This window comes from Epinephelus lanceolatus, chromosome 22 (assembly GCF_041903045.1).
Source record: "Epinephelus lanceolatus isolate andai-2023 chromosome 22, ASM4190304v1, whole genome shotgun sequence".
NCBI classification, from domain to species: domain Eukaryota; kingdom Metazoa; phylum Chordata; class Actinopteri; order Perciformes; family Serranidae; genus Epinephelus; species Epinephelus lanceolatus.
In genome coordinates this window covers 7,825,888-7,897,976 of record NC_135755.1, presented here as the reverse complement: position 1 = coordinate 7,897,976, position 72,089 = coordinate 7,825,888, and the positions used below count along the sequence as shown (strand labels likewise).

The 72,089-nt window shown below is 42.1% G+C and overlaps 4 protein-coding genes across 4 annotated transcripts; 2 read left to right on the top strand and 2 right to left on the bottom strand.

Annotated features, from left to right (window-relative positions):
* Positions 1 to 2,820: 2,820 nt before the first annotated feature.
* On the top strand, positions 2,821 to 3,735 carry LOC144459928 (uncharacterized; the record flags this gene model as incomplete). Its single annotated transcript, XM_078164761.1, has 1 exon — positions 2,821 to 3,735. A coding segment is annotated over one exon (915 nt), but the record flags the coding sequence as incomplete, so codon positions are not given.
* A 28,338-nt stretch (positions 3,736 to 32,073) lies between these two features.
* LOC144459927 (uncharacterized) lies at positions 32,074 to 32,991 on the bottom strand. Its single transcript, XM_078164760.1, has one exon. It carries the CDS (start codon positions 32,989 to 32,991, stop codon positions 32,074 to 32,076), a length of 918 nt encoding a protein of 305 aa, XP_078020886.1.
* A 3,269-nt stretch (positions 32,992 to 36,260) lies between these two features.
* On the bottom strand, positions 36,261 to 37,142 carry LOC144459926 (uncharacterized). Its single transcript, XM_078164759.1, has one exon. The coding sequence runs from the start codon at positions 37,140 to 37,142 to the stop codon at positions 36,261 to 36,263; it is 882 nt and encodes a 293-aa protein (XP_078020885.1).
* Positions 37,143 to 41,306: 4,164 nt separating this feature from the next.
* On the top strand, positions 41,307 to 68,656 carry LOC117245831 (GRB2-associated-binding protein 1-like). The gene is made up of 13 exons (XM_033609388.2): positions 41,307 to 41,866; positions 51,448 to 51,576; positions 51,913 to 52,078; positions 52,574 to 52,760; positions 54,522 to 55,180; positions 61,449 to 61,531; positions 61,636 to 61,745; positions 62,551 to 62,846; positions 63,230 to 63,301; positions 65,034 to 65,130; positions 65,672 to 65,804; positions 66,137 to 66,271; positions 66,601 to 68,656. The coding sequence occupies exons 1-13, from the start codon at positions 41,792 to 41,794 to the stop codon at positions 66,784 to 66,786; spliced, it is 2,328 nt and encodes a 775-aa protein (XP_033465279.1). The 5' UTR covers positions 41,307 to 41,791; the 3' UTR covers positions 66,787 to 68,656.
* Positions 68,657 to 72,089: the final 3,433 nt, after the last annotated feature.

The window sequence follows — 72,089 nt, the reverse complement described above, 5'->3', positions numbered from 1 at the left end:
GTAGCTACATGCCCATTAGCCCACAGCGTCATTAACAGGCGGCTCGCTCAGTGCGTGACGTGCACTTGTAGATAAAATATAGGCCTATATTAATGAAGGTTCATTAGTATGGTTTGTATTTCTCTGTAATGTAATGCCCTTGTTTAATGAAATCCCAATAAATGTCTTCTTTGGAGATAAAACTTGAGCAGCCTTTTATTGTGACAATCCCAAGGCACACCTGTGATGATGATGTTTAAAGAGCATCTTGATATGCACCTGTGATACACCTGTCAGGTAGATGGATTATCTTGGAAGAGAAATGCTCACCAACACAAATTTGAACAAAGTTGCAACCAAAATTTGGTAGAAAGCAGTCTTTTGTGTGCATACAAATTCTTAGATCTTTAACTTAGACCTGTGAAAAAGGAAGCAGAAACAGAAGTGTTGCTATCATGTTTTCATTCAGTGTAAGTGTAGTAGATGATTAGGTCACATGCCTGATTTATTTGTTTGAGTGTAATGTGTCCTGGTGAAAGGTTCAGCTTACAGCGCACATATTGTAAATACAGCAAACAAAGATATGATTAAAATAACACAAACATGCAAAACAGTTAATGACTCGATTTGATTGGAATGCTCAGCAGACTTTGTCTTCACATCATTTGAATTGTGTCAGCTGTTCATCCAATGGACCGATGATAGGTATGACGACATTTATGATGCTTGCATTGTTATGATTTGGTCATTTCAGAGGTCTCAGAGACACTGTGCAGGCTTCATGTGAGGGAGCTCTGAGCTACTGGAGGTAAATTTAAGATGAAAACTTTGTTCCTAATCCATTCATTTTCTGTAACCGCTTATCCTGCTGGGAGCCGCGGGGAGGCTGGAGCCTATCCCAGCTGACATTGGGTGAGAGGCAGGGTTCACCCTGGACAGGTCGCCAGACTATCACAGGGCTGACACATAGAGACAGACAACCATTCACACTCACATTCACACCTATGGATAATTTAGTCACCAATTAACTTGCATGTCTTTGGACTGTGGGAGGAAGCTGGAGCACCTGGAGGAAACCCACGCTGACATGGGGAGAACATGCAAACTACACAAATAAGGGCTCCCTCCTGGAATTGAACCACAAACCCTCTTGCTGTGAGGCAACAGTGCTAACCACCACACCACTGTGCCACCCAATCAGAATATTATGACACAGATTTAAATAAAGTAACAAATGTAAGATACTGGGGACATTAACACTGTTGATGCAGAGGTCTGTCTTTGTGCAGTCCTTCTGGACCGCCTGGCTGGCATTGGGATCACGGGTGTTGCACTCTCCTGGTTCACATCATACCTCACCGACCGTCAACAATTTGTGTGTTTGACTGGGTGTCCCCCAGGGGTCAGTCTTGGGTCCACTTCTATTCATTATCTACCTCCTCCCCCTGGGCCCAATCCTCCATCCCCATGGGGTCCATTTTTACTGCTACGCCGATGACACACAGGTCTACATCTCCTCCTGCTCATCAGCTCCAAATCCACCCTCACCAAGTCACAACACACCCCAGCTCCACCCATCATCATCGACGGATTCCCTGTACCCTTCTCCTCCCAAGTCAAGAGCCTCGGCGTCATTCTGGACAGCACCCTCTCATTTGCACCTCATATTCAAAACATCACCCGGACTGCATTCTTCCACCTCCGCAACATCTCCAGACTCCGCCCATCACTGTCCCAATCCAGTACCGAAATCCTGGTTCACTCCTTTGTCACATCCCGCATCAACTACTGCAACGCCCTCCTCACCGACCTCCCCAACAAACTCATCAACAGACTGCAAATCATTCAGAACTTGGCTACCCAGATCATCATCTGCACCAAATCATCTGACCACATCACATCACCCCTGTTCTCATCCAACTTCACTGGCTCCCTGTACAATACTGCATCCACTACAAAAACCTTCTCCTCACCTACAAAGCTCTCCACAATCTAGCCCCCACTTACCTATGTGACCTCCTTCAGGAATACACCCCCTCCCGCAGCCTCTGCTCAACCTCTGCTGGACTCCTCACCATCCCCACCTCACGACTCAGAACCATGGGTGCCCGAGCCTTCAGCTGCTCGGCACCCAGACTCTGGAACTCCCTCCCCCACACATAAGACAGTCAGACTCCATCACATCATTCAAATCCCAACTCAAAACCCACCTGTTCAAACTGGCATATTCACTCTAACTGGACACTGTGCACTACACTTGTTCTTATGTTGATGTTTTGTTTTAATGATGTCTTTTATCCTCTATGCTCTGTAAGGTGACCTTGGGTGACTTGAAAGGCGCCTAACAATAAAATGTATTATTATTATTATTATTCTGTGTATGTATTCATAGAATCTATATGAGTTTGTTTATGTAAACTTCCATACGTGCTTTTATGTACATTATGTATTGAAAAGATTTCCATTTTCCATTAAATTTCCATCAACTGTTGCCATAATTGTTTATGTATCATCAAGTTACTCATTTTTCAGTCAGATTTCCATTGCTGCTTTGTTTTGTATTCAAATGAAATATTTGAATTGAAATCTAATATATAGAGAGAGGGGGAGATAGAAAGAGAGACAGGTGAGGTGGAGCTTCTATTTAAAGTCAGTACCGTACATTTGGATCAGATACTCAGACACAGCAGTCCACAGAGGGAGTACGATCGGAGACAAACACTGGTTGGTGTTCTTTTTTGTATCATCATGCCATTGTCTTCTTGAATCCACATTAGTGTGGACAACTGCAGCAGAGGTGTGATCCCAATGTAGTTTATACTTTTCTCCATTTGATTGCCTTTATCTCCTCCAGACATGGCAGTAAACTCTTCCTCCTCTAATGACTCCCTTCTTCCTTCTAACTCCACTTGGGACAGCTATTGCCTCTTCATCAGACCAATCTCTTTTATCTTCACTGGGTTCAACATCACAAGGTTTCTCCTCCTCCTCCCTCTCTGCATTCTCGTCCTCTACCTGGGTCTCCAACGATGGCAGCGACAGCGCTCCACCTCCACAGCAGCAGCAATGACTCACTCAGACATCTTCACCTACCACATGGTCGCCGTGGAGCTGGTTGGTCTCTTAGGGTGCATCTTGAGCTGCTGTGGTGTCTTTTGGGAACATCTTGATGTATTTACTGTGGGGTACTATCTTTGGGCCTTCACCTGGTACGGGGAGATGTTCTTCCACATCCTGACCTGTGTGGAGCGCTACCTGGCTGTCGTTCATCCCGTCACCTACCTGAGCCTGAGAGGAGAGAGAGGGATCAGAATCAGAAATATCAGCATTGGGTGTGTGTGGCTGATTTGTGTTGGAGCAACAGGTCTGGTAACTTTAGAAGATATTGCTATATTGTGGGATTTCTGCCTCTTGGGTTTCTCCTTGATCATCATGTCCTTCTGCAGCCTCTCTGTTCTCTGCGTTCTGATTCGTCCAGGGCCAGGGGAACAGGGCGGGGACACGGAAAGAGTTGACGAGTCAAAGCGGAGAGCTTTTTACACCATCGTGGCCATACTGGGAGTGCTGCTGTTGAGGTGTTGTGGGAATATGATGTGGGCTGCTCTTATTGCGTTGGAGAAAAGTGATGAGTGTGCGGTAATGTTAGGTGACATCTGGTTTAATGTCCCCAGCAGTCTGGTGTTACCTCTGCTGTTTCTGCACAGAGCAGGAAAATTACTGTGTTGTAAGACAGCACCTAATGAGGATAAGAATTAGATTTCCATTTGGGAAAAATCCAGGAAGTAAACAAAACGTTGAGGAAGAGTACGCTTGCAAGATAAATGTGACACTTTCTAACGTCACAATGGAGGGACAACTACAGTTTCAAAACGAGGTGTGGCTCCAACTAGAAAACAATGTCCTGAATGTGCATATTAAGGCAGTACAGGAGGAGGTGCACATTAATAATCCTCCAGGACTGTAACATGCTCATGTTTAACCCAAACAATGTGTCATGTGACTGCAGTTGGTTCAGATCGAGTTCGGATTCTCACCACAAACGAACCTCACCAGAGTTCGTTTGTAACGGGACCGAGACCACCTCTTCAAGAAGGTCTCGGTCTGGTTGCTTTGGTGTGCACCCAAGTGCGATTGTTGTGTTCACACCTGCCCAAACGAACCGCACTTAGGGGGCAAACGAACTTGAGTTTGATTGACTCTGAACCGAACCAAACAGGGCATGTGTGAAGGCACCCTTAGAGGCTGGGCAGAGCTGCAGAGTTTGGTGACAATCCTCTCGGAGTAATTTTAATCATTGTTAATATTTAATTTGTTAGTAACGCCTCAATATTTCATATATCAAATCAGAGGGCTTACTCTAGTGCTGTGCAATTATTGCTGAAATCATATTTTCCTAGCTTTTGCTCAACTTCCTGCTATCTGTATCCATACCAGAATTTTTAATCTTAGCTTCTAAAATTTGGTCTTTATCTTTATATGTAGTTTCATAAATGTGGACGAGCAATGACCATGGCAGAGTGGAATATGTCTCTGGATATTTACACCAGTTTATATTAAAATATTTTGTGTGTTTTTTGTTATGTCTGTTGGGATTCACAGGACCACAGATGATTTATCATTTGGTAAAATCTAAACTGTAGATTTAAAGGCTTTTTCCTGTGTATGCTCTTTGTTCTCCAAACAAAGAGAGCTATACCGACTCAAGGATCGGTAATGTAACAACTGGGCATAGCTTATCATAGCTTTACAGGCTAAGCAAGACTGTTTAACTTGTTGTACGTGATTTGATGCTGTTTAATGAGTATTGTTGTGATAGATTGCAGTTAGGTCATTGATTAGTTGGCTTCGCCAAAGCTAAGTGTTTAGTTTGCTAATACTGTTCACAAACAGATTCTTGCACACAACTAAACAATTTCTGCACTAATTCAGACCGTTTGCAACACACGTCACATTGACACAGACTCATTAACAAACAGGCTTTAAACAGAGCTACATCCAAACAGGCATTTCAAAGTTCCCACTTCTTTGCTTTGTCTTTGTCCTGACCACACGGTCAGACAAACCCCCCCCCCCCCCGAAACTGAAGCAGCCTTGATTCGGCCATTTTGGTAGTTCTCTGTTGTCAGCCATTTTGTTTTGTAGGCCAAACGCCCCTTCGATCACCACACACACACACACACACACACACACACACACACACATATACTCACTAAGCTTGTATATAGTTAGTTAGAATTTGTGTGTTTTGGTTTGCTTTGCTAATTTGTGAATAAATTTAATTCTTTGGAATCATGCCTGCTGTTTGTTTAATGTTACGCAAGAGTGAATGAATAGTCAACCTCTGCTGCGTCAAGAACTCCGAAATCCTTCAGGCGTTACTTTTAATTTTGGTTGTTGTCATTAATTTAATTATTAATCAAACTCCAGATTAATAGTTTAGCGTATTTTATGAGACTGATATCTTTAACTGGCTATCATTTTTCCCTTTACAGGAATGGTGCCCCACGAGGTGATTTAATGTTAATGAAGTCACATTATTTAACATAATTATTAATTATTAATAATAATTATTCATTATTTCCGATAGCCAATTAAATCCCAACATTTTTGGTGCCTCCGTGTGAAGCTTAATGTGTTGACCCCAACATGTCTATCTGATAAGTTACCATAAAACTTCAATTAAAAGCCTAGTCCCATTTAAAGGGCCAGTCCCGTTTACTAGCCCAGTGTGGCTACACATTTTGACAAATAAAGGCCTGTCTCAATAGAAGCCTGGTCTGGTTGCCAGGCAGCTCATTTCTATAGAAGTTCTTTGGATGCATACAACAGGTTGTTGACTACCCACTTGAGCTAACATTAGTTAGCTGTTTGGATCGCACATATAAATATAAATGTTTAAACTTTTCTCAATATGGAGATGCTACACATCGTTAGCTTGGTTAGATTCTCCACAATTCAATCATCCATTCCTTTTAGTCCCTAAGAGTCCTCAGATGAAAAGAATCAAAGGGATTTTTCATAAAATATGATCCAAGTTGTGAGTATTGTTTTAACAGGGTAAACTGCTGTGTCATAATGCCAGTAGCCACAGTCCTCGAGTGCCACAAAACAAGTGTCACAACATTGACTCTCTCTGATGCGCTGTCTGATAAATGATTCATGACTGATATGTTATTTGAAGCCTAATTTTTATACAAGTAATATTCATACTGGTTCAAATAAACACTTTGATTGTATTTCCCATCTTTGCTGAGCAACAGTTTTGTGGAAAAGGAATTAAAGGCCTGTCCCAAATATAAGCCTGTTGAGTGTGATTAGGAAAATAATAGCCCAGGCAACTAATTGGATTTTTACGGTAACATGTTGTTTTCTCTTTAATCAATTCAAGTTGCTGTATATCTTGGATTTCCAGTTTAAAAAAAAAATCAATATAATGTTATTTTACCTCTGTTTTTCACTAAATAATCTTGATTAAACCTAATTTTAATGTGGTTTAAATGGTTTTCTTTACATTTCTTACCACACACCAGGCAGAACACAACCAGCTATTGGCACACACTGGTTGTTGACAGTTTACATTGGTTTTTGGAGTTGTTCCTTTTTGTGTATATATGATGGATAGTTAACATGGTGTACCAAGTGATGAGCTGCTGAAAAAAATCAATTATAATGACTGCCTGAGTGAATGAGCAGCAGTAATGTACCCAGATCCAAAGATATCATTCGGGAAAGCACAGATAATGTGGTAGAAACAGATATTAATTCTACCCAAAGTTGTCCATCATTGTTCAGGAAAAAAAAGAAATCATGATTGACATTTTCTGTGTTTGTCTGGTTGTAGATTAAGATTTTAAATGTTTTCTGTGATGTACTTGTAATTATTGGATATAAAGTTAGAGATTTAGAGCTGTGCATTAACTTTATCTACACGTACTTCACTAAATACTTTTGTATTTTAACATTGCTGAAGATGGTGAATTAAAAAATGTATATGATACTGAAATGTGGTAGAATATGTGATGGATGTTGTCGTTTGTTCTGATGACATGTGACTGGCTGTAGATCCTGATAGCGTCTTGGTTTGTTTCGGGCCTTGAAAGTGTTTCTTGCTCAACCTAATGCTGTGGCATGATTATCTAACCACTGTCAGCTGTGTGACTGTGTATGTGACTGTGACTAGTCAACCTGGTGTGGCATGATCATCTCATTGTTATCAGCTGTGTGACAAAGGTGTGGCCTCTATAACAGATCAGTCTATGTTTGTTGATCTCAAAGCTGAAATATGATGCATATGGAGCCAGAGTTTGCGATACTTGTTTTCTACAAACATGTCTGTGTTTCAGCCATTATTATCATTGTGGATGACCACAAGGTGACTCGTTCTGTTTGCAATGTAGGACTCTGATTACAATTTCCAGTTATTTAATTTACTACACATCTGTTACGGCCTCCATACAAACAGAAACAAAAACCTGGCTCAATAGGGGCAGGAGGCTGCAACATATAAAAGAGGGCGCCACACCAAATAACATTTTACCCACCAGCTTTATTTTGTAACAAAGCATTAAACAAAAGCACAAACTAAAGGCAAACAAAAGGGACTGGAGACCCTGGCCAAAAGGAACAAAAGGAGGGAAGATGCTTGGTCAACCACACAGTGGGCTGTCGCTCCCAGGGTCTCCCCCTAAACTACCTAAAATATGAATTAAACCTAAAGAAAACAAAAGAGACGAATAACGTAACTACACAACAAACTAAGAGGCCGTTTACATGTTGCCGGCTATTTTCATAAATGGACATTTCCCCGTCTCCGTTTTCAAAAAGATCTGCGTTTACACTTACCCGTGTATATATACACAAGAGCATGCCTAACCTGTAGGTGGCAGTGTAACGAGAAGCTCAAGCCTTCCATGTATCCACTGTCACTATAACAACATAGGTCGCACTTTTGACACAGGCGCAAGTTCCGGTGCATACTGTGACGTCGGCTGCCTATAACTCCGTTTATCTCTGTTTATCTCAGTTTACATGCAAATATGCAACCGGAGTTTTCCAAAATCTCCACTCTGGCCGGAGTTTTTAGAAAGACTCGTTTTCAGAGGAGAAATCTCCGTTTGCGTGTAAACGAAGGGCACAAACGAAGGAAGATGTCTCCGTTTATCAAAATCACTGTGTACATGTAAACGGCCTCCAAAACAACAAAACCCCCTAAATGAGCATGGGGGAAAGAACCTGCCTGGGGAGAGTAAAAACAAAGGCGGAAGAAAAAGACTCCTCACTACCTGAGTTGTGTCTGTGTGCCATGTGCCATGTGCCCCCTGTCTTTACACTCCCTGTCCCTCTTACCACCTCCTCCTCTCTCTACCTGAGTGCAGACTGTGCTCAGGTGCGCAGCAGGCAGAAGGAGGAGGGAGACAAGCCTGACAGAGTGAGAGAGAGAGAATGAGAAGGAACAGGCTGCTGCACATAACAACATTATTAAAAGAAGATTAAAGACACACCTTTTTAATCAGGCTTTTAACTAATATTTTTAAACTCTTCTTATGTTCTTATCTGGTTCTATCCCATTTTACGTTGCTGCTTTTATCTTGCTTTTTAAGATGATATTAATCTTAATTTTTTTTTTTTTTTTTTTTTATTTATCACTGGTACTGTATCTATCTATTTTATTTATAATCTTATGTATTTTATTTTTGGTACTGTATTTATTTTATTTTATTTATTCTTTTAGTCCTATTTTATGCTTTTAGTCTTTAGCTTTTAACTCCAGTGTTTCCTCAGGGGGGTCCTCCACACTGGGAGCTGTGTCGGGTCTGCTACTGGGGGTGCTGTCCTTGGGTCCCTTCGGCCCGGCCGGCTGGGGGCTCCTCCCTTCAATGTGGGGGTCCACCTGTCTGTCGGAGTTGGGGGGCCTGGGTGCTGGTCCCCCCCGATGGCACGGCCTGCGGCTCCTCCCAGTGTGGACGGCCCCAAAGGTGGCGTTTCCTTGATCCTCAGTGCCATGCCATGTCTCCCTATTGTGTGTGATTGTGTGTGTGTGTGTGTGTGTGTCTAGTATGAAGGGTGGGAGGGAGGGGCTTTCTTTCTTTGTAATTGTTTTTCTTTCTTTAATTGTGTTAATTGCTTTTAATTCTGTAAAGCACTTTGTGTTGCATGTCTGTGCAGGAAAAGTGCTCTACAAATAAAGTTGATTGATTGATTATTGAAAGGTGATCACTATTCTGCAGTCACCCCCATACAGCAGGAGAGCTTGATTGTTATGTGCAGGTCAGAGTTGTTTTTTATTTTTTTGTACCCACTTCTCAACTTTATGCATTAAAGCGGCAAATTTGACAGGAATGAGTCAAGACAGAGAAAAACCTGAGAGCAGTGGCGTGCTCCAAGGTGTGTGTGTGTGTTTGAAAGATAGAGAATATGGGGGGTGGTGGAAGGTGGACTATTGCATGCAGTCTATTTGTAAAGTTTTATTTACTGGAAATGCTTCTTTGTCACTTTTGTACCCCAGGACTGGCAGGTAGGTCGATCCACAGCAGTGTCCTGCACGGGTCCAATTTTCAAGATCCGCCCCACCCCGACCCGGGGACGTACAAAACCGCACCCGAACGGCAAACCCTTGCATCAGGCCAATTAGTACCGCAACCCGGTCCGACCCGTTGAAACACGACCCGCAGCCCAACCCATAACCCGGATTTAAAGTAATCATTTTGGGTCATATTGGCTGAATATTGAACAGCATATCGCCACAGTTAAGGTGTCAGTGAGTAAACAACGACCTGAATGAAGCAGCTCTCACAATAAAAACCTGACTTCAGCTCCATCATCAACCCTCTGTGTTCTTCTCCCATACGAGTGTAAAAGCACTCGTTTGTTACGTTTAATGCTTTTAAACTTTTAATCTATGTGAAGGAACTTTACATGTGTAATAATAGACTTACTTTCTGTCCAGAGCGACGTTCAGCAGTTACGAGCCGTCACGTGTTTTTAGAATCCATCGAGGAGAGAAGTAATCCATCAGGGAAACACTTCAGAAACATTATAAAGTGATAGTTGTACGTTTTATCCACTTATTTCTCAAATACCTAAATAATTATTTACTGTTTTGGAAGCGGTACTTGTTAGACGGTGGCAGTCATGTTGATTCTGTCGTCCAATCACTGTGTTATTAGGTGGTGAAACGCGTGTAAACAGCTGAACCAATGACCGTTGCGAAATAGCGGAGGCGATCCTCAGAGAGTAAATAATGACCAAGATAGTTATCTGTAGTTTACCGAACTAATGACTGATGTGTTTATCTAAAACCCGCGATCCGACCCGCATGTTATTTTTTCCACCCAGATCCGAACCCGGGAAAAAATTTTTAAAAAAAAAACCACCCGCAAATCAGCAGTTGGGTACCCGACCCAGTGCAGGACTCTGACCCACAGTGCATCATAGCTCCTGGCTGTCACTCGAGGAAACTTGAGAGAATCTGCACAAAAAGCCTAGTGTGACAGCTACATTTCTTTCAAACCACCACAACCAAAACAGCAAAATGAAGCTTTTAAGCTTCAAAAACTACAGATTTTAACCTGTAGTCTTTAGCTACAGTCTGTGTTCATTTCCTCCGCTTAAAAAAACCCAAATAAGTAACAATAATAAAGTAAATAAATAAATAAGTAAAGTTTATTTATTTAGTGCTTTTCTCAGACAGGTCATAGGTTGAAAGGGTAACAGAAATAAAATTTCTCGGAGTAATAATTGACAGTAAATTAAACTGGGAGCCACACATAAAGCACATTAATGCCAAAATATCCAAATCACTTGCAATAATGAATAAAGTCAAATACTTATTAAATCAACCCTCACTATATACATTGTACTGTTCCTTCATACTTCCATACATCAGGTACTGTGTGGAGGTATGGGGGAACACTTACAAAGCAAACACACATCCAGTATTCATCCTGCAAAAAAGAGCAATTCGAAACATTAACAAAACCACATACAGAGAACCTACAAATTCACTTTTTATCAAATTAAAACACTAAAATTCCAAGATCTGGTTGATTATAAAATTATTCAAATCATGCACAAAGCAATAAATCATCAATTACCTGTCAGTGTCCAAGAGTTGTTCCAGTTGAGAGAAAGTAAACATAATATCAGAGGAATCCACATATTCAAGAAATCACCAATCAGAACAACTGCAAAACTTCATTGTCTTTCAACCAAGGGTATAAACTTATGGAACAGCAGTAACAATGAGATAAAAACATGTGAAACCTTTACTAAACTAAAAAACCTTTTCAGAAAGAAAGTATTGTGCAAATATGAGATGGAACAGTGATTTTTGTCTTGTTATGTTAATTGCCTTTTGTCTTGCTGGAGGGTTGTTTGAAAATTCTGGTGTATTTGTCTGTTATTGTATTATATCTTGAAAATCGAAATTTAAGTTTGGGGTTGTTTTTTTTTGTTTGTTTTGTTTTTTGTATTTTTTTTTAACTTAAATTGCACACATAAAATGTAAGGGAGTAGGACTAGAAAAGTTTGTTTTTTTACTTCTTCTTACCCCTTTTGAACATGACCAATATCATTTATGTTGTTTACTATTTGATTCTGCTTTGCTTGTTTTGTTTTATGTCATATGCTTTATTTTGTTTGACTTTTTGTTTCTTTTAACATGTTCAATAAAATCGTTCAAATCAAAAGGTGCTTCACAACGGCAATATACAGCAAGAAAGAAATCACAAAGACAAAGCAACTATGTGAGCCGTGTAGTGAAAAGAGCACAACTAGCTTAATTATGTGCACACACTCAAGAAAAGTGAATGGATTTTAGAATAGGGGTATTACGAGTGTTTATTTGATCTAGTTAGTCGTCTGGCAGCAGCATTCTGGATTACTTGCAGTCGAGAAAGAGCAGACGTATTCAGTGAGCAGACACAGTACATTACAGTAGACAGTGCAATAAATAAATAATGCAAAAACAATGTAATAAATAAATACAAACACAGCATCCACGGAATTTAAGATCGTTACCTTCAACAGACAGATATATTTTTAGGCAGGCTACAAAATGAAGATGTGGAAATATAATTATCTATATACCAATATCAAATCAATTTGATACATTGAAGGCACCAAAATTACATTGCCAATACATACAAGGTTTAAAAATACAGTATTTGCCTGATATAACATGACTTCTGATATAAACCACGCCCACTTCTAGTCTTCTATCCACATGCTGATACAGAGACAGATGATCATGTCTCAGTACACCTAATTGGCAGTTTGCTGAAACGAACGTTCTTGATAACTTCAATGTCTCAACCCGGTCTCACTCTGAAATAACTCAGGGCTAATTTCTTATTTGTTGTATCTAATACAGGGAAGTTTTTCTACTCTGTGCAGAAACAGCAGCGGCAGCACGTAACTGCTGGGCAGACAGAACCAGATTCCTGTTATACGCACCACACAGCCGGCCCTAGAGCTCAACACAGATGAGGTAAACAGAGACATGCAAACCAGATTCCCCCCAAACCTCACCAGCAGCACCGCCATTATGGCCGTGATGGTGATGAACGCCTTCTGCTTTGATTTGTCAATCTTCCCCCTGTTCCCGCCATCATCCCCCGGCCCTGGACGAATCAGGATGCGGAGAACAGAGAGGCTGCAGAAAGAGCTGACGATCAAGGACAAAGCCAAATTGCAGAAAAACAGGATCATGTTGAAGTTTTCGTTGACAAGAAGCCTTAAGGCAATCAATCCGGCGCACAGCAGCCAAACACACCCAATGCTGATATTTCTGATCAGGACCCCGCCTGTCTTGCTCAGGCTCATGTAGGTGATGGGGTGAACGACAGCCGTGTAGCGCTCCACGCAGGTGAGGGTGTGAAAGAACATTTTTACACACGAGATGATGGCAAACATGTTACACCCCACCCTGGTCATTTTCCCGTCACCAGTGAAGCCACCACAGCAGCAGACAATGGATGCACAGATGCCAATCAACTCCATGGCAACCATGTGGTAGGTGAACACGTCAATGGGATTCATGGTTTCGCTGCGGCGCTGTTGGCACCAGTGCTGAAAACTAAAGTAGAGGATGTAGATGGAGAGAGGGAAGAGAAGGAGGATGTTGGTGACGGTGAAGGTGATGAAGATGGAGGAACCGGGAGGGGAAGTGAAGCAGTTGCTAGAGACATTTTGGGAGACATTTTGGGAGGAAGAGGTGTTGGCATTCATGTCCATGGGTCTGAAGACAAGAGACACACAAGGAAGGAGAGAGGAAGTGACATAATCATGAAAACTGTGAGAAGTATACAAGCAGTGCCAGACTTAGCACATTTGGCGCCCTCGGCAATGATAGGAAGGCAATCCAGGCGCTATGAAAAAAACTATAGAATTATTAGGAGAAAAAAAAGCTTTTACCATAATGGCTAAATCATTAATAGAGCCAACATGTTTCGACCATTGCAGGTCTTTCTCAGGGCTTTTAAAACATACAACAATGACCTCATGTATATAGTGGCAGGAACCAATCAGAGGCCATCACATGACCCAGATAATGGCATGACAGGTGAATTCAATAATGCAAAAATAACAAGTAATTAAAAACACAGACTGACATGAGATAAGATACCCAGAAAAAATAAATTTAAATACATACACACTTATCTTAACCCTTAGGCTGTGAGAAAAATGGGAAAGCTTGTAGAGAGTAATGACAAATCACAAATACCATGTGAAGTCTTTATCTGCATTGAGACCAGCATCCAGTCAATGGATCCAAAAAGCTTCCCTTTGATTGAGTTTCTGTATTCTGTCATCCCCCCAACCAAAGTTGTAATGTGTTTGATGTCTTGCCATGGAGTAGTTGTGATTTTTTTGTTGAAGGTAAACATGGTACATACGACTACACAACGTAGTTAGCATTACCTTGGGAAAAGTGTGAATCAGAAATGGTGTTTCTCGCCACCAATGAGGTAAATAAACACCCTGGACATTATTTGAGAATTTACAGTCACTGTGTGGTATAAAAACGTTAATAATATAACAAGATTTGTTGCATCAATAACAGTTATATAAAGAGTGACTACAATTACTACTAATACCATTGTTGTAGATTTTGGGGGGGACGCAGGGGACATGTCCCCCTCAACATTTAGATCATGTGCATTTTTACCCCACAATAAAAACATTTAAGTAGCAAAAGACATTTACTTTCACAAAATTAAAGACATTTATGCCATAAATTGATGCAGAACTGGCACAAATTGGAGCATTAAACTTCAGCAGAAGGCAGAAAATTAAGTGTTCGATGCTCAAAATTCTCTGGCCCCCCAACCCACAACTCAGAAATATGAAAATGCCTATCTTGGTTCATTTAGACAATCTGTGGGGAAAACTAATACAGTTTATAGGATCTGAAGTTTAAATTCAAAAACATTAATGACTAAGAGTGTCATAACATTATAAGGGTGCCAACCTTCTCAGGAGCGTTTGTCTCTGGTCCTCTTCTCTGTGTCTCTTCAGAATCACTCACTGCTCAATACTGGAGTCTTGTCCAAATATTTAAACTTGTGTGCGTGTGTGTACACGTATTTGGTATGTGAATGTGTGTGTGCACGCACATATGTGTGTGTGCGTGTTTCTTACATGCCGTTTTCCTGTGGGCTTTTTGCATGTTTGAAAACTAATGTGGTATTTACTTTGTGAGCATTTAGAAGGCAAATTTGGGTTCAGGCTCATCTGCAGGACAGCAGCACTAGTAATGATTCAGTGTCCTGCTCAAGGACATTCCGGCAAGGCAAGGAGAGGCAAATTTATTTGCATGCACCTTTTAATAACAAGACAATTCAAAGTGCTTTACATAAGACACAGGCATTAAGACAGGCATTAAGACACAGGAATTAAGAGAAGATACAAAAGAAATACAGGGCAAGGACATTATAAAAAAGACACATATATATATCAACTGAAAAAATGCTGTTGTTGTAAGCCCTGATTTAAAAGAGCTGAGAGTTAAAAGTTGTGTGTCATCTGTATAATTATGACAAGACACTGTATTTTTTTCTATATTCTGAGCAAGTTTGAGCATGTAAATGTTGAACAGAAGAGGCCTGAGAATAGAGCCTTGGGGCACTCCACATGTCCTTTTCATATGCTCAGATAAATTAAAGTCACTCAGTAGTGAAAAAAGGTTGAAAAGATAAAGATAAAAGCTAAGGCCTACAGCTCACAGTGTAAAGGTGAACCAACATATCACCTGGCGACAGGCCAGCCATCAGCAAATATGGACAGGGGGACAACATTTTCCAAAGTGGGCCCCTCATCCACACTCATTGCCCTGGGGGGAACAAAATCACTATACATAGCACTATGCAAAATTTTAAACTTATAATCCAATTAATCATATTCCCACATGTATTTTGTATCTATTCTGTGTTATTCTGTGTATTCTTATATTTTTAAAGTAGCTAGTCACACTTTGTAAATTCCAAGAACAGGACATCTGACAAATAACTGTGGCTGTGTTGATAAGTTTTTATGACAGTGAGCATGAATTAATATTTTTCACCCAGAAAATATATAAAACACAAGCGTAAAATGACAATTTTTAGTATTTAAGCATGATTGACAAAATATAAGTAGACTGTGAGCTTAACACTTCCTTTGTCACCACAACAATTATCCAGCTTTATTTAACAATGAAATACTGACATTGACATTACATGATGTATAAAATGATGTTAAGTATACTATGAATACTATATGGATATAAATTAAATAAATTTCAAGATTTGTCTTTAATACACTTGATATACAATTGATATGATTTGTTCAGTGTTTTCAATATTCAGTAGCCTGCATATTTCCAGCATTAGTCCATCGTCGTTTTAATGCAAGCTGAAAAAAATGGATCCTTAAATCCAAAATAAACTCAGTAAAACACACTCACCTTGTCATTTTATGAACGTCTTTCTGTGTATCTGTGTGTCATCCACATACGTATGCTTGTGTGAGTGTGCCTTTTGTTTTGCATGTTGTATAACCAATGATGACTCATTTATTTTGCAGTGCATTACACATAGCATGTTACGGCTGCAGCTCAAGGACACTTCAGCAGGGCAGACTGTCATTGACATGGGGGTTTGAAATGGAGCCGTTTATGGAACCACTGGGTGTCACAAAATGATGCATCCTTTTAATGTTTTAAGCAGGGGTGTGTTCTCTTCACTGCCACTTAGTGAGATATATTATACTTTTTACTCCACTACATTTATCTGACAACTGAAGCTGATCAAATATTTTTACTCCTTGTCCTGAAATAAGAACCAAACATGTTTCATCCTGACAACATTTGTCCAGTTCAGACTGATTTCTTCCTCTGAAACATGTCAGTGAATTCAGGCTCAGTGTCTGTATAACACAGATGGGTTCGTTTGGCTCATTCAAGACAGGCTTGTCACAATTAGAGACCCACTGTGAAACAGTCCTCTGAGGGCTGACAGAAGGAAAACACAAAAAGCACGGGAGAAATTTGAAGTTAGATCCTTCGGACTGTGGAGAAGTTTCACATCCAGCTGAGCTCTCAGGACTATGAGATGACATGTTTAAATTAAGGTGCAAATTTAAAGGTTGGCTCCACATATTAATTCATTAATTTGAATTATATGTTAAAGCTTCATCATATGGTGTTTATGTTGTTCCCCATCTTCATGTCATAGTCATACAGACACATTTTTGTAGTTATTTTGAATTTAGGACAGGGTCTATGCCATCCTAACACTGGATTCCTAACATGGTAAATCCTAATGTAAGGATGGTTCTGTCAAAGCTAAATTCCTATATGAGATTCCTAAATGCATAAACATGTTTCTTTAATACCAAAAATCCTAAATGTTATCCTAAAATGACAAAATGTTGGGCTTAAAAAGTATCTGTAATGACGCATTAGAAAATGTCCTCTTATTCCCTGTCTCTGTCACAGATTTGCACACAAGAAAACTGTATTGCTTTATGAAAATATTTAATTTACTTGCAGAAAATACTTTTGAAGCGACTGTATAAAAAGCGGCTCTTTGGCACCAAATGCGAGTGTTTTGTAGGGACTTGTCACTGTGTGTCTAGCTGCTTTCTAAACATTAAATTTGTATATTTTGTTGTGATCCCTCGCTGTTTTTTCAGCAGATTTTTAGGAATGGAAAATGGGTGTTTTGTAGCAACCAGGCTCTGTGTTTCCAGCAGCTGTTTAGGCACCAAATGTATGTGTTTTGTTGCAATTTTTGGCCATTTTTCCAACTGTTTTTAGGCACTAAAAATGGGTGTTTTGTAGCAACCAGTCACTGTGTTTACAGTGGCTTTTTAGGCACCAAACATACGTGTTTTGTTGCAATCCTTGGCTGTGTTTCAACTGTTTTTAGAAACTAAAAATGGGTGTTTTGTAGCAACCAGTCACTGTGTTTCCAGTGGCTTTTTAGGGACCAGTCATGTGTTTTGTAGCAACCAGTCACTGTGTTTCCAGCTGCTTTTTAGGCACCAATCGTGGGTGTTTTGTAGCAACCAGTCACTGTGTTTCCAGCTGCTTTTTAGGCACCAATCGTGGGTGTTTTGTAGCAACCAGTCACTGTGTTTACAGTGGCTTTTTAGGCACCAAACATACGTGTTTTGTTGCAATCCTTGGCTGTGTTTCAACTGTTTTTAGAAACTAAAAATGGGTGTTTTGTAGCAACCAGTCACTGTGTTTCCAGTGGCTTTTTAGGGACCAGTCATGTGTTTTGTAGCAACCAGTCACTGTGTTTCCAGCTGCTTTTTAGGCACCAATCGTGGGTGTTTTGTAGCAACCAGTCACTGTGTTTCCAGTAGCTTTTTAGGGACCAGTCATGTGTTTTGTAGCAACCAGTCACTGTGTTTCCAGCTGCGTTTTAGGCACCAATCGTGGGTGTTTTGTAGCAACCAGTCACTGTGTTTCCAGCGGCTTTTTAGGCACCAATCATGGGTGTTTTGTAGCAACCAGCTACTGTGTTCACAGCATCTTTTTAGGTACCAAACTTGTGTTTTGTTGCAATCCCTGGCTGTTTTTCCAGCTGCCTTTAAGGGAACCAAAAATGGGTGTTTTGTAACAACCAGTCACTGTGTTTCCAGCTGTTTTTTGGCACCAGTAGTTGGTATTTGTAATGAGCTGTGCCTGAAAAGCGGTTGTTTTTTACTGAGACATCACTGCTTTCTACGGCTGTGACTGTGCCCCTGAAACGTGTTATTTAAACCCAAAACACAATCTTTTTCTAATCATAACCCGGTAGGTTTTGTGCCTAAACCTACATTAAACACAGTGTTTTTTTAAACGTAAATTTTCAACATTTCCACTACATAACAAAATGCAAATGTAACATGTCTGTGGTTTGCAGACACATAAGTTGCCAAAAAAAGTTCTGGGGTGATTGTGTTGAGTATTAACAATCCAATAATATCATTTATAAGACAAAGTGGTAGCGATAATACTTTTCTACTTTTACTTAGGTTTTTTTAGAGGTTGTTTTTTTTACAATGAATAAATGTATGTGTGTATAAACCAACATTGTTGTGAAGAAACGTCAGCACCCTTCATTAGTCCTCTCTGTCCATAAAGTGCATAAAAGTAGATTCAAATGAGCTGTAACTTAAAACTGGTGCTTATTCAAATCCAACAGAGTCACTAAGGCCAGGACACAAATCTGTCTGCTTCACTGTGTCCTTTGTCATTTTCATACCTGAACAATTTGCAAATCAGACCCTGTCATAATTTGACAGTCTAGTCATTCTTTTGCTAAAACAATTCCACTTTAGTCATCATGCAAGGATTCATATTTTATACTTTATTTTTTTTTGGTGTTTTACTTTTTGCAGATTGATACACTAAAAAGGAAAAAATAAAGCTGGATGCACTGACAAAATGTTTTAGTATAAGGACTTGATTTGATCTTAATCTTAATTTTGTCTGCTCTGATGTCTTTCTACCTTCAAGAAATCTGGCAACTTTTTTACTTTTTACAAATTTTAAAACTTTGAAAATAAGAACAAATATGCAAATACATAAATCTCAGTAAAAATCAAATTTAAAAAAAACGCACAAAATGGTATAGTTTCTTTAATAAATCCTGTAACTTCTTTAATCTTTAATCTTTACCTTACAGGATTCACAGCTGTGATTTTTTTTCTTGACTTTCTATGACATGACATAACAACCCAGTCTCACCCCAACTCATCAAATACCAACTCTTGGTCAGTGGCCCTTGGCGTCAGATACCAACACATTGAATCATCCTTTGGCAGCGGAATAAGACACAAAGGATGGCTGCATTTTTTGACATTCTGAGCAACTGCTGTAGTATAAATAATGAGAAAGTCCATATAATGGGTGGGTCAAATAAACTCTGGACTTTCACACAGGAAACCACTGTGTGTGTCCCATGTGAAACCAAAATTCAGTTGAGATATTTCAATTACAACCTAGTGTGCGGAAGTTAAATTTGCAAAGGCACAATGCATGTAATGAGTGGGTGTGTATCATGACGCTGCTAAAGGATGCCCCTGTGCATCACGATCTGAAGCCGATGGCCACTGACAAAGCGCAGGTATTTGACAAGTTGGGAGTGAGAATGCGTTAGACATAATTTGTGCTTATGTTGAGACAACGTTTACTGTAAACTAGCAATGAGATAATTATAACATTTGAGTTTGTGACACAAATTCAGGACAACCAACCAGTTTATAAACATCATTAAAAGTTAACAGTGAGCCTTATTTTATTTTATATAGTACACGAAAAAAATAATGATGATTAACAATAGCTAATTAACTCAAACAACAATAAATTACAGAATGTATGCTACTTTACAATAACCACCTGTTAGTTTACAGACTGATTTAATTTATCTAACCCAAGTGCCGATAGTCTGAAAAATGTCCCATTGGACTGGAAGGCCATTTGTCCAACAGCCCATTATCCCAAAAACAAATGTCCAGTGCTTCAGAGGCCCATCCCTTTGAAATACACACTCTTCCAAACAGGTTATTTGACCTTCCTGGGTGTCTTTTTTTTCCTACACTGGCAAAGGCATGACCATCCCTACTCTGCCTCTGATTGGCCAGTAATCACTGCCTTCGTTGGTTGGGTTAGTTAGGTTTAGGCAAGAGAAGTGAGATTGGTTAGGGTTAGGGTAAGGATATCAGGGTAAGCCAGTCAGAGGCAGAGTCAGGCCGGTCACGCCTTTGCCATAGCAGGAAAAAAATACTGTGGCAGGGTCAACTGATTACAGTACATGATTCTTTCCAAACTAAAGGTAGAGTATTTTTGGAATAAAGGGTCTCCCAGGGCAATGGGCAGTTGTTTTCAGGATAACGGGCTGTCGGACAAAGGACTTTTTGGTCCAGTGGGAATTGTTTTTGGACTATTGGGGTGTCAAAATAAAAGATTGTTATTCCTTCTCCTCTACTCTGATCCTTGTCCTGATTCAGTGTTGTATTTAAAGCATGGCAGTTTTCTTGCTCGTTTTAGAAACAGCAGTGGTAGAACATAACTGCTGGGCAGAGATGACCCCACCCCAGACACCAGCATCAAGCATCTGTCTCTGTAGCTCACTGCTGCTAAAGCATCCACCAAAACACTAATCAGCTGCCCCACAAACCTGAACAACAGAGCTCCCGTTATGGCAATGATGGTTTGGAATGCCCTTCTCTTCAACTGGTCCATCTTGTCTCTGTCCCCACCCCCTTCCCCTGGCCCTGGACGAATCAGAGCGCGGAGAACGGAGAGGCTGCAGAAAGAGGTGACAATAACGGAAAAAGCCAAGACAACAGCAAACGGGGTTGTGGGGAACACTGGGCTGTACAGAACTGTTATCCCCACCCATCCAAAGGAAATAACCCAAACACACCCAATGCTGATGTTGCTGATTCTGACCCCGCGTGCCTTTCTCATACCCATGTAGATGACTGGATGAATGACAGCCAGGTAACGCTCCACGCAGGTGAGGGAGTGAAAAAACATCTGTCCGGGTGTGACTATGGTGAAAACGTAGACCCCCACCAGCCTCATCTGTGGTGCATCAGCATAGGTGCCGTAACAGAAGAAGCAGCTCCCGAGTATGCCAATCAGCTCCATGGCAACAATGTTGTAGGTCAAAAGATCCAAGTTGCTTGTCCCCGCAGCAGAGATGGAGTGCCGTCTGCGCCACTGTTGATGACCCAGGTGGAGGGTGAAGAGGCAGAGAGGGAGAAGGAAGAGGACGTAGGAGCAGAGTAAAGCAGTGAAGATGTGAGAGACTAGTATAACATCAAAGCACTGGTAGATGGGGAGGGTGGAAGAGGAGTTTAATGAGGAGGGGGGAGGATGGAGTGATTGGTTAGAGGAGGACGACGAGAAGCTGCTTGCCAACATGTCTGGTTAAAGTCAAGTCTGAGGTAGTGGCTACAAAAGGGAGACAGAAAGACAGGATAAGAAAAGTTAAACATGTGCATGTTAGTCTGCTTACGGTCCTTGAATACCAATATTCAGCTAACTTTTTTAAAAAGGTAACTTGGGTATTTTAAAACCTGGACCCTTCTTCTTCTTTAATGCATTGTTAGTGGATCGCACCCACCACACCGGAGTATGTAAACCAGGATTTAGCTTAGGTTATTGCAACCTTCCAGTTTTGTGTCTACTTAACAGGAACAACAATTATTGGAAATGCACCAGTATTGATCGTGAAACGGGCTGCAATATAACCACTCGGGGCAATATGTCAATTTCTGTCCTCGATATTGTTTTTGCCACTGACAGGCTCAGGAATCCTACAGGATCTAGAGAAATCCTATAGAGACAGACCTTCCTCAGAGTGAGATCAATGTTTTGTTTAGCCTAAGGCCACGCTAAACCCAACGGACTCCACTGAAATATTCAATAATTGTATGATCATGGGGCGGCAAGGTGGTGTGGTGGTTAGCACCGTTGCCTCACAACAAGAGGGTTCCTGGTGTGGGAGCCCTTTTGTGCGGAGTTTGCATGTTCTGACACGTGTCAGCGTGGGTTTTATCTGGGTACTCCGGCTTCCTCCCACAGTCCAAAGAAAGACTGGGGATAGGTAAATTGATGAATCTAAATTGTCCGTAGGTGTGAATGTGAGCGTGAATGGTTGTCTGTCTCTATGTGTAAGCCCGCCTCTCGCCCAATGTCAGCTGGGACAGGCTCAAGCCCTCCCGCGACCCTCAAGAGAATAAGCGGTTAGAAAATGGATGGATGCATCATCATGAAACCATAGTCTGTAAAAATAATGGATGTAGCCACTGTGATGTCACCCATTTGGTTTTGGACACGCATTTTTAAGTCTTGTGTTTGGCATTTCAGCCACCGCCATCTTGGTTTTTTTGGAGCCAGAAGAATTGGCATACTCAAAGTGGCCCACCCTTATTTATATGTAATTTTAAGCCTGCCCCAGCTGCCACTGGGCAAAAGGCGGACTACACCCTGGACAGGTTGCCAGACTACCAAAGCTGCCACATTCACGGTCACGTTTACACCTACAGGCAATTTGGAGTCTCCAGTTAACTGCATGGTTTTGGATTGTGGGAGGAAGTCGGAGTACCCGGAGAAAACCCATGCTGAAATGGAAAGAACATGCAAACTGCAGTTGCAGTCTTCGAACCTGAAGCCCTGTTGCTGTTTATTTAAATGGAGTCTGGTGGATTTCACATTAGCAATTTTGGGGTTGGTTCTGATTGCACAAAAAGGTTCTCACTCTTTAATATAAAAGGTCTACCTTTGGAGGAGTTCTTTTCATAATGTTGTCATTACATAATATAATATTCTGAGCCTTTTAGTGAACATATACATTGATGGTGTATAATTGCCCAAGTTGTTAGATAGTAACCTGTTTCACCCCCGCTGGCTGCTGCCCTCTTACTCAGTACTAAACCAGTTTTTAAAAACTGTTGTTCCCATTCGATATTTAGGGTGCTTTCAGACCTACAGTTGTCTCCTTTGGTCTGAATCAGGGACTAAGTTTGTTCCAAAGTTGTATAATTGCCTAGAGTTGGTCCGTGTTCTCACGGCAGCATTTACAAGCGGATCAGATAAAATGCCTTGCGCAAGAAAGTTGCTCTTGATTGGTCAGAATTTCCATGTGGGAAAAATCCAGGAAGTAAAGCAAACGTTGAAGAAGAGTACACTTGCAAGATAGATGTGACACTTTCTAATGTCACAATGGAGGGACAACTACGCAGGTTGATTTTAGCGCTGCTCATCGTGGACTATATTGCTGTCATTGTTCATTTTAGTCAAACCATACAGTTTGAAAACGAGGCGCGGCTCCAACTAGAAAACAATGTTTTGATGCATTGGATGTGCTGAATGTGCATATTAAGGCAGTACAGGAGGAGGTGCACATTAATAATCCTCCAGGACTGTAACATGCTCATGTTTAACCCAAACAATGTGTCATGTGACTGCAGTTGGTTCACATCCAGGTCGGAACACGTTCTCACCACAAACTAACAGCACCAGAGTTCGTTTGTAACCGGACCGAGAACTTCTTGAAGAGATGGTCTCGGTCCGGTTGTTTTGGTGCGATTGCTGTGTTCACACTTGCCCAAATGAACCGCACTTAGAACTTGAGTTTGATTGAACAGAACCAAACAGGGCAGGTGTGAAAGCACCCAAAAGCATGGTAAAAGGACTCTAACTTGAACAATACTACAGTCACACTGTAATCATTACTCTAAGTCAGTGGTTCCAACCTTTTTGTGACCATTTAAAACAAAACTTATTCAATTTGCAACCTCTCATCAGACAAAATACAGCAACACATCATATGAAAATCCAACATTAAAAAATTGATAGCAACCACTGTTGGCATGCTATAATCACAACAGTACGATATAATGTCTTAAGATATTAGTTACTAAACAGGTTAAAGTTGATTAAAGATGCTCACTTTTCCAGGAGTGTTGATTCTGATCTTTCCTCTCTTGTGTGTCTAAGGCCACTGGACTGTGCAGGAATCTCTGCTTGAAATATTACATGAATTATCAGTTTGTGTATTGTCCTCTGTGTTTATGTGTGTGAAAGACAGATGAGAGTAGACATTGTGAGCTATTTGCATTTTGCAAAATACATACTGATACACTATCCTGCTGATTGTGCTATGCAAATTATATTTGATTGATACCCCCATGGAGGTCTGAGCACACGGTCAGCTGCACAGCAGTAGCACTGGTAGGGATTCAATGTTTTACCCTGAACATATGAACCAGCCAGAAATATAACATCCAGCTTAAACAACATGAATACATCTTAAGAGTCACAAATTAAAACAATGACCTTGTAAAGGTTACATGTAGATTTTTATGTTTTTTTGAAGCTGTTCAGCTTTACACACCAAGCATTGTACTGTAACAGCATAGATACAGGATGCATTTACAAATGATGAAAGTATTAGAAAAAGAGTTACACATATTGCATTCCAAGGCAACAGCTGCTGTCATTCCAATACACTGCAAGACATTTCAACCAAATAATACAAAAGAACCCATTCACAATGTTTGAAACGGTCTGTCTACCTTATTCCTGAGGGCACTACTCTAGAAATGGGTAAGATAGGAAAAGTAGCAGTAAGCTAGTTAGTCCGATAAACTGTCTGTGGTTAGTCCCAGTGGCTACTCCTGGTGGCTAACAGCCAACACTGGTTCTTTTCCAAAGTAATTTGCCTTCAGTTTAGCAATATGGGCCATTTTTGGGGGATAAAGACATAAAGACAAGGAAATCCAGATGCCCCGCCCCTAGTAAATTCAAATTTGCACTGCACGGGAATCTGGTCCCAATGAGCAGAACTCGGTGAATCGCATATCGGACCAATCAGATCAGTCTGTCTGATAGAGGCGGGCCCTGGGCAGGCGTAACGTGACGGCAACAGCGCTGCGCCGTGGGAGTCGAAAAATAAACAGCCAAGATGGCAGCTACTGAAGGACCACGTCCATTCAGTTTATTTTTGGAAAAAATGCTAAGCCAACTACACGTATCTTTTTCCTTGAGAGAAGAACAGAAGACTGCCCTAGAAGCCTTCGTTTCCAGGAAGGACGTTTTTGCCATTTTGCCGACGGGATACGGCAAAAGTATAATACCAATAAAACCAATGGGGCTTAGTGCAATGAATACGTCACCTAGTTTTTTGCTCTGATTGGCCATCGTGCAAGAAAAAAATAACTAAACACCGAATAAGATTCAAAACACAAAATGTAGTATCATACACAAAGGTGGGCTAACATTATGTGTGCATGTCATTTTCGTAGACACGGGCAGATTAAGTATTAACGATTAGCGTAACCTGTGTAATCATTCAGTTAGCATCACATTAGCTTAGTTTGTAGATCTAAAGGTGCTGTACCCACCTGTTTATAAACCCAACCACGTGCGTTTGTTGTTGACGGAAAAAAAAAAAAACGATGCATGTAACCAGCAGAACTCGACATGGCGTCCCAGAACGCCAGCAACCAATGCACCCAGGGTACCTTGCACGTCATATCTCGATGTGGAAAGTCCATGACAAAACATCAATATGTGACGAGGTTGGAGTGAGAATGTGTTAACTTGTGCTATTCTCCAAAAATGGCAGTGCTGCCCCGGAATGTTCTAAACTTTCCATCTCAATAAACGTTAACATGTCCGGGCACCTTTGATGGTAACTTCACAGTTCCTTCAAGGCCAGGGAGCATATCATTAACTAACTAGGTTGAGTGCAGAATTAAAAGGGATAAAGGGATCAAGAGAATAATAAAACTAACGATTAATCAAAAACAATCTGTTCAACTGTAACCATTGATTAATGTTTAATCAATTACAATGTAGGATGCTCTGCTCCAATCCTTGTCCTGATTAACTTCTGTTCTTACAACACAGTGGTTTTCCTGCTCTGTGTAGAAAGAGCAGAGGCAACACCAGGCTGCTGGGCAGACTGAACCAGACGGCAGCCAACCACACAACGCACCGGGCATCAGCCTCAGTCCGTTGTGGTGAGGCATACACAGCAGAAATAATCACAGTCCCCCCAAACCTCACTAACAGCACTCCCAGTATGGTCATGATGGTATAGAACGCTCTCAGCTTTGATTGGTCAACCTGTTGTCTGCCACCACCCCCTTCCCCTGGCTTTGGACGAATCAGAACACAGAGAACAGAGAGGCTGCAGAAAGAGATGACAATCAAGGTGAAGGCTAGCGTACAAACAACTAAGATGCTGATGGAATTTTGGTCTCCCACTGACATGACACCTATCACTGAAAGGCACAGCAGCCAAACACAGCCAACAGTAATATTTCTGATTCTGATCCCTCTCTCTCCTCTCAGGCTCAGATAGGGGACGGGATGAACGACAGCCAGGTAGCGCTCCACGCAGGTCAGGATTTGAAAAAACGTCTGTCCAGTTAAGTTGATAGAGAAGAGGTAAATACTCAGCTCCATCATTCCCGGGAGATCAGTGAGGACACTACAACTGGAGAGAATGAACCCTACGACACTCATCAGCTCAAAGATGGCTGTGTTGTAGGTAAAGAAGTCGGAGAGGCTCACTGCCGTCATGGAGCCCTGCTGCCGCCATCATTGGACACCCATGTAGATGACGAAGATGCAGAGAGGAAGGATGAAAAGGATGCTTATGATGGTGAAGGCGGTCATGTTGAGAGCGCCGACTGTGGAGGTGATGCAGCTGCGCATGAGATCGAAGGGGCTGAAGCAGGAAGTGAGGGAAGGGCAAGGAAGAGAGGCATTGGGGGAGGAAGAAGAGTTGACTGACATAACTACGGGCAAGGAGCAGGAGCAGGGTGAGAGAGAGAAAAATACGGAGAGTGAAAAACAAAGTCATAGTGAAATTATGTCGGCTTTATTTTATCACTACCAGCAGTTCCCAATTTGTACAACCATGGGGTCCAGATTTAGTCATTACATCAAGGTCCATACAGTTAAATATATTCAGCGTCATACTTGCATGTGGCCATGTCGTCGAACTGTCTGTCTGTTGGTCACTCACTCTACAGCAAGCACCTCAAAATAAAAGCTCTGCGCCGGAAATTAACGGTGCTTCGAAATAAAGTGTGTTTTTTTGCAAATCACTTGTGGTCCATTGAGAATGGATCTGCGACCCACTTTTGGACCTTGACCCACCGGTTTTGTTTGTTTGTTTTTTGTTTTTGTTTTTTTCACTGATTAAAACTGTACTAAAGATCTGCCTTTTTGTTGATTATAAAAAACAATGCTACAAAGAAAGCAATAAATGTTAACTTTTCTTCTGTATAGTCCCAGTTATTAAAAATCCCTTAAAAACACAGCATGTACAAACACTTGAGGGTCAGCCTGGGCAACAGTTTTGTCTTTTATGCACCGGACATGTAACGTCTGTGCAATCTGTTGCTTTAAGGTTACCTTGACAAGCCTTTTTAATATCCTACAAGAATAATAATAACTAGTTCTTTTTTAATTATATGTCACTTTAATATGTAAGATTACATCTCTCATAAGATCATTAAATGCACTCACCTTGTCCGTAGTGTTTAGGCTCTGATCTCTCTGATCTCCTGTCCGTGAGTGTTTGTTTTGCATGTTATATCACCACTAAATATGGCTTCAATACTTTGCATTGCTTTTGATTAGCAGCTTTGGAATGCAATTCCTCACCTGTCTCCTTCACAGATGCAGAATAGCACCATTTCATTGCGAGTCATTATTCATTACATTTACTCCATCATCATCATTTAAAGCCAAATATACACTGGACAAATATATAAAAGCAACACTTTTGTTTGCACTCCTATTTTTCACTAGTCTAAAGCACTATTCGGACGGGATTAGTTTTACATGGGCACGTGGGGTAATGTCACTTTACCACAGGACGTCGGTAATATTAATGGCCAATTCGCACGGGGTAAGAAATATCAGTAAAACTACCACAAGCGGGAGGGGGTAAATCCATTCACGCACCGCCGTCCCCTCCTGTCGTCATGTGCATATGACGTTGTATCCAGTTATTATGAACTGATTAGCCTACTGGTTGATTTTACTGTCATATTTTTATTAGCCACATAGCCCTGCTACATTGCATACTTAACTTACCTAAAGCAATCAGAAGTCCCGTGCCTCGGACAAGTGCTTGCAACCTTCTTTTGGTTTTGAATTGTGTTCGTCGTAGGCCCACAGTACCTGAGGTTTTACACGTATTTGTCTGACTGTGAAGTGCAAAACTGAGTGCTTCTTCAAGAGCCTCCATACTTGAAAATCCACGAAAAACCACTTGTAAACAGGATATGACGAAATATCTACACACATATTTACTGCTGGTCTATTCGCACAGGATCAGTATTAACTGAGGTAATTTTCCGGGACCCTTTTACAGAAGGTAAAAGTCGCGGTAATCTTTACTGACATCGTGCCGTAATGATTACTGACATGGCACATTCGGACGGGACTAAAATGTCTGGTAATTACTACTTTACCCCACGTACCTATGTAAAACTAATCTCATCTGAATAAGGCTTAAGTTAAAGATTCCAGACTATTTTTATGCACACAAAAGGCTTTTTTCTCTCAAATTTTGTGTGTTAAAATCTGTGTTAGTGAGCACTTTTCCAAGATAATCCATCCACTTGACAGGTGTGACTCGGGATCCTCACAATAACAGGCCACTAAAACAAATGCAAAGAAAGGAGTGTGAGATGGATTGGCGGTTTGTCAGTGATGCAGGTGCTGGGCCAGACTGTCATGGTGAAGAGAGAGCTGAGCCAAAAAGCAAAGCTTTCGATCTCCGGGTAATGACTCAAAGAATGAAATCGCAGATGCAAACGGCTGAAATGAGTTTCCTCCGTGGGGTGGCTGGGCTCAGCCTTAGAGATAGGGTAAGGAGTTCGGACATCCGGAGGGAGCTCGGAGTAGAGCCGCTGCTCCTTCGCGTTGAAAGGTTCAGTTGAAGTTGGAACGGGCTGGTATAAGCTACGGACAACAAATACAGGTGTATTTTGTTGATGGAGATTTGAATGCACGGAGACAACATGACAAGATCCTGAGAGCTATATCATCCACCACCCTGACCTCATGTTGCAAGGATCTGTACACAATTCCTGGATTTCATGTGAAATCCTGATAAAAAATTAATAGTTTTGGTCAAGTTAAAAACGTAAATGTTTCCTGCCCATTGTGGTTTTGCTAGCTCCCTTGTAAACAATGTAACAAGATGGCCGTCTTACTTTTGATATTGTCCTCTTTTGCTATTGAAGTTCCTTGACATGGGTAGGTTGTTTATGAGTGAAGTAAAATGATAAATAGCGAAATGTGCTAAAGGGGTTGTGGAAAGTTATGTGATTGTCTCCAGTCGCTCATTCAGGTCTTGTTCAAGGTCAGAGTTAAAGACGTACATATGTTGTAATGGTATTTTGGTAATTTAGAATAACCAGATGTGTCGTGCAATTACTGTATGATGGTTTATGTTTTGTAATGTGTTAGTGAGAGCAGGTTCAATTACAGTGTCAAGGCCAATGGTTAGATACATTCTGAAGGTGCTAAGAAGCAGTAACTGAATTTGAGTCATAGTGTACATTAAAACCTTGAGACTGTATTTGCTAACGTAGATACTTCTGGGTAAAGGCAGATTTGTACATTTATAAGCAGTTCTGTTATTTCAGTGTAAATATGAAGAATTATTGTGAACTGAAAGGCAAAGTTTGGGAAAAAGTTTATTGACACAAAGAAAAGAAAAGAGATACATTTTGTTAATAAAGATGGAGAACAATGTCTCCTGTCTGCCAGATGGATTATCATGGCAAGGATACGACTTCTCATGAAAACAATTTTAACAAATTTGTGCACACAATTTGCATAAAAAAAGTCTTCTTTAACTTAAACTCATGAGAAATGGGCGCAAAAACAAGTGTTGTATTTTGTCTGATTAATACACATACAAACATTATCATATGAAGATAAAACAGTAAAAAGTTTATTTCATGCTTATACATTTCTCATATTGTACAACTATTATGCCATTAGAGGGCCTTAAACAAGCAGGCAAATCAACAAACAACACAGTAAATAAATAAATAAATAAACCACTTTGGTCTGATGTATGTAAGTATGTACAAAGTATCTCCAGGTTTGTTGGCTTTTACATTTTCAGCTGGTTTACGAGCTCCTGTATGTGCTAAATAATGCCCTTACAAAATCAGCTAGATCAAATTATCAAAATAAATATGCTTATTCACCTCATCTGTCAAAACACTGTCACTCCTAACTAGTCAACTACTAACGCTTAGTCAGTGGACCTACACGTCAAACTAGGACGCTCTAGATACCCCTCTAGCATCACTTTTGGGCGCTCAGGGATGGCGTATCAATCCTGCTTGTCACATTTTCGTTCCAAATTAAACTTCTGTGTTTACAGTTTCTAATCCCTAAATGCTTTCTCTTTTTTAAATAAAATTCCAGTGTAAGTTTTTAGGTTTCATTCTTTCTGTTTCGGCAACAAAAGTACATGATCAGGTTTGGAATAAAGATCATAAATAAGTACGTCCTACTAATGTCACACAGGCTGTTCTCATGCAGTGGGGGTGTGTATACCTTCAAAAAGTACCGCACCACAATTTGTCAATTAGTCAGTAATTCTTGTATAACCCATGTAATCGGAGAGGCTGCGATCACATGACCTATGTGCTGACGAGAGTAAAGAAGAAAGTGGTATAAAGAGTGAAATTCTACATAAGGAAGCAGGTTGGGCATTGGTGGATGATAATCTAAGACACCATGTCAAGTTCTCCTCTGTCAAAATACACTTCCGTTTTCACAAGAAATTAACATTTACATACAGTCTCTTTCAAAATTAACGCACTACGTTGGTACGACACTGTTTTTTTCCTTCAACAACAAAAATGTGGTTGGGTCTAGGAAAAAAAAGGGGGTTGGCTTTAGAATTCTACAGAACATGAACACTGCTCTCTCGGGTGAAAGTCAATGGTTGTTGGCTCCATCTACCACCCCTCCCGCCTGCCCGCCCCAGTTGGAATTTTGTTGCCTTAACTTTAATCTTTGTCCCACTGCGTTTTCCCCTGACACCGCCAGGCACCATTAAACTATAACAGCAACCGGCCGCGTATCATGCCGACGTTAAAGGACGCATTTTTTGTTGGTTTCTGACACCAAAAGTCACTGCCTAAGCGCCGGATTTTGATGACTTCGGAGTGAGACCAGGCTCTTCAGGACCATCCGTTGCATTTCACTGTGTTTCTTTTCCTAAACCCAGCCCACGTAACTTTATGTTAAGTACTTAATGTGATGATAGCATTTGTGGGGCGCTAGTTTGTTTATGAAAATACGCAGTGTAACGTATCACATACGTCACGTGAAATACTACGCTTTGTGGTTAAAATAACTCACCATTCATTCTTGTTTTCAAGAAGACACACGATCCTGGGTGAAAGTCCTGAGTTTATTTGACCCATCACCACCCCTCCAGCTCTCCCTACTTGGACTCTCTCACTCTTCATACTACAGCATTTGCACAGATAAGATTATGATGCAACCCGATGCATCACATACAGACACTAAAGGGTGCCTCTGTGCATCACTTCTGATGCCAAGGGCCACTGATCAGGGGTCGGTATGACAAGTTGGGAGTGAGGATGAGTTCCATCTGTGATCAAGTGGATGCTTGACTGGATTCAAATGATCAGTAACTTAAACCGGTGCCTATTCAAATCAAACACCTGTCTGTCTCTGTGTCCCTTGTTATTTTAATGCCCAAACAATCTGTAGAGCAGACTTTAGTCCAGTCTCTATGTAATAAATGTGGCTTTATTATTTCATACTGCGGTTTGTCCATCACCTTGACCTTTTTGTTTTAGTATTTCTCTGATATTGGTCATTGAAAAACAAAAACACCACACACACACAAGCACATATATAAGATAAAACCTTATTACACTGCAGAGTTACTTTGTTACTTTTTTAACGTGTTACCCCCAACACCGTAGATGAAGAGGTTTCTGTACAACTCTACTTAAAGCCAATCTATTCAGCTGTAACCTTTTGTTCAGCGAGTTTAATCAAACTGAACTTGTCGTGCTCTATTGTGATCCTTGTCCTGATGCAGTGTTGCTCTTACAACACAGTAGTTTTCCAGCTCTGTGTAGAAACAGCAGAGGTAACACCAGACTGCTGGGCAGACCGAACCAGACTGCAGACATCACCAGCCCACAGCTGACATGTTTACTCACCACTGAGGAGGAGTGGATCGCTTGAACAACCAGCTGTCCCCCGAACCTCATCACCAGAGCTCCCATTATGGCCATGATGGTGTAAAACGCCCTCATCTTTGACTGGTCGACCCTGTGCCTGCCCCCACCCCCTTCCCCCGGCCCTGAACGAATCAGAGCGCAGAGCACAGAAAGGCTGCAGAAAGAGACGACAGCTATGGAGGCACCCGAGACAAAAAGATAGGGGACGCTGCTGTTTGAAAACACAATGATTAGACCAAACAGTCCAAGAAAATGCAGCCAAACGCACCCGATGGTGACATTTCTGATTATGGCCCCGCCCCTCTTCCTCAGTCCCAAGTAGGTGATTGGATGAATGACAGCCAGGTAGCGCTCCACACAGGTGAGCATGTGAAAGGGAATCTGTCCGTGTGTGACGACTGTGAAAAAGTACACACCCACCATCATGAACCATGGGTCCTGTACGGAGACGGCGTAACAGTAGAGGCCAGACCCAAAGATCCCGATGATCTCCATGGTGACCATGTGGTAGGTGAAAATGTCAGAGTGACTTGCGGCTGTGGATTGCTGTTGCCGCCATTGTTGGAAACCAAGGCAGAGGACGAGGATGCAGAGAGGGAGGAGGAGGAGGATGCTGGTGACGGAGAAGCTGGTGAAGCTTAAAAGACTGGGTCTGTAGGTAAAGCAGACGGCCGAGTCAGGGAAGGGGGAGGAACTGGAGGAGAGGTGAAGGGAGGCGTTAGAGGAGGATGAGGCGTTGAAGGACATGACTGTCTAGATGAAGATGGGACGAGGAGGTGAGGAGGAGGGAGGAGATGAAAATTAAAAAATGAGATGATGGATGAGGAGAGAGGATAAAATGACAATCTTAATGAGACATGAGGAAAAATCAGAAAAATGCAGAAAAATAAAACTTAAAATGATCATAAATTACATGAGAAAAGGTTTGAGTGCGGTCGGATTATGTTCATAAAGGTGTAATATCATTTATATATATAAATTACAAAGTCATAAATACAGAGATATGATAACAGTAAGTTTTAAAAATAGACATTCACCTTGTTGCAGCGTTTCTCCTTGAACTTGTCTGCTGTGTCTCTGAACTGGACTACAGAGCTCCAGTATCTCCTCTCTATATATATTAACGCTTGTGTGCGGGGGCATGTATTTGCTTTTTGTCATGTATCATGACAGACTTTCTTTGCATGTCAGAAGTCATTGTAAGTATCATGTTTATGTATAATGAAACTCTATACTGTAAATCTCAGTAGGCAAATGTCCCATTCAGGTTTTCCTCCCACAGGTTGACTGTATGCCGTGCAAAACTAGATCATACACACTACCACACAGAGACACGCTAAAGCTTGAAAGATCGTCAGCTTTTTTTAATTAACGCACACTGTTGAAGATAGAACTTTACACCAAGAGTTCTACTTCACAACATTTACAAACACAGTCAGTGTATATGTCTCGTCTTCTTTCAAAACACACTTCCATTTTCACAGGAAATGTTTTGATTACATACAAATAAAAGCAGGTGAAAGCTGGTGTTTGTTGAACCCATCCATCACCCCTCCCACCTGCCTTAATCGGACTATCACCGCCTTGACTTTCATTCTTGTCCTGCCACGTTTCCCCAAGGCCGCGCTGTTAAACTAAACTAAACTAAACCTTTTTTCGTCAGTGTCTGACGCAACAAGTTATTGCCCAAGCGCCGGATTTCGACGACTTCGGAATGAAAGACGCAACAGATAGGATTTGTTTGTTTTTTTTAGCCTGGCGCCACCTAGCGTCAGTGGTGTTGTGTCACACTGTCACAACGACCAAATTGACGGTGGGGATCAGAGATAATCAATAAAATGTAGGCTGTAAAGCCACCAGTATACCTCTATGTATATGTAGAATGAGAAGGTGTGTGGACACTGAATAAATGAGTAAAGAGACCGAGCAACAATTATCAGATTTATCTGAAGAAAAAATAAATAGTAATGCAAATAATTACACCAGAATGCACAGTACCAGTACAAACAGCTCACAGTAAATTATACCAATATGCACATGTAAACAGTCCTGAAAATTCAGTGTTCACTTAGCTGGGCGATGTCCGTCGATAGCTGCCTCCGTGAGAAGAGAACAGAAGGAAGGGAGGGGGGTATCACTGTCCGAGGGCTGCCGTAGAATGGCAACGAGGATGTCAGCCGACCAACACTCGCTACCCGCTCCCTGGTTGCAGCGATTTGTGATGCTGGCCAGCTAGGAATGAACTAGCAGCCAGTACAGTACAGTCCTCTCTGGTCTAGCTAACATTTATTTACTGTTACTTACTGATCCATTAGAAAGAAAGCTAGCTGGACGTGGGTTCTGAAGTCTCTTTGGTCACGGAGCTCCCTCCATCTCTTGAAGGCCTGACTGAGGTTTACTCCTGTTTTTCCTCTTCTTTTATCACTCTCCTTTTTAAGCATCCTCGCCTCCTCAGACAGATTAGCTCGTTTTCTTTTGGGAGGCCGTTTTTAACTTATCTCCACACTCTGTCCGTCTGCCATTGTGCTCGTGACTCAACTATCTCATGCCCAACTCCTCATAAGGACAAGCTCCAGTCCCTGATTGGCTGACCGACCAATTTCGCAATACATGACGCATTTCCTGCTGTAAAGCAGATTTTTTCTGTGAACTTTCGGCACCGGTGGCAGAAGCTTATTACAAAGATTGCAAAGCCACTAAGTAACCTATGTAAACGCTGATAGTCTGATTTTACTGTGGCCACTACCCTGTGCAACCCACATTATTTTCATAATGATATATTTAGGAAAAGATTAATCTGACCTGGGCCTTGCTGTTCATAAGTAGTCTGATCGGATTTCAGCTATCGGATAGGATCAAATCCTGAAAATGGGTTGTTCAAAATAAAAAAGATCAGTAGCAACATCCTGGAATGTCAACAGCAGATGCAGAAGGATACCTATCACGTAATATGTAGATGTGAAAGGCCACAAAGAGGCGATATGTGACGACTTGGGATGAGAACATGTTGGGTATGTAGTCCCATCTACAGCAGTAGTTAACTGGATTTGGTATTCTCGAAAAGTTTGTATCTGGTTCAGGGTGATTCAGTCCAAAGCACGTAGGATTCTAATCCAGATTATATTTGGAATTATACCCAAACCTCAGACATGGGCCTATTTAATTGTAACTCTCCATTTACATGACAGGATTTGACAGGAATCAAGTGACAGTGTAATCAAAGAAGGTGTTTATTTAAATGAACTAGTGTCATACAGCTCTGAACAGAGAGGAAGAGACCTCTGCTGATGAAAACAAAAAAAATCAATGAACACAAAAAAACACAAAAGGAATTCTAACCAAGAGAAGTTTCATCTGGTTGCAATCTGCAATGCTCATCACTGGATGCCACTAAATCCTACACACTGCTCCTTTAAGGCACCTTTAGACAGTGCGACAACAGTGATCACGTAAGTTTATGTCCGCTTAAGTTGTATTCATTTTACTCAGCCTTCCCCTCAGTCCCTGTCTGCTGACACTTCTCACTTCCCCCAGGCCCACCATGTACGCCCAATCTACTCCCTGGACTTGCCATTCCCCATCCCTCCACCAGATGTCCTCAGACTTTGCTACCAGTCCCAGTAACCTGACTCTCTCTATCACCTCCTCACTTGTTTCCACTTCCCCTCATCAGCCCTGCACAGGCCCTTTTTTTCTCAGTGTTGCTGTTCGCCTTTGCTTTATACCCTCTGAGCGCTGTTACCTGAACCTAGACCCTTATGTTTGCCTGCCTTCCTACGCCTTTCCCAGCCATCCTGCTCCCTGTAGACTACTTCTTTTTGGACTTGTAAAGGCATGGAAAAGGCATGTCACCTTGATAAGTCATTTGTCAAGCTGCAGACGATTGTTTGAAACCAACAAACAAAACCAGTTGCCGCATTCTTTTTAGCCAGCAAATGTAGGTAATTTGTAACGACCCATCCCTGTTTTTCCAGCTACCGTAGTGCCACAAAAACACTTGTCTTTTCACAAAGACATTACTCCGCCGTGTTGGTCTTACAACATGGTAGTTTCCCTGCTCTGTGTAGAAACAGCAGAGGTAGAACCAGACTGCTGGGCAGACCGAAAAAGTAACTCGACTCAGCCACCACACACCGATCACTGTTGCTGATCAGCGATGAGGAGTATAACCCAGCACAAACTATACTCCCCACAAACCTCAACAACAGGCTTCCAAATATGGCTGTGATGGTGTAGAACGCCCTCTGCTTTGACTTGTCAACCCTCGATCTGTCCCCGTCCCTTCCCGCTGGCCCTGGACGTTTTAAAACTGCGAGCACAGACAGGCTGCAGAAAGAGACGACGACTAAGGAGAAAACCTGATGCATGAAATACACCACGAAGATAGCATAAATAGTCTTCTCAGCCATAAGACCCACCTCTGCACAACCCAGCAGCCAAACACACCAAATGCTGATATTTCTGATAGTGACCCCACTGTCGCGCCTCAGGTGCATGTAGGTGACGGGGTGAACGACAGCCAGGTAGCGCTCCACACAGGTGAGGACGTGAAAGGATATCTGTCCGCACACAGTGATTAAAATAACATAACACGCTACCACCATCATCCTTTTGAGGTTAAAGCCGACACCAATGCAGTAGGAGATGGATCCAAATACACAGATCATCTCCATGACGACCATGTGGTAGGTGATGATGTCTGAGTGACTTGTCGAAGCTGAGCGCTGCCGCCGCCATCGCTGGCAGCCCAGACTGAGGATGGTGGTGCAGAGAGGGAGGAGGAGGACGATGTTGGTGACGGTGAAGGAGGCGAAGATGATATTGGCCTCTCTGTGGCCGAAGCAGATGGAAGAGAAACGTTGAGGAAGCTCAAGGGAGGAAGAGGAGTTGGCTGACATGTTGTAGGCCTGGAGAAGAGAGAGAGAGAGGAAGAAAGTTGAAAGTCATATGTGACGATCAATTGTGTCACATGATGACAACTAAACGTTATTAAGCAAAATCAGAAATTGAAAGCATTGACGGTGTCCCTTATTATAACACACGATACCCGATACCATGGTTGACCTAAAAAGCTATATACCTTTACATGTAGAACAGAAAAGACTAGAGGCATCAAGCATTGGATCAAATTAAACAAGTTGAAACAGATTAATGCAATGATGAACTATTTTTAACAAAATTAAACAATTGTGTCCCTAACCTAGAGCAGGGGTTGGCAACCTGTGGCTCTTCAACTCGTCAACTAAAATGGGAGTCATAGCGATGTCTACAGCCTGGCGCCTTTCCTCTAAATATTGCCAGACATCAAGAGTGGTGGCTTGACTTGAGTCTCCTTAGCGAAACTAGCCATGGATTCCAAATCCAGAAAGATTATTATAATGCTCAAATATATTTTCAGGCAGATTTAATACATTTTTGGGGACCCAAAATAGCTCCTCTGCAGTAAAGGTTGCTGACCCCTGGTGTAGACTGACAAAATTTCATTATATGTATATATATATATATATATATATATATATATATATATTTATTATTATTATTATTATTATTATGGAATGTATGATGGAAGTACTTTTGGGGCAATAACTCAATGTGTTTAATTTAGAGGAAATATGGAACGTATTACATTAACACAACACAAACAACAGAAAGAACACTGCTCACTGGTTGTCTGTAATTTCACTGGTATAGGTAAGAAAGCACTATTGATTAGTTTGATAGGTACCATGTAACTTTAAATAATTAAATAGCTAGCTTAGCGACAGAATTCTGATTTTAAAGGTAAAGTACAGTAAGTATAAAATGCAAATGTCTAGCTGGAAATACCTGGAAATACAGTTTACACAGAGTTGTGGGGAAATTACATGAAAACTAACAGTACTGATAATTGGCCAATCATTAGGGTAATATGGATTTAACATAAAAGGACAGTGATTTTCAAAAGTATTAGAGCTGAAACAATTAGTCAAAGAACAATCAGCAGCTATTTTTATAACCAATTAATAGTTTTTCATTGGTTTTGCTGTTTTGGTTGAACAAAACAAACATTTGGAGACTTTTTCTTGGGTTCTGCAAAGTTTTGACACTTTTATGGACTAAAAAATTAATTGATTAGTCAAGGCAATAATAGGCAGATTAATCGATAATGCAGATAATCATTAGTTGTAGCCCTACACTTTAATAAGTCAAACATTTCAGGATATTTTTAAAGGACACCTACCTTGTTAGTCAGATTTATTTCTCACCTTCGTCCTGCAGTGTTTCAGCGTCGGCTCCAAACTGATGTCTGATCCAAATATACAGTATATTAACATATGCGTGCTTATGTACAGGTGTGAAGCAGGGCTGCGAGGGGTTTTTATTTGCATGTCGTGAATCAAATCTAGACTTTGTGAGAGTTTTCATACGGTTCATTTCTGTAGGCAAATTTCCTCGTCACGTTCTACTTTTCCACGGACACCAGAGCACAAACTGTGCTGCAACATGAGCTCCTATGTCACAACTTAAACATAGATGAATTCATTCAGTCATTGTATCAGAACTTCACTGATTAGTCATTCATCACCAGCTCAAGTGTTCCTATCAACCTAAATTCAGATACATTACAGATTTATTTAGTACCTGAGCTGACATTCGTGCTAGTGTCCAGTTTCATGATAAACCAATGCAAATGTAACTCATTGTATTTGACAGAGTTCAAATCACTGTTGTGAAAGCAGTGACTGATCATGTTTGTTGTGCTGTTTGTCATGACAATGGTTGTTCAATAACTGGTCACTAGAGGGAGCTTTAACACAGTATAGTCACTGATTCAGACTGAATGGAGAGAGTAGGAAATAATGTCTAGGAGTTCCTACATGCAGTGTGCCAGAAGGTTTTTCATATCATTTCTTTTCCTCTTGAATACCATAAATCAATCTGGGATGTCTTTAAAGTGAAGAAATGGTTTTCTATCTTTACTATTTTTGTTTTGCTGTAAGGATATGGAAGCCCATTTTCACACGTGTGATTAAAGCCATCATGACAAACTTTCTCCAAACAATGACAAATGTACAGAAGTGTATTGCATTCACTTGACAAATAAAAAAAGCCCTGTTTTTGGGAGGTTTTTTTCAGTTTTTCGGAGTAATTTATTTATCTTTGTTTTTCGTGGTAATTTTTTTCTATTTTTCGGGGTATTTGTTTTTCTGTTTTTTGTGGTATTTTTTTTTCCTGAACGAGGAGACGAGATACTTCAAAATCTCGCAAGAAGCTCCCACCTGGCACCTGCAAGTGACCCCTGCATCCATGGTGACTCCTGCTCATGGATGTATTTTGCATCTGTGCTCCTGCTCCTAGACAATTTCAACTACGGGATCAATAAGGGTAAGGCACCTAATAAGTTACACACAGGGTATGATAACCTAGTTATGTTTTCGACTGCATCCTTCTAGTGTAGGCCTATCACTCAATTTAACAGGTAAGGTTAGTAACAGAGAGAAAAGAAATAAAAAAAATTTAAAAAAATACACTGAAAAATGGGGTATAAGATACGATTATTTTTAGATAAAATAATGAGAAACTTTTTCAAGACAGAGTAGTTGCATATTGTTGTTTGTGGCTCTGGAGAAAACTGCCATCTTTATTGAATTGCATTATGGGAAATGTAGGCTCCGCCAATTCCAAAATGTTGAGGTGGCGAATTGAGTCCAAATTTTAGAAAGTGAATTATATATATTATATATAATGCCAGGCGGCACGGTGGTGTGGTGGTTAGCATTGTCGCCTCACAGCAAGAGTGTTCCCAGTTCAATCCCGGGTGTGGGACCCCCCCTCTGCGGAGTTTGCATGTTCTCCCCATCTCAGGTTAATTGATGACTTTAAGGGCCCATCCCAATACCCCCCCCCCCCTCCCCCAGCACTACCCCTTGACCCAATCCCCACATTTGCGCGGGTAGGGGTGTCCCAATTCCTTTTTGCGTGTAGGGGATAGGAGGCATAACTAGCCCTTCGGAGCAAGGGATTTCAGATGCTGACTTGCCAGCGAGGGGTAGACGTCGCCATGGCTACCACCGAGCAAGAGATGGGGAAAAAAGTTCATACATAGCTAACGTTACCGTCATCAGGTTGCTTGTTAGCTAGCTAGCTAGCTTGCACTATCTGGCGTCTGTCATCTGTCCTGTTCTGCAAAATTGTCGGATTTTTCACATTTATACACCAGCTAGTATAACTACGCTGCCTCATAATGTTAGCTGGTTAGCTAGCTAGCTAGCAGAAGTCCCCTGTCGTCTGTCATTCATCAAACGAAGCGTGATGAATACAGTAAACGCGATCGCTAGGATGAACTCAACTGGAGACTCCACTGTAGATGCCAGTTGGAAATGTAGATGGCTCGCAGCTTCCTGTTTAAAATAGTTACATATGTGTGAATGTAACCAACACGGTGACGGAGCGAGTGGTGTCCCAATTCCTAGAGAAAGATTTCAACCCCTCGTTGCTTCATTTCGAGGGCCAAGGGGTAGTGGACAAGGGGGGGGGTATTGGGATTGAGCCAAAATTGTCCATAGGTGTGAATGTGAGTGTGAATGGTTGTCTGTCTCTATGTGTCAGCCCTGTGATAGTCTGGCGACTTGTCCAGGGTTAACGCCGCCTCCTGCCCAATGTCAGCTGGGATAGGCTGGGCTATTATTTTCTTTAATCACTGAAATCTATGGGTCTCAGGAGGATATAATTCAGTTATATACCACGTTATTCTGAAATGTGACACTCTGTATTATGAGTACTTTTGGTTCTTCAAGTATACTTTGATGTAAAATATATAAATGCAGGACTTCTACTTGTAATTTATTGAGTCAAATATCTGAGCACTTCTTCTTCCACTGCACAGTCACACACATAATATCCACAGGGGGAGTTTCCTGTTATCCTGAGCAGGAGCAGAAGGGGAGGAGTGAGGAAGCAGGAGGAGGAGGAGGAGGAGGAGGAAGAGGGAAAAGTGGGAGGAGAGGAGCGAAGGAATGTCCGAGCTGAGGCATTGTGTTCAGTTATCTCACAACCAGAGAGAGAGAGGGAGGAGGGAGGGAGGGAGGGAAGGGAGAGAAACTCTGCTGGGAAGTAGAAACCCTCTGAGAAGGAGGTGTGACTCAGCCGTGGACGGAGGAGCGGCTCCTTCACGTGTGGATGGAAACTGCTGGAGTTGTGGATCACTCAGCCGAGTTTATTGATTACAGCAGCAGCAGCTCGTAGACTGGTAGACTGACCTTATCAGCTGATTTAAACTCTCTTCAGATGACCGGGAGTCTCATCTGATTGGATCAGTTGGAGGACTGGAAGCTTTGGTGACGAATTTGAAGCCAGATCAACTGATTTCAGGTCTGATCAGACGCCTGATTGGGTGAAGCCTGATTGAAAGGTCTTCCTGATTTGACACCTGGTTGTCTGATGTCACACTTGATTGGCTAGTGGAATCCTGGTTGATTAACTGAAGTGTTCTCAGCTTTGACACCTGACTGGAGGCCCAGGTGATTGATTGAAAGTCTGTCTTGGGGACTGTTTGGTTGGTGCCAGGATGAGCGGAGCAGGGGAGGTGGTGTGTGAGGGCTGGCTGAGAAAATCACCACCAGAGAAGAAGCTACGCCGCTATGTGAGTACTTCACTTTTGGCAAAAATAAACCTCAGATTAAGTTTTAAAAACACTCATTAAACCCTGTATGTGTATGTTTGTTCATACACATCCATCTGACATGCACCAGCAGAGCACACACACGCTCCTGAGTACTTTTAATAAGCCTGAAGATTAGCTCTCGATTTCATCACTGTTTATTCACTGAGTCATGTCCTAAAGATACAGAGTCATAATCATAAACTGATAAAACACTCAGCAGAACAAAGCTGTCTGAAACCATGACTGGACAGAAAGTAATGTCATGTTTCGGGTTAACTTTGGTCTATCAGACTATGCATTTTCTATCTGCTTTATTTTTTATTTCTACTAAATTAAAGCACAAACACTTAGCCTAGGTAGCATGCAGGCTAGCTGTGGTAAAAACCATGTCAATGTAGAGACTTTATTAATACATTGGCATGTGTCATGGCAGCCAGAAAATGTAATTTCTTAATAGACAGCAGTGAAATATCTGATGATACGAAGAACATTATTAAAGGAATGCTTCACCCCCCAAATGGATATTTGTATATCAGTTACACACCTCGTGTTACATTGAATTCATGAAGAAAACATTGTTTTTCCTCACATGCCTCTATGGTGAACGAAGAATCCAAAAACAAAAAATTCTGTATGAATTGAAGTCACTGGGGTCCACGTTTCCCAACAGTGAAACTATATGAAAACATCTGTTTACCAGCTCTCACACAGCTCCCGCAGTATAATCCAAGTCTCATTTAACAGACAGCCTCTTTCATCGGAAAACTTCGCTCTCTACGAAGCCAGACTCCATTGACAAAAGTGCTAATTTTATTTCGCTGAATGTGGGAGTTGATGGTCTACTGCTGCTGCAGTCGGTTAGTTAGTTTGTGTTTTGGGTGTTTTAAAGAGTTAGTTCTGTTTCACCAAAGTCGCACAATTACACAAACAAACTACCAATCGAGGCATCGGTAGATCAGCAACTCCTGCGTTCAGCGAGGTAAAATTACCGTTTTTGTTGCTGGCATCTTTCTTTGAACAGAGCACCGATTAGTTTCACTTTAAGTCCCTTCCCCATTGGAAAGGACCATCTGTAGAGAAGTACTGAACATACAACTGGATAAATGAGACTTGGATTACACTGCACGAATTCTGTGAGAGTTTGCAAACGGATGTTTTGACAAAGTTTTCCTGTTGGTCAATGCGGACCAAACGAGCTACTTGTTACACGTGCTTTTGTTTTGCAAAATATATCCACACAGCTTATTTGTAGCCAGTGCCAAGGAACACAACATGATCTGTCAGAGAAACAAGTGTTTCTAACTGGCTGACGTACAAAAATGTTAAGATGCTTTAGCATCTTTCCAATCCCGAAACTGACAGCCTGGCTATGTGCCTGGAATGGAGACTTGGATACGTTTGCACATTAATTTATGTTCCAGTGTACCTGGCTGCAGTAAGTGGTTGAAATTGTCATTTTGGGGGTGAGATAGTACCTTAATCTGCCTGATTCCAATTCATATAGACAGATATTACTTTGAAAGGAAATGCTATATAAAAAGTTAGATATACTGTATACAAATCCAATACATTCGGGAATAATCCAAATCAGCATGCAAGCACGCTTGTCCAAGGGTAACACGGCTCGCTTTTCCATTAAGGAACCGGCTTAGGCAGTTATTCACACACACACACACACACACACACACACACACACACACTGCATATCTGGCATGCCTTGCCAGTGAGTTGAGCTAATCTCATCTCTCCTCTACATATTTTCCCTTAATCTTTCTCTCTCTCTCTCCAGAGAAAGACTTTGCTCTCTTGTCCTTTTTCCAGTCCCTTTCTCTTTCATTCATTTACTCTCTCTTCCTGTTTTCGAGTCACTTTCTTTTCCTCAGAATGAGGGACAGAATAAAAGGGTGAGAGGCAAAGTCATTGTCTGGAAACAAGAAGAGAACATTTTCTACCACAGTCTGAGAGAGCAGTTGGGGCATTGCTGCCTTGCTCAGGGGCAGCTGGAGGGTGTCTCAGATCTGATACAGCAACTTTTTTTATGTGGAGAAAGTGGGTTTTCATTCCCACAACATGATGACAGACACCGAAACAAATGTCGACTGAATGAAGTGAATGGAAAAGAGGTTTATCTGTTATTATAACGGGGACTTCATTACCCACATTCCCCGTTACTAAATGTCATGATCCTCCCCAGTAAAAGCTTTTAAGAGGGAACAAACTGCACAGACAATGTGCTTGGAAGCAAAGACGGAAATGTGGAAGACAAGGGAGAAAAGAAGAGAGAGAAGAAGAGGAACTGCCCATTGTATATGTATTCAGCCATGATGGTATCCACAGCCCAGTGTGTACACACACACACACCGTCTGGCCAGCTGTGTGTCTACTGTCAACACACACACTAACACAACGCAGCATATAATGGCTGCAGCAGACAAAGTTTGTGTTCATGTGTTCACGTTATACGTGCTGGGCCAGAGTTCGTGGAGTGTACCTCATCGTACATACACTCCCTGTTCTGAAAGCTGTGTGTGTGTGTGTGTGTGTGTGTGTGTGTGTTATGTAATAAACTAATCGCTCTCATCTGGGTCTGGTTGGAAGAGGGGGCCTCCCTGAAGATTTAGAAGATTTGGAAACACTCATACACATGGACTGGAACAAAACCAACGAGAATGAAAATTCTGCAACCTTCAGTAACAAAACACACACACACACACACACACACACACACACACACATACACACACATCAGGTCAAACACAGTTTAAGAAAAGTTGTATCTTTAAAGGTAACAGACTGTCCCGTGTGACAGATCTCACAGCTTGGATGGATGTGTCTGCCATGTTTTTCCATCCGAGTTTATTTGTGGAAGAACACGGATGCTCCACAGGCGGTGAACTAAAATGATTAAGAAGTCATTTGGGGTCAATTAAACAGAAAGGAAACTGTGGCGTATCACAACTTCAGTCTTATGTAGGTCATAATTCCTATCAGGAATATGTCCCCAGTGACGGAGAAAGGAATCAGATCTTTTACTCAAACAGTAATACCACAGTGTTGAAATGCTACAAGCAAAAGTCTTGCATTTAAATTTTTACTTGAGTAAAAATGCAAAATTATTAGCATCATAAAACGCTTCAGTTTTCACAGGAAATTTACCGTTTGCATACAGTCTCTTTTAAAATACGCACTATGTCTGAACAACGGCATGAATTGCTGTTTTTTTGTGCCTTCATATGTGGTTAGGTTCAGGAAAAAACAACAAGGTTTGGCTTTATAATCTTCCAGGACAAGAACACCTCTGTCTTGGGTGAAAGTCCACCACCGCTCCCGCCCTCCCCACTCAGACCTTCGCTGCCTTAACTTTCATTCTTGTCCTGCCGTGTTTCCCCGACACCGCGCTGTTGAACTATAACAGCAACCGGCCACGTATCATGCCGATGTTAAAGGATGCTTTTATTGTCACTGCCCAAGTGCCGGATTTCGACCACTTCGGAGTGAAACCGGGTTGGTTCCCTCATGGATCTGACCTGGGCACGGCTGTTCAGAAGTAGTCTGATTTGATTTCGGCTATCGGATAGGATTAAATCCTGAAAATGGGTTGTTTAGAAGAATAAAGGAATTTTGAAATCACGTAATCCAGTCATTTTCGCCGCCGGGCACGGTTAAACTATAACAGCAACCGGCCACGTATCATGCTGATGTTAAAGGACGCCTTTTTTTCCGCTTGAGTCTGATGTCGCAATTTGCTGCCCAAGCGCAGGATTTCGACTTTGGAGTAAGGCCGTGTTGTTTTAGACAACCTGTATGATTGTCTGACTTAGCTGCAGCAATGTTGCTGTGTTCCCAGATCTTAGCAAGTCACTTATTAATTGGAAAATCAACATGACGTGATATAATTGATGGACAAAACTACTCAGAAAGTAGTCATCGAAAGCCGAAATTATCATTTAAACAGGAATTTGAAAACTATTTTGATGCTTTTCAGTGCCATATGGGAGTTTTAAGGAAGCAATAAGACACAGCGTGGTGTACATGAAAATAACAGACAAGGTAAAAGTGAAAACTACATTCATTTCAACTGAAAACATTTAATTTCAGTTCCTTCACAGTGTTTACAGCGAATTCCATCAAAATGAAAGTGTTGTTGAGGGGCACGTCTGCAGTTCTGAGAGCTCAGCGTTAACCGTGATGGGTAGAGGAGGAACAGATCTGTAAATGAGGAAGTGAACAGTGGGACAGTGTTGTTATTCAGGTCGGTTGTTAATTTTGGTTTGGAGACAGGATGGAGGAAGTGTTATTTTAGATCCATTGTGCCCTCTTCCTGTCAGGGTCAGAGGTCACAGGAGGAAAACAAACGAGTGAGACTAGGTGGACGAGAGATTAGAGAAAGTGTTTAAGGAAAAGAGATTATCTTCTGATCTAGTATTACTTTGTGCAGGCAGAGGAAAGGTACAGTGTAAGGTGAGATTTTACAAGCAGCAACCACCACAGCTGATTTACACATTACTCAAATCTTTACGAGCTGAGACATTCCTGAAAGGATAACTTGGGTGTTTTTCAACCTGGACCCTATTTTCCCAAGTTTTCATATCTAAGTGATTAATGGGAACAACAGTTTTTTAAAACTCATCCAGCACTGAAAGAGAGTGCTGCAGCCATCAGCCGCCAAACAGGCTTCAAAGTAACCACTTGGGGCATGTGCACTCAATAATGTACATCTGCTAGAAGTGCTTGTTTTTGCCACTGACAGGCTCAGATTGTTATTTTAAGTGTCTGACAACTTATGGAAAGGATCCCTACAGATATGAGCCATTTTGTTAAAGAGTAAGATTCTTGTTTAACCAGAAACAGATTGGAAATCACTATATTTCCATAATGTCAGACACTGAGGCCCAATCCCAATAGACTCTACATTCAGTGAATGTAGAGTCTGTAGGCAAACCCCAGAGATCTTGCCTCCGGAAGAAGAGTGGAAGAGCCCTGGTTTCCAGTTGTAGGCTGTTTGTAGTCCATGTGATATTGACCAATCACGTTTGAGCCGGCTGCAGTTGTTGCCAGGTTAAACGGTCCGTGCAGTGAACTAACGAGGCGGAACATAATTGGCATCACTGCAAACTCTGAATCCATCGCAATGGTTCAGCATATTTACTTATATATAAACGGAAGTCGGAAACGGAAATTCTCCTCCTCCGCCCAAATCAAACCGGAATGCCAAAAAATCGGGTCGGTCTGCCGGAAGTCAGATGCCGAATACAGCCGATGGGTTCCCGAGAATGCGTTCACGCATACGTAACTATTTTAAACAGGAAGCTGTGAGCCATCTATATTTCCAACTGGAATCTACAGTGGAGTCTCCAGTTGAGTTCATCCCACCGATCGCTTTTGCTGTATTCATCATGCTTTGTTTGATGAACGACAGACGACAGGGGACTTCTGCTAGCTAGCTAGCTAACCAGCTAACATTACGAGGCAGCATAGTTATACTAGCTGGCGTGTTATCGTAATGTGAAAAATCCAACAATTTTGCAGAACAGGACAGATGACAGATGCTAGATAGTGCAAGCTAGCTACCTAGCTAGAAAGCAACCTGACAACGGTAACGTTAGCTATGTATGAACTTTTTTCCCCGTCTCTTGCTCAGTGGTAGCCATGGCGACATCTACCCCTCACTGGCATGTCAGCATCTGAAATCCCTCGCTCCGAAGGGCTAGTTTCATACCCACTACCCCTCATTATGCCTCCTACCCCTACACGCAAAAAGGAATTTTGACACCCCTACCCCTCGGGAACGCACAAATGTAGGGGTAGGGCCAAGGGGGGGTATTGGGACTGGGCCAAAGAATCAGTGGCAAAATAAGCACTTTAGCTCCAAGTGGTTACACTGCAGCCTGTCTCACTCAATACTGCACCAGTTTCCAAAACTGTTGTTGACATTAGTCACTTCGACACAAAAACACGGGGAAATAGGTCCAGTTTAACTAAAATACTGAGTTACCCTTTAAAGGTCCAGTGTGTAGGGTTTAGGGACATCTACTGGCAGAAATGGTGTATTACATAAATGTTTTCATTAGTTTATCATCACCTGAAAATAAAAATCATTGTGTTTATGTTTCCTTACAATGAACTGTTTCCATGTCGTTCTACAGTGGAAACACTAGGGTCTAGGTACCATGTCTGAAGGGTTACTTTTGGTTCCAAAGGTACCATATCGAAAGTGTTTGGTGGAAACGAGGCTTAAATTTTACTGGACGTTTAAGTGAGGTTAGCAGAGGTGATTTTTTTTTTTTTTTTAACAAATCTTCTATGAGTCTACTTGGATTTGAACATTTGGATCAGCCAAATTCTCTTGCTATGTATGTTGACCTTTCCCGAATGGGTAGCAGCTCCTGCACCAACTATAGAAGCAGCCAAATTTATTAAATCATTAGCTTGAAACTAGCTGTGAGTGATTAGGAGGAACTTTACCCACAAACTTAGTGATGGATTTTAAGGTGCAACTCAGTCCTGTTCCTTTTAAGGGAAGAGTTCCCCCAGAAACAATATTGTACTCGCACCCTTGGTTCTCCATGGCCCCAGAAAAATCTTTCTAGCCAATGGTGTTACGGGGAGCAGAGCGCCTGTGAGTGCAAACACACAGCAAAAGTACAAGCGAGTTAACACAAGCACAACAAACTCCTTCATGGGAGGATAATCTAGCAAGTGCTTTGTAATAGTTAAGTTGTGTTTAGATATTCACGAGTCCATGAATGGACACAAGAGACTTTGTTGAAGCTGCAGAGGAATTCACAGAAATTTTCCCAGACTTTTTATTGACATTTTTGTCATCTCTTCTTCAGGCTTCACTGAAGTCTGTTAGCACTGATAAGCTTTCATTTTGCACACACTCCTCCTAACACCATGGGATAGGAAAAAAATGTCTGGGACCACAGAAAGCCTTGAAAAGTGAATGCTGCGTAGTTTTTATTGTTTCATAAGACGTAGAAAAATATTTTCATTCTTGTCGCTGCCACCCTGCTGCCTTTATTTGTGCAGCAGCCTGAAGATGACAGAGTGACGGGGGCAAACAAACACACACACACACACACACACACACACACATCTACTGCCATCTCTTACCGGCATTTCCTGTTCGGCTACTTCCTCTTCCTGTCTGTGTTTGGAGAGAGCGAGGGAGGGAAAATGTGGTGCTCAACAGTATTTAATTGCTGTGCACTTTGATCACAAACACAGAGGCATGCCTCTGGAGTCACGTTGGTTTTGTTGAGGAACACAAACAGGGATCGGAAGAGATGGATTTGGTTTGTTGGAGTGGACTGGTGGAAAGTCACTGGCAAACACACACACACACACACACACACACACACACACACACACACACACACACACACACGCTGAATTTAGCCACATTAGGTGGATCCTAAAGCTCAGTCTTATGTTTAGAGTCACTCTTGTTCACCACTTCTGTGTCCTTTTATGTTTCTGTCTGATTACCTTAAACAGAAAAACACTGACATCATCATTTGTGCAGATTGTGTGTGTGTTATTAAATTAAAATCCCTCTTCATGCTCTGCTTCTCACGTTTAAATAATCATGATGTGCCGTTCGCCCACACTACCTACACACTAACAGGAACCCCGCAAACACACACACGCACACGCACGCACACGAGGACAGTGAGTCATGTCTGAAATATGAGGTGTCATCCCGCGGATCGCTCATGGGAGATGGACCCTACCCACAATGCTCAGCGCATGACGGCAACAACCTGAGAGAAGTGTCAAACATTTAGCGAGTCACTGTGTGTGTGTGTGTGTGTGTGTGTGTGTGTGTGTGTGTGTGTGTGTGTGTGTGTGCGGGATGTTTAGTTAACATTCATGTGCACTGGAGTGTTAAACTTCTGACATGGGAGAGAGACACCAGAGTTGGTCTAAATGTTTGAGAGGGAGAGGGGCGTGAAGGAAAGGAAAATATCTGAACTGATTTCAATCATCTACAGCCGAGAATACTTTATCTTGCAAAAAGTCTCACATATGATGCTGTATGTGATGATCTTATATAATATAAGGGACTTTCTGTTGATTAAACTACCCAACAGGAAATAAAGGAATTAAAATGCCTTAAACATCGACTGCAGCAAACTGCAGCAGTAATATCAATCCAGAAACGTCAGATATGATAGTGAAACACTCACTTTACTGCACAATGACTGCTTTTACTTTGACTATTTTAAAGGTCCAGTGTGCAGGATTTAGGGGGATATATTGCCAGAAATTAAACACAATATAATAAGTATTCTTTAGTGTAAAATCACCTGAAAATTGTTGTGTTTTTGTTACCTTTGAATGAGCAGTTTGTATCTACATAAGGAGTGCGTTCTCGTCTACAGAGATCGTCACGTTTCACAGCCGTGTTTCTACAATAGCCTAGAACACACAAACACAACACTGGCCCTAGAGAGGGCCATTCACGTGTTCGCATCGGACATTGTAGTTGGTAGCCCCACCGTGATGAGCCGAACAGCATCGGGCAAGCACAAATTTTTAACGTGAAACTGCTTTATTATTCTGTTTGTTTTGGAGAGGAAGAGACCTCTACTCGGCCCTCGGATTTTCCCCTTTGAGTTAAGACCAGGCCTTTGTAAAGATAAAAGTTATTCAGAGAACAGAGCTCCTAAGGTGAAAAACTGTTTGGAGCAGTGACCAGGACTTTTAAGAGGTTTAAGAGTTTCTGAATCAGAGGAGAAAATGGAGGAAACACAAAGAGGTCAGAGAAATATTCTCCAAACTCTGGATGAGAGTGAGTCAATAAAATACAACAGATTAGATCCTGCGGGGAGAATATTTGTGGTTGATGTCATCAGGGATACGCACACATGCCCTACGTAATGCTATAACACCAGAAATAAAATGATCGCAGTCGTAAGATATTTGGAAAACTGGAAAAATGCAACAATGCAGCCGTGATGACTTGGGTCTGTCCCAACCTTCCATCAGTGAGTGATTCCAGCAGTTCATTTCATGTCCACTGGGTGTCCACACCTTGCAGGCTCACGAAAGGGTGTCTCTGTGACAACCAATCACATCTGTTAAAAGAATGCATCGCACCAAGCAACGGGGTCAACCACACCTCCTCACTAAGACAAAAGTTTCTGTCTCTACCTTGCTCAGAGAACTTTCCTAAACCACTCCTGGGATAGGACTCCTTGTTAAAAAAATTTTGGCTAAGTTATGATCTGTCTAGGAGCGTTCTCAGAATGTTTGTGAATACGGCCCTTGGCTCTCCGACATGCCAAACAGCGTCAGAGAAACACTGTTTAGCAATGTGAAACTCTTTTATTCAGTGCGGTTTTACTCATAAGGTCCATCTGTTTTGCAGAGGACAAGACCTCTGCTGACAGTTTGGCTCCTGGTAAAAACCTCCTATCCCGTGTAATACAGTTGTTTCTAAAGAAATTCAAACATCAGTACTGAAGGTTTTTCATGCTCAGCTGGTATTTAGTTTTTTGTCAATAAGGAAAGAAAAGACTAAAATGTCTGATAATTTTTCTCCCTCTCTCAAGGCATGGAAGAGACGATGGTTTGTGCTGCGAAGCGGTCGGCTAAGCGGAGAGCCAGACGTCCTGCAGTACTTCAAGAACCAGCAGTCCCGGCGGCCAATCAGGACCATCAACTTGAACCTGTGTGAACAGGTAAACAGACGCCATGTTGAAGAACTATTGAATGGCTAGTGAAAGTCAAGCCAGTGGTGGTGTTCCAATTCCTAGGGAAAGATTTCAACCCCTGCCAATCGTTCATTCATCTTCATTTCGAGGGCCAAGGGGTAGTGGGCAAGGGGGGTATTGGGATTGGGCCAAAATTGTCCATAGGTGTGAATATGTGTCAGCCCTGTGATAGTCTGGCAATCTGTCCAGGGTGTATTCCGCCTCTCGCCCAATGTCAGCTGGGATAGGCTCAGAAGTTTCAGACACTCTCCAACATTCATTCACCAGTCAGCCTCTCTTCCTTCTCTGTATCCTCTTCTTCAGGTTGATGCCGGCCTGGCGTTCACAAAGAAGGAGCTGGAGAGCAGCTTTGTGTTCGACCTGAGGACGGAGGAGAGGACGTGGTACTTGGTGGCCGAGTCTGAGGAGGACATGAACCGCTGGGTGTCCTCCATCTGCCTGCTCTGCGGATTCAACCCGACTGATGACGGTACGGCAGAGAGAGGGACGGAAGGAAGTTAGGAGGGATAGATTAACCCCAAGAGGGATGAAGGGGAGCTCAGCTTTCGGATAGACACATCGCACCTCTCTTGTTTTGCATTTGAAATGGATAGTTGTGTGGGTTGAGGCTGACTAAGTGTGAAAATTAGTGGGAGGAGAGAAGAGAGAGAACATGTAGAGAAGAAAGATGGACAGAAATGTCTCTGGGATGTAGGTGACTCAGATGTGTACATGGTAATATAAAATATTAGGACACATGGTTTCATGTATAAGAGCTTCACCTTGTGCAGTCATTTGAACCTGGTTGAGGTTTTGTAATAATAGCAAGGGATTTAAAACCAACTTAAAATCAAGATGTATCACTTTGATGTTTTAAATTAGTCTGGATTCATGCAATAACACAAACACTCCAACACCCACAACGCCCCGTGCAGACACACAGAAACTTGCTTCTTCCTCATTTGGGGGACTTTTCTGTCTACAGTTCCAGAGAGACCTCCTGTCTCTGGCTCGTCCACCATCCCAGCGATGACCCCGACCAGCAGCACTGTCACCACAGTAACGGGGTCTCTCCCACCTCCCTATGATCCTGTGGGTGCGCGAAACCTCGAGCACGACGGAAATGCAGAAGAAGATTACCTGTGGTTGTCGCACTGTCAGAGTCACATTAGGTAAACACACACACACACACACACACAGAGCCGAATACAGGAAACAAGACTTAATTTTGGGATGTGAAACTGTTTTCAGTCTCTTTACACCCATGATTTCGAGAGTTTGAGCGGTTACAGACCTCAGTCCTAGGAAAACAAAGAAAAAAGACAAAATAAGATGTAAATGTAGGACCCAAAATACTTTGCTCCTGTGTTAAGAGAGTATTTCTGTTCAAATCCCATAAAACTACACTTCCTCAAAGATCTCACAAACACTATTTTGAGATTTAATTGATGTTTGCATGAGCAGCAGAGAAGAGTGCAGACAAATCCATCATGCAAAAATCCAGAGGACAAAAAGTGTATTTTATTTCTGCCCTAATCTCTGATCCCAAGTGACAACCACCTATTTAAGGCCCAGTGTGTAAGATTTAGTGGCATCTAGTGGTGAGGACTGCATATCACAACCAGCTGAAACTTCTCTCAGAGTTAGAGTTCCTTCAGTAGCTGGGTTTCCATTACAGTTTTGCACAAAATTAAAGCAAAATTTTGACAATTTCAATGAAGTACAATTGCAGCTTGCAGGTGTTTCTATTGAAAGGTGTTTGACATCTAAGCCATAATTCTCGTAAAGCTCCGTCTCGCGGGATTGCGTAATTCTCGTAAAAAAAAAAAAAAAGACTCTACTCCGTAAACTTATTGATGTTGGCAATGTTGTTTTGGTTGCATCTACTGCTGTTGCCGTGACCAATTTTAACATAAGACGAAGGCAGTGGATGATAGCGGTTTCCTCTGCCAACACGTAACGTGTCATTTTGTTTTGGTTATACGGCATCTGTCACTTGACGTGTTAATGCTTTAAAAGTGTTTCCATTACACTTTTGCGACATACATCTGTATCGACACGTCTGAAAAACGACCTCATGAGAGCGTAAAAATTTTTTAGAGATATTTGAGAAGTCTTGCAAAATTCAATTGTTTCCATTACCTGTTTTCGATTGCGCATTTCTAAGGGTAATGGAAACCCAGCTAGTGTTCATTGATTTTAGTGTTCAGGAGCTTTTAACTGGGAGCTGAACTATCCACAGAGGTCCTTTTCTCCCCAAAACAAACCAAACAGGTGATTAAAACTGGAGGAGGGACCTCTAACTGTGGTGGCTGACACAAAAACATGATAAAATGGTCATATTTAAAGCCAGTGTTTGGTTTTTCTTTTTGGGGCTACTGTAGAAAGACTACAGACTACTGAACCTGCCTTCTATGTACATATGAGTGGCTCGTTCTAAGGTAACGAAAACACAATAATTCTTATTTTCATGTGATTGTAAACTAAAAAAAAACATACGTATTATATTATATTCTATTTCTGCCAATATATCCCGCTAAATCCTGCACACTGGACCTTTAAAACAAGCGAAACAAATCAGAATTATAAAAAACAGGTGTCAAAAAATATATAGAAATGCACAAATTCGACTTTTCCACTCAGACGAAAGACAACCAGCTGAAGCTAAATCACCCAGACTAACAGTCAGAGTACAGGTTTAGACGTGTTGAATCAAAGGAAGTGGGATTACAGGCTTATCTTAGCCTGGATCACACCCACACATTTCCAAAAACAGCGAGGGAAAAAACCTTTATGGGACAGGTCATCAGGACAACACAATGAAAGAGAGGTTTTCATTTGGTCTGGAGTTCACCTGGAGCTCTCTGACTCAAAGCACGCAGATAACTTCTTTCTATCGTATAACTGTTTGTTTAATATGTTTCTGTCTCCAGGCCTCCTTTAGGTTCCTCCACCTCCCTTGAAACCGACTACAACGACAACCTTTACCCACCTCCCTCAGCCACCTCCTCCTCCTCGTCCTCTTCCTCCTCTCCTTCCCTCCTTCCCAACGGCCTCCCACTTCCATCCTCCTCTTCCTCCAACTTTAGGACAGCCCCTTGGACAGGTCCTCTCAGCCAGTCTTTGGATGTCAGCACGACCTCTGACCTCCAGAGACGAGCTGGCAGACCTCGCTGTCACCCTTCTCCTCACCCCAGGAAGCACTCCCTGGATTTCCACCTTCGACCCGTGGCGATACCTCTCAGCGATGATACACACTCCACCGTGCATCCCAATACGCAGTCATTCACCAACAGTGGTTACCAGATCCCTCGACCGGCGTCCACCACGCAACCCAGACCCCCTCGCCGCCCATCCTCTACCCCGAGTGTGGACTCCCTGACGCAGGCAGAGCTCCACGCCTCCACTCCGACCCCTCCTCCACGCCCGCCCAAGCCCCAGAGCATCGCAGCCCAGGGAGAGAGCTCAGCTGTAGGCATGTGGCCTGCTACGCTCCCCCGATCCACCTCAGAGCTAGAGAAGAGGGATGGATACATGGAGGGAGGTCTGCCGAGGAGCAACACTATCACTGCGCCAGGACGCACACAGACAGGTGAGAAGAAAACAGCCATGATTTAGCTCTCATTAAAGGGTAACAACTTTGGTATTTTTCAACCTGGACCCTATTTTCCCATGTTTCTGTGTTTAAATGACTAACGGAGAAAACTATTTTCGGAACTGGTCCGGTACTGAGCGAGAGTGCTGCAGGCAGCAGCAGCAAAACAGGCTGCAGTATAACATTACTGGGCAATTGTGCATCGTCAATATAAGTCCACTTAAAGTGCTTGTTTTTGCCACTGACAGGCTCAGATTGTCATGATTAGTGTCTGGAAACGTTGCAGAAAGGATTCCTACAGAGACAGACCTTTTTATTAAAGAGTAAGAACCTTTGTGTTCAATCAGAAACAGCCCCGAAATCGCTACCGACAAACCCACCAGTCTCCATTGAAATAAACAGTAATTTTATCATCATAAAACACACGTCATTCAAAGTCCACTCTTGGTTCGTCATTCCACTCTTTCAATAATCACCAACTCTGGCTTGGTTAAAATAAACCCCTAATACCCTGCTAGATGTGAAAGTATGCTGCCTCTGTACATGCCGAAATTACTGTTTATTTAAATGGAGTCTGGTGGGTTTGCCGATGGCAATTTTGGGGCTGTTTCTGGTTAAAGAGAAAGGATCTAACACTTTAAAAAAAAAGGTCTATCTCCGTCTGGATCCTTTTCATATTGTTGTCAGACACAAGCACTCCTTTTCCACCAAAATTAGCATGTGTACATGAGTTTTTTAAACATGCGTATACGTGTGTACACCACTAAAAATAGGTCTTCTCGGACAGGCCAGAGAACAGGTTAGTAAACAGCTGAAAACAGCATGGAGGCCAGTGACAATTTTGTAGTGGTTCGTCTTTTTATATATCTCTCAATTATCCAGTCTTTCTTTCAAACTTGGTGCACACTAATTTGGAACAGCGTTTGAGCGCTGCTTGGGCAGAGACAGACGGTATTTTGTGGCAGCGTGTCAAAGCATCTCGCCGGTAAATTGGCTAAAACTATCACGTTCACCTTGGTGTTGTGTTTCCATCAATGCCGATCAGAGCCGGAGATGATAAATACCAGTAACTACTGCAGAGTCATTTGAGCCCGCATTGAAGGCCGATTGTAACCTTTGTCTTTACATTAAAAGCCAGATGTTAGCAGTTTTTTCATGTAATTGAAAATCGTTATTGGACCATGTCGGTGAAGATTCTCAGTCATCCAGGTCATGGTAACCGTAGGTGCTAATAGCATAGGCAACTGGACTTGATTGCGTTTCTTGAAGACGTTTCACCTCTCATCCAAGAACTTTAGAACTGAAGTAGCTTCTTGGATGAGAGGCGAAATGTCTTCAAGAAACGAAATCAAGTCCAGTTGTCTACACTGTTAACACCTACGGTTACTGGACCAGTTTCAAAATTGTTGTCTCCATTAGTCACTTAGACACAAAAATATGAGAAAATAAGGACCAGGTTTAATATTGTTCCAGTGTTTATGCTAAGCTAACCAGCCTCATATTTCTCCTCCAGTAAGACAAGAGTGGCATCAATCTTTTCATCTAACTCTCCGAAAGAAAGTGAATCAGTGTATGTCCAAAAATTTTGCATAATTCCTTTAATATAGAAAGGAAAAGGAGGAGTTTGATTCAAACAAGTCTGCCAAAGTGCCAATTTAAAACATTGAGCAGACAGCAGAGATCTGGGTCCTCACATCTTCTTGGCTTAAGTCAACCAGCCTTCAAATCAGCACAGAAGTGTTGTAGGGCCACCAGGGGGCGGAGAAATCTCTGTAGGAAGTTTTATCATCACTATTAGCCGGCAGCGAGTTTTAAGGAGATCAGAGGGAGCTACATCACATTAAGCAGCTTTATTGTGCAGAACTGGCAGCACTGATGGATTATCCCCACACAGCTCAAACAATTTGTGCCTGTTTGCACCATTATTTGATTGGAATTAGTTTCATTAATAAGACCAGAACTTTGACCCACAGCAGCACAAAGAATTTTTTTTTTTTTTAGCCAAATCTTCCAGACTGGTTGGTAAATACTGACTAAATCTGTACCTTCAGAACATATTCAGGACTTAATGCTTTGCGCACAAAAGTTTGCTTTCCAATGCCTACACTAGAAGACTTAGAAAAGCCTTGTGATTACACACTTAAACACCTTTTTGCATGGGAGAGGAATAGGTGATGGCTACAAATATAAAACTGGGAGTTGTGTACAAAAATATGATTCAAAACCAAGGTGCAAAGAGGCCCAGTTAGCTTATAATATAGCTGTACTGTATGTGTGAGCTTTAACTCCCATGCTTAATACTTACTCAGCTATAGCCCTTTTCTTGTTCAACATAAAAGGCACTATGTGTAACAATTTCAGTTGTTCCTTGAGACAAACAAATTTTGCAGTCAAAAGTGTGTCCTAGCACATGTGTATTCACCTCCATCAGCGTATCTAAGTATGTCCGTAATCTCCGAAATTCTCATTTACATATACATTGCGACCGGTGTCTCATCATGTACGTGCGCCATCTTGAAAATACAGGTATGTACAGGGACATACTTGAGAAATACGGAATCGCCTTTCACGTTTTCACTTGTCGGTTTCCGGTTTCTGCCTGCAGGTAGAGTGACGAAAAGCAGCAGCAAGCAGTCTAGTCACAAGTGCCGGTGCATTTGAAAAAAGGCAAAAAGGCAACGTGACCGGCGATTTCAAAAAACGAGGGTCAACATCGGGGTAGCCTTTCCCAGGTGGAGAGAGCTGCTGAAGGAGAATCGCAGCTAACAGCGGCTAACAGCTGTTAGCGACCAGCGCCGCTAACAGCACTAACAGCGGCTAACAGCTGTTAGAGACCAGCGCCGCTGGTCGCTAACAGCTGTTAGCAGCGCAGTGTTGTGAGGAGAGGGATGAGGTGTGAGAGGTTGAGCCACTTGTCAGTTGTCAAAAGACAAGACATGATTGGTTTGTTTCGATTTACACCCGCCCCAACAGTCCTATGTTGTAAACGCAGCCAGCATGGTGAGGAGGGGGTTTGTCAACTCGCATCGCATGTGTCTGTGTAGAAGCCTGAATGATTACTTCATGAAGTATCGGATGACATGGTTCCATCAATGTTATCATAGCTTTTTGGTACACAGCAGCTACCATTGTTGCAAGACGCGTTTGAAACAGTGAGGCGCTAGAGTGCGCTATCCGTTTGAATGCGATATACAATCTCAACACTAGATGGGAGAAATTCCTACACAGTGCCTGTTTAAATCAAATTACCATACCGTGAATTGGCTTACATAACTACTAAACATGAATCACCCTCAAACACACAGATTGATTGCAAAAATATTACAATATTTATTTCAAATCCCCAAAACAGATTTAAAAAAAAAACACGATGAAAGATAATACCCGGGATTTTCTAACTCAGTCTATGGTACCATGTTCGTTGGCGCGCTGTTGGAGCTCATATGTAACCCTCTGGTGGAGAAATGTTCGTACTCACAGTCCCTTGGAAACTCAGAAAGCTGGTAGTAACAGTCCATTCAAACCCTCGATACCGCAGCGAGCTGTAGGAAGAAGAAAAGCTCTGTCCACGTGCAGGAAGCCCTGAGCACCTCTATTGCAGCAGCATGAATGGCAATGTCCGAAGCACACTAACATAAAAGTCAAAACCTCAAATGCATATACTGTTGGAAAACCATAAATGTGCATAATTTTACAGTTCACAATATCTATACTCACTCAGAAACTTGTAACCAGGCTTCCCACATGCAGCCTGGCTGACGGAGGTGTGAAGGCGCAGCTAGTCAGCTAACTCAGTTTCACGTGCTAACAGTAGCAGCTAATTTAGCAACAATACTCACTGAATGTCTCCCAATACGGCTCACACTCCCGCCAGTTTAGGTTACACACAGTCACAATTCCGCTGGGTCTTACTTCTTACAAAATACTGCACATTATGATGACTATAACGAACTTAAAACAGCGTATCATCCTCTCCTTCCTCGCTCCATCTCGTCTTGTCTGAACTAAGTCCCGCCCTTCGCAGAATCCGACAGGTCACAATCCTCACCGTAACTTGATTGATTGACACCTGTCTATCCAATACACAAAACGGACATGAGAAGTTCAAGGTCTGCTCTAAATGTGGGATATTTGATCACCTCCAAATAAACAAAACTAACAAACAAACCTTAACAAAAATACACATTTTGATAAGTAATAAATGAGGTGGTATTTCACAAAATCAGCGTAAGGATAGAACTACATTACACATATCCAAAACACAAAATAAAAGACTTCATTGGTCAACAGTATTCTTGGCCATTTCACATCAGTATAATCCATGAAGATAAACGTCATTTCGTACAAACTTAACATTGTGGATTTCGTCGCCTCAACTCGCTACCAGCCTCCATTGGTTAGCTGCTGTATTTTAGCGGGAGGAGACGGCGGGATTGAGAGACATTTCAAGAACAAGAGTTCTTACGAACACAAGTGTTGGTTGATGGGTCAGATACGTGCCAAATTGAACACCGACTCTCGTTCAACCCACAGCTCCACCGGTTTCTCCTCCTCTTCCACAGCACAGAGAACCGAGACTTGTTCATGGTCTTGCGCCTCCCCAGAGTCTCCTTCATGTTAGCTGTCTGCTTGGTTTGCTGCATCTTGTTTGGTGTTGGAGAGAGCGCAGCTGTTGGTACCTAACAATTTGCACTGAACTTCAGTATTCGCATGAGCCAAGACTAAACACGTACTACCTGATAAGCGTCTGTCGCCCTCGTTGAGTTGAAACCACAACGCAGAGGTGAGTGGGTGGTTATCTGGGATATTTACTGTTTGGCCCCTTCACTCCTCAAAATGTCAGTAACTGAGAACTGAGATGTAGTAGCAGCATTTCATTCACCAAAAGGCTCCACCAATGCCATCGTCAATTCAACAGGTTACATCGGCTGAAAACAAGCCAACAGGGGCTGAAGTAGGGCAACTCAACGAGGGCGACAGATGCTCATCGTCAGCCGAACAATGACCGAAACTGATGGTGTTTCAAGGCTTTCTTGTCAAACAATGATTGTTTTGTTTGGCATAGAATTGAGGAAGTAAATAAATTCTTCATGTCAACAGAAGCATTCCCGTTGATAAGTTTGATAAGTTTATGCTTTCGGCTTTCTGATGTTGTTTCTGATCGCTGCAGGAGTTTCTGTCAGTCAGCCTGCAGAGAGAACGGATGCCCAGACTTTGTCGGAACGTCAACACAAGAAAAAGAACTTGAGACAGCTCAGACTGAGTTTTATGACCGCCTACAGGTGGCGCTAGAAAGGCGGACGCTTCAAAGACGCTTGAAATGCCCGAAACATCCTTTCAATGAGCGCTCCTTAGCGCCTGTAGAGTTGGGGTACGTGCGCAACCGGGCGATCAAAACATTGAAAATGGACCCAAGACAGAGCTATGGTGCTACTGGCACCTGACGCCCAAAAGTTGAGATTATTTCAACTTTCAGTGTCTACAAACGAGCGTCTAAAAAGACGCCAGAAAAACAATGCACGTCTAAAAAGACACCAGAAGGACGCTCGTTATAAAAAATGCTTGAAAACCAGTCAGACGCGCCGTATCATAGGAAATCAATTGTTTTACTGACGTCTCGTTCCTAGCGCTCCTTGCAGGTATGATCGCCCCCTTACTCCAAAGATTGAAATCACAGGCATGTACGGCCACTGAAGTAAAACTTTCTGCGCCAGTGAAACTACTTGAAAAGTTGTTTGGTGTGAGGCCAGCGTTAGTGTCCATTTACATTCAGATCTGTTGCAGCTCTGTTTCCATCCAGTCAACACAAGTGTCAAAGCTGCACAAATGTTCTGTCATTAAGTCACATGTCATTTTTACACTGTAATAGTGGTTACTATGCTGCATGTGCAAGTCTTGACATTTAGGGAGATTAACATTTTGGCCTTCTTGCTGAGAGTTAGGCGAGAGGATTGATACCACTTTCATGTTTGTACGCTAAATATGAGGCTAGGGTCAGCAGGCAGTTAGCGTAGCTTAGCATAAAGAGTGGAAGCAGAGGGAAACATCCCAGCCTTTTACATTTTTGATTTTGGACGGATTAAACACACGAGACACAACAAAATTCAGTAGCTTCAGAGGCATTAGTGGGCAGTTTTTTTCAGTGTTTATACGCAGCTAAGCTAACCTCCGGGCTCCAGCTCTACAGGCACAGACATAACTTTGAACTGTTGGTTCTGAGCTACTTTGCTTCAGGTGGTTTATGTCTATTCACTCTGTGTTTCAGGTTGTGACCCTTTTCACATCCCTCAGTCTCTGTCCGACCGAGCGAGCATGTTTGAGTTCAGCGAGAGCTTCAACAGTTACTTCGTAAGTTAAAACCTAAAAAATAAAATACCAGCTCTGTCATCCGCGATTTTGTATTTTAGCATTTTTATCTCTGTGTCATTTCAAAACGTCTCTCTCTCTCTCAGTTTAATAAAGGCATGGTACCTCTGGGTAGTGTTTGCTCTGAAGATGATGACGTGGACGAAAACTACGTTCCCATGAGCGCCGCCACCACCGAGCCTCCTGTTGCACCGAGGTCAGTCAGAAGAAACGTGATGTTATAAAACTGTGTTCATGTAAAGATTTGTTTTAAAGGATTTAAAAGACTGAAGCTTTTCAACTGAACAACTGGTCTTCATTGAAATGTAGGTGCATTAATCCATACCTTGTTAGAAGTTAAAGTGGTCAAATTCAGACTGACAAAGCACAGATAGGACACACTATAAACACAACAGAGGTGCAGTTGAAACAAAAAGCACCAACAGACGTCATATTTTTTAATGATATGAGAGGCCTGAGAATTAAACCTGGGAGCAAAGTTGTTATAGTGAATGAAATAAGTCAGACAAAGTTTTTACCTTTAAATAACGCTGAAACTCCCTAAGAGGTCTCTAGAAAACCCTTAAAAGACTCACAGACCCCTTGAACTAATCTAAACGTTCTTGAAGAACCCTGAAATGCCCTTAAAAACCTTTAGGCCCCGATCTGACAAAGAGCTTTTTGCAGCTGGCTGTGTCTTCTTTCAAGTGTTGCTAGGCCACCATTGAACCACCCATCCTTATCTTAACCGCGATAGGTAAACCCAACTATCTATACATTAAAATCTGCATAAATAATGGGTACTGGACGCAGGGGAGCAAGGGTTTCTGTGCGTTAGGTATTGGAAACGATCCTAAAAGAACCCTAAATAAGTCTGAAGAGCCCAAGAACATACTTAATAATTCATGGACTCCCTTCCCGTAGAACCCTCTCAGATTCAGCTTGAACCATTTCAACAACCAGAAGAACAACCCAGCTGATCCTTGAACCCCAAGATTCTAACCTCTTCCTCTTTGTTTTAGGGTGCCTCCACATCCTCCCTCGGACCCCTCTGTCCAGCTGCAGGATGGCAACTACGTCCCCATGACGCCCCTCACCCCGTCCCTTCCCACTCATCACACCCCTGCCACAGCTGACCTGGCGTCCCTGGGGAGGCAAGTCCCACCACCCGCCCACATGGGTTTCCGCAACTCCGCCCTGACTCCCGTCGCCCCCCTCACCCCGCCGCTCCGAAGGAACACCACGAACACTGCCGGTGGAGTGGAGGTGGAGGCCATGCCGCCTCCGATCCACCGCAACCTGAAACCACAACGCAGAGGTGAGTGGGTGGTTATCTGGGATATTTAATGTTTGGCCCCTTCACTCCTCAAAATGTCAGTAACTGAGAACTGAGATGTAGTAGCAGCATTTCATTCACCAAAACACTCCACCAATGCCATCGTCAGTTCAACAGGTTACATCGGCTGAAAACAAGCCAACAGGGTTTGAAGTAGGGCAACTCAACGAGGGCGACAGACGCTTATCATCAGCCGAACAATGACCGAAACTGATGGTGTTTCAAGGCTTTCTTGTCAAACAATGATTGTTTTGTTTGGCATAGAATTGAGGAAGTAAATTCTTCATGTCAACAGAAGCATTCCCGTTGATAAGTTTGATAAGTTTATGCTTTCGGCTTTCTGATGTTGTTTCTGATCACTGCAGGAGTTTCTGTCAGTCAGCCTGCAGAGAGAACGGATGCCCAGACTGCTAGAGAGTCAACAAACAAGACAAGAGGTACGAACTGCTGACCGAACTGACAGCACAGACTGAAACTGAAATGAGTGCCACCTCTTTAACAGATTCCGTTCTTGACCTTGGTTATAGCAGTTTGACAGTCTTGGTTCAAGGCCTACTTACTAGCTTTATCCAGAGCTTTCAACCACATCTTGCAAACTTCATTCCTTGATACAGAATGTCTGCAGTACACTACATGCAGTTTGCGTTCCACCACAAAAATAATTCCTGCCTCTGTTTGACACATTTCTGTCAGTGTTTGTACACTTAACGCCTGAAATGTTTCTGATTTCTGTTCCTGAAATAGTCGACCGTTTATTCTCTCCCAGTGGCTCCTGTTTTTCTTCCCACTTGCTCTCTCCATGTTCCCCCTCTGCGTTACTCTCTGTTTGTCATTCCTCGTCTCTCTTGTTCCCCTCTGGCCTCTTTTAGGTTTAATTATTTACCTGTTTCCACTTTGCTCAACAAGGCTGCAGTACAAGGGCATGGCAGCCACGGCTCCATATATAGAGCTGCAGCTTATAGAAACTGTCACATTAAATATTAGTAAAGGTTCGCAGTTGGAGAGCTGCCTCTGCAGCACACTGCAAACACTGCTGCCTCTTGAGAGATTTTACTTCCTGTATAGAGCCTTTTATTGTCATATACATAATGAGTCTCATTAGTATTTAATTTTTCTGTTATTTATCCTCTTTATAAACACTGATATCTTGTGATTTCAAGTGTACCCAGATAGGTGCCAGAGGGGACACCCTTTTTTTACACCTAGTCATATATAGACAGCAGACAAAGGAAGACTGACAGCCTCAAACAGCTGTTTCTTGCGCAGGATGTTGGATGTGGACATCTGGAACAGGAACAACATTACCAATAGTTTTTGGCGACCCTTAGCAATTCCCAGCGGTGTTTCTGGCACAGAATCTGACTGACTTCCACCGCCACATTGTAACGTTTCCCAGCAGTTGCTTGAGCGTCCCAACCTGGGTGTTTTTCACTAGCCCGTCCCTGCTTATCCATTGGCTTTTGTGCCAGCAACCATAGGTGTTTTAAAGGCTTAGTGTGTAAGATTTAGGGGGATTTAGTGGCATCTAGTGGTGAGGATCACAGATTGCAATCAGCTGTAATTTCTCCAGGTTAGATCGTTTTTGGTGTTCATTGTTCAGGGGGTTTTAACCAGGAGCCAAATTGTCCCCAGAGGTCTCCTCCTCTCCAAAACAACGGTACCAGGTGATTTAAACCAGTAAAAACACTGAACAAAACAGTTTCACGTTTAAAAATTGTGTGTTTTTCTGATGCTGTTTGTCCTAGATAGGCGTATTACTGCAGTGTCCGACATGAAAACATGATTGCCCCTGTCTGGAGCCAGTGTTTGGTTTGTCTGGCTACTGTAGAACCATGACGGTGCAACATGACGATCTTGTTTGCAGAAACGTACAGTGCCAACATTTTTTCAGATGGTGTCCAAATGCATCATCTCCACACTGGTGCTTCTGGTGGCCCTCCCAGCAACTAATAACGAGTCAGACCCCCGTTACCTCAAGTGACATGTCAGTGCAGACCCTCCAGTCTCCTCTCTACACACTCCCAGATTTACCCAACTAAAAGTCCAATCAGTGCTTGCATTAGAAAATGAATGGGACTTCATTTCCCACTGCAAGCTCCCTCACGTCTGCAGTTATCTGTGTTTCCAAAAAACAATCACAAGTAAAAAGTCTTTCTCTCCCCCTCCCAGTGAAACCAGCTCCTCTGGACATCACTCCAGCGCAGCAGGACTGGCAGGAGGTCCCGCCCCCTGTGCGCTCGCCTGTCACTCGAACCTTCACACGAGAGTAAGTGTGTGTGTGTGTTTGTGTGCGTGCTGGCTTATTGCAGCGTCAACGGAAAACTGTAAAACACATCAATATTTAATGTTTACTACAGAGCCAGTGAGGCATGATGTGTGGATATCTGAGCAGTTACATTTGGCTGTGTTGCACTCTGCTGCCCCCCTGTGGTGATGAAGAAGCACTGCAGGTTTTACCACTAACCAGAGAGTATAGTTGTGGTCATGGAAGTAGAAGTAATAGAGATTAAAACAGAAATAGCTGAGCTTGTGCAGAGTGAAGACTTTATAGCCTGGTGTTTTCTGTGTCAGAGTTGCCAAGCTCGCAGTACGTCAGCCACCAGTGGAAGCCTTTAACAGTCTAGTGCAGTGCAGTGCATTCTGGTAGTTGTAGGTTTTCTACATCTTAAACTCCTTTCCAGCAGTGAATTGCTTCTTTAAAAATTATTTAGACAATTAATTGATTGTTAAAATCAACTAATCAGTTAATTGAATAATCGTGTGTGTGTGTGTGTGTGTGCGTGCGTGTGTGTGTGTGTGTGTGTCAGTCCATCCAGTCGTCGGTCAGTCAGGCCGACCTCCGCTCACAGCTCCTCCCCCTCCTCTGACTCCGATGACCCCGATGACAACTACGTCGCCATGACGCCGACCTCAGGCCTCAGCTTCAGCGCCGGGGAGCAGGTAAAGCACTTCCTTCCTTCCTACAGTACTTCCTTTCTTTATTCCTCGCTTCCTTTTCTCCTTCCATCTTTACCATTTTTGTTTTCCTTCTGTCCTTTTTTCCTCACTTCTTCACATCCTCATTTCTATCTGTCCTCTTCTGTTTATCCATCCTTACTGGAATTCTTCCTTCCCTCCTGATGTTTTGGCTTCATTACTACTACTTTTCGAACATTATTTCCTTCTTTATATTTCTTCCTTAAATTGTTTTTTTTCCCTTTGCTTTGTCACCCCCGTCTGGCTCTACTGTCCCCTTTCAATCATATGCTTAACTAAACTTTGTGTGTGTACAGTCTCTGAGGCTCATGCTGCACCGGGCCTCAGAGGGCGGAGTCAGCAGCCCGTTGCTACGGCGAGCCAGAGGCGACAAACAGGTGGAGTACCTGGACCTTGACCTCCACACTGGGCGGGCAACACCAACAAGACAGGTAGCACTCCTTTGTCATGTCACACAAATCAGGAAATCTAACAAAAATTAATTTTTCATACTGTTAATGTTCGTGTTCAGCTCTGTTGTTTTTTTAAAAAATTTTCCAATAATAGATCAACTGAGAAATAAATAATCATTCATGTCTGGCCGGAGTTTATCCACTAGAGAGCGCCAAGTCAACACTCTTCTTTCTTTGTATGCTTTTTCAATGTGTGTGACACATTTATAATTTCTAGTCTATATTTTATTGCGTCACACCTTTTTCCTCTTGAAACTCTCCCTGCATCAATCATAATGATAAAATGCATATTTTTATGTGCATAACAGAAACGCTGCACGGCAGATGGAGCAGGTGGCGACGGCGAGCAGGCCGCAGCCGGCGAGGAGCGTGCACGCGGCGAGCGTACACGTGTGGACTATGTGGTGGTGGACCCCAAAAGAACCAAGGCCCTGAGGAACACCAGAGAAGCATGGCATGATGGGAGGATGTCCACGGAGAAAGAGAAATGCTAGAGATGTACACACACACACACACACACACACACACAAGCGCACTGTTTGAAACCAGCAATCAGAGTTACTTCTCACTTTGCTTTAAAGTCATAAATCCTCTATGTCTTGTTTCTAAACATCCTAAAATGTCGGTTTAAAACTCAAATGCAGTCATTTGACAACAAAAACAGAATGTCAGTGATAACAGCTGTATAGAGTACTGTATTTTCAGATGTGGTCACTGAGGAAAGAGATTTTGCAAAGTACAGTTTTTGTTTATGGAATGAAATAGAGTAAAGTTTGTGTGCCAATAGATTCATCCAGAGCATGATGAACATGGTTCTACATCAGCATATCGTTAGTAAACAATAGCTTTAATCCAGCTTCAGTCGCCAGAGGAGAGTGTCGGCATTGTGTGTTTCTGCAAACCAGGGATACATTACATTTGTTTCTGAAGTGACATCGTGCATGAGCTGACTTTGTTATCCACAGGTGGAGGCGACGGTGGATGGTGTGACACCTACATGAGACGCCTGCCAAGCTATAGACTACGTTAACTGTCGTATTTCCAGTGGCTTTGTAATGGGTGATTTTTAGCGACTCGGTGCTGTTTTCCTACCAGGAATAATGCCACAAAACGTGGTTGTGTTTTACCAAAACATTGCTCCATTTCAAGCCGAGATAGTGCCACAAAAAAGTGTTTTGCTTTTATTTTTTACATTAAGACATTGTTGTGTTTCCAGCCAGGATGGTGCCATGGAAATTGAGTTGTTTTTTACAGAGGCATCGTCGCGTTTCCAGCCAAGATAGTGACACAAAGCGCAATTCATTTTTATAGCGGCGTTACTCGTTTCTAGCCGGGATAGTGCCACGAAAAGTGGTTGTTTCTTACCGAGACATCACTGCGTTTCTAGATGGAATATTGACGAAAAGCATGGTTGGTTTTTACAGAGACACTGTTCATTTCTCGCAAGGATAGTGCCACAAAAAGTGGTTGTGTTTTTTACCAAGACATTGTGTTTTTAGCCAGGATGGTGCCATGGAGAAGGAATTGTTTTTTTAATGAGGCATCGCTGCATTTCCAGCCAAGGTAGTGACACAAAGCCTGCTTCATTTTTACAGCAACATCGCTCGTTTCTAGCTGGGATAGTGCCACAAAATGCTGTTTTTTTTTTTAACCAAGACGTTGCTGCATTTCAGGCCGGGATAGTACCACAAAAAGCCTGTATTTCAGGCTGGAGTAATGCAATGAAAAGAGGGTATTTTAAGCCAAAACATGATCTTTTTCCTAACCATAACCAAGTGGTTTTTGTGCCTAGACCTAACCACGTTAACCACAGCATTGTTGAAATACAAAGTGACGTAAAGTTTCAGCATATTCTCTACATTATAATGTACAAATGTCACATATACGTGGGTTTGCAGAAACAAACAGTGGCGACATTTTTGCTGGTAATTGGGTTGTAGCCAAAGAGGATTTCAACTCTACTTGCTGAGATTTGATTTAACCAACTAGATTATTTCTTCTGTCAGAGCATCTTTGCCTCTAAGAAATGTTGTAGAAATGAAATATCACAGGTTTGACACTAGTTTCTAAGAAATGACAGTCAGTACAGGTAAATCCAGCATCAGTTAGAGCTGTGAACATGATGTTTCCTGCTGAAGTAGTGAAAAGACGGCCGACTGTGGGACAAATGAGATCTTCTGATGATTAACAAATCAGAATAATTATCAGTGATAATTTTCTTGTGTAATCATCCCAGCCGCTTCATGTGCAGTGAGTGATTGTGTCAAATCGAATCTGTGATGTCACTGCTGAATCATGTCATTGATTCTGTGATTACAGTCAGGACTGTTCAAAAGTAAATAAATGAATAAACACTTGACGACACTCTGTGGGCTTCCAGTTTGTTTTTGACTGATTGTTACATGACACACTGCTGCTTGAATCCAAGTTATCAGCACCATAAACTTTAACATGCAGTTTGTCTACTGGCCACTAGGTGCTGCAAATTGTTCAAACTACAGCTGCCTTCAGAGCTGTTGACAGACCTAGACACACCAAACTGTCATCAAAGAACTACTGGCGACCAAGGGCGACTGTTGCGATGCCTCACATCACCTACGTCTCGGCCAAAAGTTGCCCTTGAACATACTGCAAAGACTACAGCCAATGACCAACCAGCACGTACATTCTAAACCTACATGGGAGGAAATATTTCCCAATAGCAGCAGGAGGCAGTAGTCTGTATTTGTTATTCTAAAATGGAAAACAATATACTGACAGAACAGATTTAAGTCCGTCAGCCAGTTATCACGTTGACATAAGAACCTGATGCTGAAGGAGCAAAGGATATTTACCGTGCACTAGCTAACAATAACACAAACTATTGCAGACTGTTTCCACTAAAGAGCTCGATGACTAAAAAAAACTTACCTTTTACCTAATATAATACATTTGTTTTGATCTCACCAAATAGATTTGTTGCATTGACCTAACCAGGTAGATTTGGTTGCCTTAACCTTACCAGGTAGTTTTGTTGCCTTAACCTTACAAGGTAGATTTGTTGCATTAACCTTACAAGGTAGATTTGGTTGCCTTAACCTTACAAGGTAGATTTGTTGCATTAGCCTTACCAGGTAGATTTGATTGCCTTAACCTTACAAGGTAGATTTGTTGCATTAGCCTTACCAGGTAGTTTTGTTGCATTACCCTTACCAGGTAGTTTTGGTTGCCTTAACCTTACCAGGTAGATTTGGTTGCCTTGACCTTACAAGGTAGATTTGTTGCATTAAACTTACCAGGTAGTTTTGTTGCCTTAACCTTACAAGGTAGATTTGTTGCATTAGCCTTATCAGTTAGTTTTGTTGCATTAGCCTTACCAGGCAGTTTTGTTGCATTAACCTTACCAGCTAGTTTCGTTTCCTTAACTAAATCAGGTAGTTTTGCTGCATTAACCTTACAAGGTAGTTTTGTTGCCTTGACCTTACCAGGTAGTTTTGTTGCATTAACCTAACCAGGTAGTTTTGTTGCATTAACCTTACAAGGTAGTTTTGTTGCCTTGACCAAATCAGGTAGTTTTGTTGCCTTGACCTAATCAGGTAGTTTTGTTGCATTAACCAAATCAGGTAGTTTTGTTGCCTTGACCTTACCAGGTAGTTTTGTTGCATTAACCTAACCAGGTAGTTTTGTTGCATTAACCTTACAAGGTAGTTTTGTTGCCTTGACCAAATCAGGTAGTTTTGTTGCCTTGACCTAATCAGGTAGTTTTGTTGCATTAACCAAATCAGGTAGTTTTGTTGCCTTGACCTAATCAGGTAGTTTTGTTGCCTTGACCTAATCAGGTAGTTTTGTTGCATTAACCAAATCAGGTAGTTTTGTTGCCTTGACCTAATCAGGTAGTTTTGTTGCATTAACCAAATCAGGTAGTTTTGTTGCATTAACCTAACCAGGTAGTTTTAGAGCAGAACTGTGAAATCAGTGGAGATCAATCCATTCTGTCATTAAGGTATAACAGAGATTTAGGCCTACCAGCACCAGGGGCCCAAGGTCTCAGGGGCCCTGTAAGCCAAAGCCTTTGCATGAAGTTGCTGCTTTAACTTTGCATGTCTTGTCTCATAGTCAAAAACTGAAGAAATTGCCTAAACATTTACTCTGAAGATGTCACATGACAGTAACCATCATAATGCATGTTAGGTGTTTATACCCTCAGTTTATCTAGAGGACTTTAGAGGGCTGAGTACTCTTCTGTGAGGAGGAATCTCAAAAGCTCTCAGTGTTCCTCTTCCTGTAAAGTAAATCCTGTTGATATGGAAGGTGGGGACTTTTACATGTCTGGGCATTGTCTCGTAAATAATCTACCTATGGCAGGTGACCTCCACAGAGGGTTGCACACTTTTCATTGTCATTCAAAGAAGCTGAAGCACCATCGTAACATGACGTCAGACACCGAGGGGGCGTGGCAGACCATTGGTATTTGATGTCCTGGGAATGAGCCTGGGCTGCTAAATACCATGGGGGTAAAAATCTGGTCACACATGTTTGGTGTTTGAAAGTACAACAAGCTGGTTCTAATAACTGGGAGTGACAATGCTCACCTTCACTTATCTTCCAGATAACTGCTCATTCCTTTCCTGTGTTTTTGTCAGTGTTTTGTTGATATGCAACTGTATCCAAGAGGGTGAGGGCTGCGCAGACAGAGCCTTTGTACAAGGCACTTTAAATATGTTCTCCAACTTCCCTTGGATTTGAAGTAAAGGCTAAAAAAACATGCACACTCCCATACACACACACACACGCACACACACACACCATTTGTGTTCGACATCCACTCTTTCTTGCTTTCTGTTTCTGCACATAAACACACACACACACACACACACCCACACACACACACACACACACACGTACTCATATGCCCTTTGACATATTTCTACGCTGCAAATTATTTCCAGAAAGTTACAATATGTAACTGTACTTACAATAAATTACATTACTATCACCTTAAAGGCTACAGCTGTGGTATTTAACCATGTTCAGAATTTTATTGTGAAATTCATACAGGTGAATATAGTAATTAGAAGTACACTGTTGAATCACAGTAATATATGGGCTTTACCTGCGAGGTTAATGCAACCAATTGGCGAATCTCATTCAGGGCGCCCTATTTAAACTGCTCTGGCCTGTCCACTGTTGCTGCTTCCTCTGCAAGAATTGCAGTCATTTCATTATCAATGTCATTTCTGTTTGTCATTGATGCTGCTCTGTTCAGTTCCCGGGGGGTCTTTGCTGCTGCTCTCTCTGCCTTAGTCTTTCCATTTGGAAAGCAGAGCTAAATGGTAAACAAACATGGCACCACACCGGTAAGGTAAGACAACACGTTTGCATGTCGTTTTCTATATGTTCTCTGACATTTATCCTAACGATATGAGGCGGTCTTTGTGGAAAAAAAGCTTGTTTAGTGGACTAACTTTGCACTTGAAGGTTGCCCGTTCACTTACGTTTTAACAGGTCTGATGCTACTATGCACCCCGGCTGTATCTGGGCTAACGGCTAACATGCTAACTATTATTTTTATGTCACTAGTCACTTCAAACAAATTTAGGACGATAGGAGACAGGTTGAAATAAACTGAAATTTCCCTTTAAGGCTTTCCATGTAGGCGCGTGGAAGAGGCTTTCTGTGTAGGTCCATGGAAAGGCAGAGAGGCCCCAGAACAGAGCCATACCACCAAATATATTACTGCAAATGGAAATAAAGTTTTCTTTGACCAAAGTGTTTCTGACTGATTTAACATTACTCAGTTATACATTGGTTCACGAGT

Excerpts from the sequence above, each read along its gene's own strand:
- LOC144459927 (XM_078164760.1), bottom strand. The coding sequence starts at position 32,991 with ATGTCCTTCAACGCCTCATCCTCCTCTAACGCCTCCCTTCACCTCTCC.
- LOC144459926 (XM_078164759.1), bottom strand. The coding sequence starts at position 37,142 with ATGTCAGCCAACTCCTCTTCCTCCCTTGAGCTTCCTCAACGTTTCTCT.
- LOC117245831 (XM_033609388.2), top strand. The coding sequence starts at position 41,792 with ATGAGCGGAGCAGGGGAGGTGGTGTGTGAGGGCTGGCTGAGAAAATCA. Across the intron at positions 41,867-51,447 it reads AGAAGAAGCTACGCCGCTAT|GCATGGAAGAGACGATGGTT; the intron begins GTGAGTACTTCA and ends CCCTCTCTCAAG. Across the intron at positions 65,805-66,136 it reads GCTTCAGCGCCGGGGAGCAG|TCTCTGAGGCTCATGCTGCA; the intron begins GTAAAGCACTTC and ends GTGTGTGTACAG.